This window comes from Lactuca sativa, chromosome 2 (assembly GCF_002870075.4).
Source record: "Lactuca sativa cultivar Salinas chromosome 2, Lsat_Salinas_v11, whole genome shotgun sequence".
NCBI lineage: Eukaryota > Viridiplantae > Streptophyta > Magnoliopsida > Asterales > Asteraceae > Lactuca > Lactuca sativa.
Genome location: NC_056624.2, coordinates 17,775,634 through 17,847,722, shown reverse-complemented (window position 1 = coordinate 17,847,722; position 72,089 = coordinate 17,775,634). Strand labels below are relative to the sequence as shown.

At 35.7% G+C, this 72,089-nt stretch overlaps 5 protein-coding genes across 5 annotated transcripts in view; 2 read left to right on the top strand and 3 right to left on the bottom strand.

The window, feature by feature from the left end:
* The window catches only part of LOC111905475 (GDSL esterase/lipase EXL3), an 18,634-nt gene extending 11,620 nt beyond the window's left edge, over positions 1–7,014 (top strand). The window contains exons 4-5 of the mRNA XM_023901183.2: positions 6,432–6,687; positions 6,818–7,014. Of these exons, the coding sequence (XP_023756951.2) occupies positions 6,432–6,687; positions 6,818–7,014 (453 nt within the window). The remainder of the gene's footprint in view (positions 1–6,431; positions 6,688–6,817) is intronic.
* Positions 7,015–12,708: 5,694 nt separating this feature from the next.
* On the top strand, positions 12,709–13,974 carry LOC128132273 (uncharacterized mitochondrial protein AtMg00810-like). The gene has a single exon (XM_052768779.1). It carries the CDS (start codon positions 12,709–12,711, stop codon positions 13,972–13,974), a length of 1,266 nt encoding a protein of 421 aa, XP_052624739.1.
* A 1,691-nt stretch (positions 13,975–15,665) lies between these two features.
* Positions 15,666–26,502, bottom strand: LOC111905379 (CO(2)-response secreted protease). Its single transcript, XM_023901110.3, has 9 exons — positions 26,303–26,502; positions 24,902–25,152; positions 24,615–24,726; positions 23,239–23,743; positions 21,952–22,058; positions 21,621–21,863; positions 20,830–20,944; positions 17,333–17,543; positions 15,666–16,349 (listed from the first exon to the last, which is right to left on the bottom strand). The coding sequence occupies exons 1-9, from the start codon at positions 26,464–26,466 to the stop codon at positions 15,802–15,804; spliced, it is 2,256 nt and encodes a 751-aa protein (XP_023756878.1). The 5' UTR covers positions 26,467–26,502; the 3' UTR covers positions 15,666–15,801.
* Positions 26,503–29,040: 2,538 nt separating this feature from the next.
* LOC111905289 (uncharacterized) lies at positions 29,041–30,478 on the bottom strand. Its single transcript, XM_023901012.3, has 2 exons — positions 30,303–30,478; positions 29,041–29,644 (listed from the first exon to the last, which is right to left on the bottom strand). The coding sequence occupies exon 2, from the start codon at positions 29,637–29,639 to the stop codon at positions 29,244–29,246; it is 396 nt and encodes a 131-aa protein (XP_023756780.1). The 5' UTR covers positions 29,640–29,644; positions 30,303–30,478; the 3' UTR covers positions 29,041–29,243.
* A 22,623-nt stretch (positions 30,479–53,101) lies between these two features.
* On the bottom strand, positions 53,102–53,455 carry LOC111905553 (glycine-rich protein DOT1-like). Its single transcript, XM_023901272.1, has one exon. It carries the CDS (start codon positions 53,453–53,455, stop codon positions 53,102–53,104), a length of 354 nt encoding a protein of 117 aa, XP_023757040.1.
* Between the last annotated feature and the right edge of the window lie 18,634 nt (positions 53,456–72,089).

Here is a 72,089-nt window from a genome sequence, read left to right as displayed (position 1 = left end):
AAGACATTCAAGCCTTGCTTGGACTTGGCTGATTTTCAATGTAGTTAAGTCCCTTCGAGGTAGGAAGGTAGGAAGGGAAAGGAAGTTCTTAGTTCTAGGTGGATTTTAAACAATAATCAAGTCAAGGTGGAGATTGTTAAATGTGAATTAAGCATTTGGATCATTATATATGAACATTTGGGATCAATGGAGAACTTGGAAGCATGTGCAGGCATCAGGGATCATGTGTGAGTATCAAGGATCATAAGTGAGCATTAAGAGTCATACGTGAGCAAAAACGATCACATGTGAGCATCTAGTTTCATTGGACCACGTGGAGTTCAGTGACCCACTAAGTTGAACGTGGAGCATCTGATAAAAGAATAGAGCATGTGAGAAAGGAATGGAGCATCTAAGAAAAGAATAGAGCATCTAAAAAGGTAGTGCAGTACCGAAAAATGGAATCGACCATATAAGAAGGGAATTGAGAATCATTGATGTCCCATGATGCAAGTATGCGCCATTTTAGAGAGGGTACGCCATCCTTCTAGGAGGTAGATATGTCATCGAGAAATTGGATGCACCATTTGGATGATCGTTAGTGAAGTGTTTAACGAGTTGTCCTTATCGGTTTTCATGGTTCGAGATGCCCAACTGACATTTATAACCAATAGAGAAAGACCTTCTTCTTTTTCTCCATAGCCCCAAAATCTCTCTTCATGGGCTTTGTGACGACGCATAACTTCTTTATTTTCATGTTTTCCAAGTCTCAAATTTTCTCGATTGATGTTACAACTTACATAAATCCTATGTGGACATCCTGAAGAAAATTCTTCAATGTTTTAATCCCCTAAATAGTTTCACCTTCAGATCAAATATTTTCATAATAGTATTCAAAAGTATGTCAAAATATTCTACTAATTCACTATCCTTCATTGGTATCACCTTAAAGTTTTGTACTTTAGCATCGCTTACCTAATCAACTCCCATATGTATCATCTTAAGTGTTTCCCATGCTTCTTCATCCATGTCCTTCTCAACTAACATTAAAAGTATGTGCTCCTCAATCGCTTGGTAATGGACATGAGAGCAATCTGATATTTCTATTATGCTATTCTTTTAGTTTTAACAGTATCCCACTCTCCTTGTGTTTGGAAGATCAACTACATTTTAATAACCCATGTTGATTAGTTTAACTTCATGAATATTGGATAGTGTAACATAACACTATTGTTCTTCTTGTTTCTTTGATCACCTTTCACCATTATATGTGACCATATACGCTTATATTTTGGCAAACACTAACCTCTCCCTAATAAAATTTGATAGGAACCGATCAAAATAAATAAGTATATGTTATTCATGATTTAATCCTGAAAGTAATATGCAAAACTTACTTTTGATATGGTTAGTGGAGGAAATAAGGTTTGTAACAAAAGCATCAGTTTTACTCTAAAATTGAAAAGAAAAGGTTAGACATATCTTTCCGCTAAATATGGGAAATATATTGGAATTTATCTTCTAGTTGCTTCTTTGCTTACCTGTTATCTTCCTATTGTTTAGGAGTTTCCTTTTTATCTGATTTTTCATATATATATATATATATATATATATATATATATATATATATATATATATATATATATATATATATAGCCTTTTGTATTTCGAATATTGAGTAAGAATAAAAAGAATATTTTCATCCCACGTTAATTTTTTCATGGTATTAGAGTAGTTGTGATCCATACCCTAATCGACTCCTACCATAGCCACAACCATGGTCGACAACACTCCTAAACCTTCAAACAAAACAGATGAGCACCGGATCTAAACTCACCATTCTATATCCATGTCTCCGACTATCCCAAACAAATTCAAATCAATGTTACCCTCACCAACAACAACTACGCCGAATGGTCTCAAGAGATGATGGATTTTCTATTCGCCGATTTGTTGACAGATCCATTCAGAAACCTCAAAAGACCTTGAACGACTACAAGTCGTGGATGTGGTGTAATGCCAAGGTTAAAGGCCGACTCACGACAACAATGTAGAAAGATATTTAGTGTAAACTATGCTAGCATTGCCTCTGAGATATGCTCGGATCTCCTTGAGAGATTTGGAAAGGAGAGCGCACCTCGAGCCTATGAGTTAAAGCAAACCCTCACTGCAACACATCAAAATTGATCTTCCATCTGTAGGTATTACACCAAGCTCAAGGGAATCTGGGATGACATGCAATTGGCCCTACGTACCCTAGATGTTCATGCAATGGTTTCATATGCAACGTTGGGAAGAGTCTAAGCCAACTGAAAATTAATGAAAGGTTGTATGAGTTTCTCATGGGCCTTGATAGCGATTTCACTATTATCAGAATCTAAATCCTTGAAACTAATCTAATGCCTAGCTTTGGAAATGCTTACCACCTAGTTGTTGAAGAGGAAAGACAAACCTTTATCTTCTCCAAAAACAAGCCATCAATGGAGGTAAATGCCTTCAACACCAATACATCATTTATACAAGAAGGCAACAACAGTAAGAGACATGAAAAATCAAGCCAAAAGGATACCAAGCCCAATATTATTATCGAGCATTGGAGTTTCTATGTAAGAGATGGGCATTCACGAGAAGGTTGATTCAAAACGATAGGTTACTCGGAATGATGGCTAGGGAATAAAAAGTGACAAGAGACCAGTGCGAAGGATGCATGCATCAACTCAAATGCAAGCTCCATTACAGGTTTAACGACTAGTTAGTATGAGACTTTTCTACGACACATTGAAGAGAAAGTAAGTACGATCAAGGATGATACAAAACACACGACTAATATGATAGGTAAAATAGATAGCGATGATGATTATGACATCAATATCCTCGAAAATAAAGCCAAATATGACTTTAAAATCCACATCCTTATTCCTAACAGAGAGACTATACACATTGAAGGAAAAGGATACTACACCACCTTAAGTGGAACCAAACTAATAGGAGTTTTACATATACTGAAATTTACTTGCAATCTCTTGTTTGTAAGTCGATTAAGCAAAGACCATCAAACTGTTATAACCTTTTTTCCTATTTTTTGTGTCAAGCAGAAGCTCTACACAAGGAGATGGATTGGTGTAGGTGAATGCAGAAAGGGTCTATACCGGATGGGAGTGATTCGGAGAGAAATAAAAGCCATGATGACTATAGCTGATACTTGGCATAAAAAACTTGGTCATGCTTCCAAGGCCAAACATACTAGGCTTCCTTTTCCAAGTAGTAAAATTTAAGTTTGAAATTGCTTAGAATTTGTTACATCACGATATATGGGGAAAATATCATTTTCCATCCATTTTTGGAGTTAGCTACTTTCTTACCATTATTGATGACTTTAGTACAACTGTTTGGGTTTATGCTAAAATTCAAACATGAAGCCAGTAAATATTTGGTGAACTTCCATAAAATAATCAAGAATCCATATGGTAAGTGTGTTAAACAAATTAGGTGTGACAATGGTGGTGAGATCACTTCGAATGACATGTTAAAGTTCACTAATGAACAAGGAATCCTCCTTGAGACCTCATATCCTCACACCCCACACCAAAATGGGTTGGTGGAACGAAAACATAGGCACCTCCTTGAAACAGCTCGTGCCTTAAGGTTTGAGAAAATCTTCCAAAAAGATTTTGGGGTGAATGTTTGATGACATTTGCTTACACCATCAACTGCTTATCTTCCAAAGTGGTTGACAACAAATCCCCATATGAAATTCTTTTTGAGCAGAAACTAGATTACGACATGATGAAGATTTTTTTATGTCATGTCTATTACCAGAATATGCAGACAAAGGGAGACAAATTTGAGATGAGAGGAAGGACTAGAATTTTTTTGGGTTACCTAACGGGAACAAAAGGCTACAAGATTTATGACATTGAGAACAAAATAATGGTTGTTTCTAGATATGTTTGCTTTTTCGAGGATATCATTCCTTTTAAAAGGATGAACGATGATCCTAATTGAGAGAATCCTCTTGATTTTCTTAATACTGCAACCCATTACAATGGCTCAAAAGAAGATAGAATCAACATTGATTCTACTAAGATCCAACACGATCAAAATGATGGGCTAGATCTTACTAGTCTGGATAATCTAAAGGGAAAAAATCATGGACAAGATGTCAAAAATTGCCCAACTCAACAAAATATAGGTGAATTTGCCTTTGATTAACCTCAACCAAAATGAAATAGAACTCAACTAGCTCATTTTCAAGACTTCATTGTCATTCTCCCTCCCACGGTAGACTCTTTGGATACCACACCAAATCAATCCTCCTCAACGGTACACTCCTTAACAAACTTCTTATAAAAATAAAACTCTCACAAGGCTTTCTTAGAGGCTATCAACTCCAAAGACGAGCCAAAAAAAATTTCATTAGGCCATAAAGGATAAACGATGGAAGGAAGCTATGAAAAGAGAAATTTGTGCTCTTGAAGAAAATGGCGTCTGGACGCTCGAAAACCTACCAGAAGGCAAGTGTGCCATTGACTCAAAACGGGTTTATAAGGTGAAGTACAAACATAACGGTGATGTAGAATGGTATACAACTTGCCTTGTAGCAAAGGGTTTCACTCAGATAAAAGGAGTCGACCATCATGACACTTTTACTCTAGTTTCCAAGTTAGTTACAATTCAAACTCTTCTTGCTGAAGCAGTCAAGAGAGATTGGAGCATTCAACAATTGGATATTAACAATACATTCTTGTACCGAGATCTTAATGAAGAATTATATATGAAACTTCGACAACTTTTTGCAAAGGAAGGAGAAACTAAAGTTTGCAGATTGAGGAATTCATTGTACGGTTTGAAGTAGGCTTCAAACAATTGGTATCAAGAGTTCACCAATGCTATCCTTGAACTTGGTTTTAATCAATCTAAGGCTGACCATTCGCTCTTTATTCACTGTAAACGTGAAGGCTTTGTTGTTGCACTTATTTACGTTGATGATGTCATCATTTTAGGCGACAACACACAAAAAATGTAAGACACAAAAAAAGAACTTGATACACGTTTTAGCATCAAAGATCTCGATGAGCTAAAATACTTTCTTAGAATTGAGGTTGCTTGTACTTCTGAAGGCCTGGTTTTGAGTCAAAGAAAATATATTTTAGACCTTCCAGCTAATTCTGGATTACAAGTATACAGTCTAAGTTCTTTTCCTATTAAACAAAACTTGAAGTTAACCAAAGTTGAAGCTGAACCTCAGGTGGATGCTAGCCAAAATTGCCGAATGGTTGGTCGATTACTTTATTAGGAAGCCACCAGGCCTGACATTGCTTACACCGTAAACAACTTGAGCCAATTTTTTGTTGACCCAGACAATCTCATCTAAATGTTGCATATAGTGTTTTGTGTTATCTAATAAATACTTTGGGGCAAGGGATCATTTTTCCTTGAGAAGGTGGATGCGTTCTTATAGCTTATTATGATTCGGATTGGTTAGGATGCCTTTTCACCGGGAAATCTAGAAACGGTTACTTGCTATTGCTGGGAAATGCTCCAATATCTTGGAAAACGAAGAACCAATCATCTCAGCTATATCTCGGTCTTCAGCGGAGGCGAAGTACAGATCCATTGTCTCTACTGTTAGTGGAGTTCTATGGGAACGTTGGCTTCTAAAAATAGTTAGATGTGAATGTGACTGGTCCAAGTTTATTATTTTGTGATAATCAAGTTGAACTCCATATTGTCACTATTCTGATTTTTCATGGACGAACAAAACATGTAGAAATGGACTGTTATATTGTTTGAGAACGGGTAGACTCTCATGAGATACAACCCCGTCACATTTATTCTGAGATGCAGATTGCAGATCTTCTCACCAAAGGGTTTGGAACTTAACGGCTACAATTCCTTCTTGGCAAGTTGCGCGTTAAGAACCTACACGTTCCAACTTGGGGTGAGTATTGGAATTTATCTTCTAGTTGCTTCTTTGATTAGTTGTTATCTTCCTATTGTTTAAGAGTTTCCATCTTATCTGATGTTTGCTATATATATAGCCTTTTGTATTTCGAATATTGAGTAAAAATTAAAAAAAAATCTTTTCTTCCCATGTTAATTTTATCAAAATAAACTACTTAAACACACTAAATACAGCTAATATATTGGTACCAAAGGATCAAAAGCTATCCAACCACATTTTAACCCATATCTTTAACGAAAGGAGAGGTAATGGGTATCAAATTGGGGATACAACCTAACTAGATGAAAACACGAGGTAATCCACATTCTATTTTTAAATACTTATTATTTACTAAGGGTGAAACTACACAGACTATTAATAACATTACAAAAAAGTATATTTTGGACACTTCAAAGAAAGGAAACTATTTGTATTTACCATGCAACCATGGAACCAGTATATTTATGATTTATGGTAATATTTTTTCTGTATACTTATTGGTTTAAAGGAGTTGCATAAACTCGGAGCACGAAGGGTTGTTGTTTTTAGTTTGCCTGCAATTGGGTGTATGCCAACTTCCAGGACATTAAGTGGAGGGAAATATAGATCATGTGCATCAATTTACAACAAAGCTGCTAAATTCTTCAACAAAAAGCTATCTTCTGAGCTTTATTCTCTTAGATTTAGAAATCCTCCGGTGAAAGTTGTGTTTGCAGATATTTACACCCCAATGCTTGAGATCATTAAGAATCCTCAATCCTATGGTAATCTACCTTCTGATGTGGTTGACTTCTTTTATGTAGTTTGTTCTTATTTTAACTTTAATTTCACAACAATATTATTTATAAATAACATAGTCTAAATATGTATGTTTGTTTATGTGACTTATTTTAGGGTTTGAGATTGTCGACAGAGGTTGTTGTGGCACGGGAGAAGTGGAGGTTAGTTGGATGTGTAATGCACTTAGTCGGACATGCTCCAACATATCTAATTATTTCTTCTGGGATAGTTTTCACCCCACTGAAAAAGCATACAAGATCATTGTTGATAACCTACTCCAAATATATGTTAATGATGTACTTAGCCTTTGACGATCATCTTACCACGTTATCATTTGACCATGGAAATACTGGGTCATACGATTTTACTATTTTTTGTTTGTTGAGATAGTACTCTATTTTCAAACATACTTAATTTTTGGGAGTGGCTATATGAATGGTTTGTTTATATTGGTAATTTGGGTACAATTTTGATTTTATGCATCCTATTTTAGTAGTCACGGCAACACATGATGAAAGCGTCTATAATAAACATTAGGAAACACTAATTCATGAAAAAAATTACTAGCATCATGTTGTGTCAGATATGTGATTATAGAATATAATATGAAAGAAACAACCATGAGAGCTGAAAATTCAACTATTTTTATATTTTAGATTGAATAATGTAATGATTCATCTTTGGAATCCAATTTAAAAAAACTTATTAATTGAAAGTTGATGGAAGCTGAAGCTTCTGATTTTTTATTGCTCTTGAGAAATTGTAAATTACAAAAGGCACAAAAATAATATAAAAAATATAGTAGATACATAGAGAAATACATAAATAATTACTAATTATGGGAATATATAATAGAAACCTGAGAAATCCAGAATTATCAAAATCCACTCTAACACCACCGCCCCCTCTCCCCGCACCGACAAAAAAGGGAAAAAAAACTTAGGTGTTGTTTGTTTTTTCTGAGGCAAAATGTCTGCAGTCTGCGGACAATTTATGTAGACCTCTGCAGTAGAAGAGGTGGACCAAACGTCTGCAGTCTGAAAAAAGAAGACTGTTTGTTTTTGTAAGATCTGCGGGCTACTAAAATAAACTGAAATCTAAATAAACTGATTTTTTAAAACTTTAAAGTGATTTTTTTTAATATTTTTATGACTTTGTTATAAATAATTAACGAATCTAGATCAACTTTTATGTATTATTGTATACAAAATAAAAATAAAAATAGTATGAATTAACGTATATATTTGATAAAAACCAACAACTTTTGTTGCAAAGTTATAATTATAATTAGTGATCAAAGAATTTGATATATAAATTGATAGAAATAAACTTCGATTTTTTCAATTAAATCCATTAAAAACGTATCATAAATATTTTCTCGAGAAATTGACGATACTGTATTAAATAATGTTTTACAAAATTTGGCAAAAAAAATATAAGAATATATTATGATTTTTTTTAATATTTATATAAACAACTTCAACGACTATTATTGTAATAAATATTTATTTATAAATTTGTCAAAAATATCATGTTTGTATCGTCGAACGTTTTTTTTTAAGTTTTGTAATTTTTTTTCAAATTGTTTATCATTAATAAAGTTGGAAAAAATATAAATTAAAAAAAAACATAAAAAAAATAAAGATATATATGTTTTTAATTTTAGGCTAGAAGATGTTTGAAGATGTTAGAAGGCTCTGGTCCACATCTGCGCCAAAAAGAGGGCGCGCAGACATTTTTAGGTCTGCAGCCTTCAGAAAAACAAACAGTCTGCGAAAGCTAATGTCTACGCATGGTCTGCGCGGCGCAGACAAAAGAGATCACGCAAATATGCAGACAAAAAACAAACACTACCTTAATCAAGGAGTGTATTGTTTAATTTGAGTTTTGGGGACAAGAAACGAAAATTACTCAAAAAGTGTGCATCCGTAAAGGTATATGTGGGTTAATCTAGTATTGAGATCACAAGAAGGTGTATACTTTTGCTAACAACATATTGATATACGAAGTGGCAATCGATCACACACACACACACACACATATATATATATATATATATATATATATATATATATATATATATGTTCAGGTTCATTTGAGACTATTCTAATTTTGTGAGATCGTGAGACCAAATCTAAAAATAATTTTAAAATGCAAAATAAATGGAAAAATCTAAAAATTATTTTTTTAAATATTATTTTCGGAACTTGAATTAACTAAAAAAATAAAAAAAAATCTCGTTTTTTTTTTTGAAAAATATGTGAAATATTGTAATAGAATATTATACTGTACATATTATAAAAAATAATTTTAAAATGCAAAATAAATGGAAAAATCCAAAAATTCTTTTTTTAAATATTATTTTCGGAACTTGAATTAACTAAAAAAAATAAAAAAAAATAAAAAAAATAAAAAAAATGTGAATCGCGGTCTCACAAAATTAGGTCGTCTCACATGAACCTAACCCTATATATATATATATATATATATATATATATATATATATATATATATATATATATATATATGTTATGACATGTTCTCAGGCTGCCAGGTCTTCTGTGTTGGATCTGGATCGAAGATCTAGAGATGTTGTCGTCAGCGAGTTTCCGATGAGATACCTAAGTTGCAATCACATCAAATTCTTTAGAGTTTCCCAAGGGACTGTGCCCCAAGAGCAAGCTCTGATGATCAAGTTATATCTGTTGGTAGAGATGTGACAGTTCTCTCTAGCTAGAGAGAACCATCTTGGTGTATAGGGTGCAAGTTTAGCCATGGAGGCTCTAGGTTAGAGAAGGTGACTAGAAGCTTGTTAGAAGATTTTGGGTTTTAGGTCTTTGGAAGTTGCCTCCTCATGGAGGAGGAAGCATTCTATTTATATGGGACTATTAGGTCACGGGAGAGTCAGGCCTTGGGCCATTCCAACTCAGGCCCAGCTAGCAAGGAGCTGGAAAAGAGCACTGGGGTGCCAGGCGAGTGCCAAGTACAGGCGCCATACAAGGATGTAAGGAGAGCACCAAGCAAGGAAGGCGCACCAAGTATTGACATCTTGTCGATGCTAATGGACCATACGTTAACATGTCCCCCTAGTCCGATGTCATTGGTGAGCGGCCAATGGCATTGGGTTGTATACATTCAAAGAAATAATGCGTCTAAGAGATAAAAAGAACGATCGAACCTCGACCACGTGAGACGTGGTATTGCGTGATAAGGTAAACATGAACCTATGCAGCACTGGTTGGCCTAATACTCCTTTTTCACGAGAGTATGATCTGGTCGATGTGATACAGCATAGTTGTTATTGGCAACGTGATACAGGTCAGGGTTGTTAATGATGTTATGAAGAGCAAGGCTGGTATTAATGTTATGTAGAGACGGGAGGCTATATTACAATGGTGTCGATAAGATGCAAGACCAAGGTAGCTAAGAATTGTGACATCTCCATACAATCTCTGAAATTGTTACTCTGCACAGTTTTTGTCCCATGCTTCGATGTTGGTAAAGAAAATACAATGTACTCGCTCTATAATTCTTGCCTCCAATTCATAGCCGAACGTTGTCCATAGAAACACCATTGATGAAAATATGCATGCTCCGGCAAGGGGGGATGAGACATGCATCCAACATTGCATATCAAATTAGATTTCTATAACTACGGTGAAACTTTGGGTCACTAGTCAATGGTGCACACTTCGCGAGTCCCCTGTAAATAATTTACAAACCGACAGTCGCTTTGCGAGCTTGCCATCAGCACACTTTGAGTATCGCGGTGCTGGAGCGTTTCTCATGTAAGGACAACCGAATCAAATAATATGTCGATTTCATTTTTTTTTCTCGCGGTCGCTTCAAAATGCTTTGCGGAATAGAAATAGTAGCATATTTCTCTTTTCCCCTCCCCTTTATTCTTCAGACACCGAGTGGACCGAGATGCGACTCTTATTCTGAAAGCGTATCCACTTTAGCGGGGACGTACCACGTGAGCGCTTGAGCGAGGCTGATCTTTGTCTTGCAGAGTTCGTCGACAATTTGTCGTCATAAGCTTGGTTGCTTTAGTCATGTATGGTTCATGTTCGCCATTGGTTTGGTGACTATACCATGGCATAAGCCAAGTCCTAACTATTAGGTTGACTTGTTGGGTTATGATTATCCATTCGGAGTTTGATCGCATTGCCCTTGCCTCAGATGTGCCTTATCTAGGCCTTTTTCTTTTCTTTAGGGGTGGTGGTGCGAACTGTACGCTTTCCTAGTCCAGGGGATGAATCCCCCATTCTGAACTTTTGGGATGCCTACTCCATATTGGTGTGTTTTGGTGGTCCTACTTGCATGTTCCTTGGTGGCTCTTAGTTAGCCCTGGGGGCATGCACGGCTAGACCCATTATTTTCTAGCTCATAGTCTCCTGCCTAGGAGCTTTCCACTCGTATACACCAAGTGTGGTGATTTTTTGCATTTTCCCTATAGGTGGCCTAGCTGAGTCTAACAGGCTTGTGTTTCCCGTTGATCATGTTAATGTTTGGATGTTGCTTCGCTTTTTTGATGCAACAAAGTTTTCCACTCGAGACGGCCTATTCACAATCCCAAGTGGTGATATTGTTTTTTTCTCCACATATTGGATTACAGGGTATTCCTTCGACGTTTGGCCTTAGGGCCTAGCAATGGAACAGATACATTGTTAGTGATTTTCTAACCCATTCTTTTTTGGATCCTAATGGATGCTTAGCGTGTATCGGCCTAATGAAATGGTCATGGGTGACTGGGGGTAAACTGGATCCTCCTGGGGTGACGTGGGGTGGCCCCATGGTGTCGATACCTTGTTTATTGGGTGGGCGATGGTTGTTGATCATTGTCATGGCGTGTATGCTTTGAGGAGGAATATGCACCTGGTATTCTGGGCATTCCTTAGCGGGGATTCCCATGGTTTCAATATTTTCAGCAGGTGAATACCTTTCTTTTCTTGGCTATACCTTCTCTATTGCGAGTCGCTCAATTTTAGCATTGGCCCTCTTGTCCTATAGGGGGTCTCTTGGAAAGAGGCCATACGAAAAGTAATTTGGCGAATGTTTAAGTCAATTAGGGATCTCGTTGGTGTTGGTGATCTACTATACGTCGATGTCTCTTCTGCAGAGAGCTTCAGTTAGTACCTTCTTGATTTGGTGATCGAAAGGTGCTAAGGGCAGCCTATTCGGGGTATCGATGTCTGCGACTTTCTTTTGAAGGTTCTGCTCACATTTGGGATCCCCGCTTGATTGTGCCAATTCTTTCTTTATGTTTTGGTATTTTTTTGCCCTTTTGGTCTCTAACCCTGATGGTGGTAGATAGAGACTCGTCGGTGGTTGGATAGAGTTCTACTCCAGCTTTTTGTGCCTGGCAAAGGATTGTTCCATGTCCTTCTTTGTCTTTTGTTTCGTTCTCTATGAAGGGCTCTCGAATCCCTGCTACAGCCCACAATGTAATACAGTCCGATCTTCTGCATATTGATCCTTTTGATGAAGATATAGAGGCTCTAGATTCATCTATGTCACATGATCCCTCGGCTCATGACACACCCACCTTTTCGGAGGGTGCCTCGTCTCCACCTGTTTCTGAGCCTGGTCCTCCGATTATTGAAATTGAGGATCCACCTCCACCACCACCCCTCAGGAGATCTTCTCGTCCCGTCAAATCCACCAAGCTACCAGATTTTTCTTACTCTACATATTCAGGACCGTTTGCTTCATTTATAGCAAGCATTCATAATCTGTCTGAACCTGAATCATATAAAGAAGTTGTTTTAGATCCTCTTTGGCAGAATGCTATGGCTGAAGAACTCACTGCTCTCCATTAGACTCATACATGGGATTTGGTTTCTCTTCCTCCTGGGAAACATACGATAGGTTGTTGTTGGGTGTACAAGATAAAGACTAAAGATGATGGTTCTGTTGAGCGGTACAAGGCTAGACTTGTAGCAAAAGGGTATTCCCAACAGTATGGTTTTGACTACGAAGAGACATTTGCCCCTGTTGCAAAGATGACGACAGTTCGTACAATGATTGCAGTTGCATCCGTCCGACAGTGGAAGATCTTTCAAATGGATGTCAAGAATGCCTTTTTGAATGGTGACCTCCATGAAGAGGTTTATATGACTCCTCCCCCAGGTATTCAACACCGGCCGGGTGAGGTTTGTCGGCTTCGCAAAGCTTTGTATGGGCTCAAGCAAGCCCCTCGTGCTTGGTTTGAGAAATTCTCTACTGTGATTACCTCTCTTGGATTTGTCCAGAGTAATCACGATTTTGCTCTATTTGTTAGATGCTCAAGTGCGGGACGGATTCTTCTGTCCTTATATGTGGATGACATGATTATTACAGGTGATGACCATGGTGGTATTGAGTCTTTGAAGCATGATCTCGCTCATCGATTTGCTATGAAGGATTTGGGTTTGCTGCGTTATTTCTTGGGTATTGAGGTTGCTCAGTATAAGAAAGGGTACCTTCTTTCTCAGACTAAATATATATCTAACTTGTTTACACGGGCGGGCCTCTCTGACAATCGGAATGTTGATACTCCTCTTGAAACCAATGCACAATATTCTCCTACTAATGGTATTCCTTTGTCCGATCCGAATCTTTATCGCACTATTGTGGGAAGTTTGGTTTATCTCACAGTTACTCGTCCAGATATTGCTCATGTTGTTCATGTTGTCAGTCAGTTTGTTACTGCTCCTACCACTGTTCATTGGGGAGCTGTTCTTCGTATTCTGAGATATCTTCGTGGCACTCAGTTTCAGACTCTCTTGTTTCCCTCGACGTCTTCTCTTGAGTTACGTGCCTATAGTGATGTTGATTGGGATGGTGATTGTCATGATCGTAAGTCCACCACTAGATTTTGTGTATTTCTTGGAGAGTCTCTCATTTCATGGAAGAGTAACAAACAGGATGTTGTCTCTAGATCTTCTACAGAGGCTGAATATCGTGCTATGGCTGTAACTACATGTGAGATTATCTGGTTACGGTGGCTGCTTGCAGATATGGGAGTTTACATTTCTTCATCTACTCCCTTGCATTGTGATAACAAAAGTGCGATACAAATTGCAAAGAATTCTGTTTTTCATGAGTGGACGAAGCACATTGAGATTGATTGTCACTTTACCCGTCATCACCTACAGCTCGGGACCATTTTGCTTCCATTTGTTTCATCAACATTGCAACTTGCATATATTTTTACAAAGGCTTTATCAGCTTCTCGATTTCGGTTCTTATGTGACAAACTCTCAAAGCTAATTGTTGCGGCATTGTGAGTTTGAGGGGGGATGTTAGTCTACATATTATTAGCCCGCTTGTTTATGGGCCCTTTAGTCTTTAGCCCATTAGGGTTTCTGTCTAGCTAGTATTTATATCCGCTTTATTCTTTTTAGTCTTTATGCTTTTCTTTGAGAACTCTTGTAATCCCTCTTTATCATAATCATATGACAATATTTACACGAATGACTTGGCTTATGATGTGTAATTAAATATCGATACAATGACTTGTAAGATCAATGAAGTTTGGAAACCGTTCAAAAAACTCTAATCATGTTTTGTTTGTTCAGAAAAACCCAATGAATTTAACATTTTGTCTAAAAAACCTAACGAACTTATGTTTTTGTTTAATTCTCATTAGAGGCAACCTAATCCATTAGGTATACAATTAGTTGGCAAATTACATGACATTATATTTAATGACATGGAATAAACATATTAGAATTTCCCTTTATATATTGATTTAGGGCTTGGAGAATACAAAAATGAACAACGTCTATGTTCGATCTCTTGTAATGGCTACTTCTTCTTCTTCTTCATCTCAATCGTTGATTCCAACTCAAGATCTACAAAGAAGATATTTGATGATGCAAACCCTTGTGGATGTGGACGCCCTTCTCGAATTTGGACATCTAGAATGGAGTGAAAGTTTTATCATGTCCATCTTCTATCTATTTGGACACCTAGTGGCATAAAGTTTTTTCTCTCCCTCATTGAGGTCGAATGTTCAAATCTCACAGTGGACATAGGTGAAATTTAGGAATGGTTTAGGAGTACATTAAATTTGTCAATTTAAAAAAAAAAAAAAAAAAAAAAAAAAAAAAAAAAAACTATTGTGGCATTCGTTTGTGGGTATTATAATATTGCATAGTTAATAAATAGACTTCTAAGTGGTAACTACCATGGCTAGTTAAATCATATCTTAAAGGAAGTTGTTTATGTTTTATCACCCTTTAAGAATTGACATTAACATTTCTCTTTTTTCTAGTGCATTCATTCATCTAAACTTCGCTACTTCTATTTCCTCCTATATTGTACATTAAAACAATTATCTTATTATAATAATATCATCCAAACACAAAGTGATTAGGTTTTTTACTACTATATTTGAGTAGTTTTTTCAATGTATGATATCCTACTAAGAAAAAAATTTGAAAGTCCAACTTTGTAATTGGTTGGTTTTTCAAAGTACAATGTATTAATAAGAAAAGTGAAAGTACAATTGTTTTTACTGCTATATTTCAATAGTTTTCTCAATGTATGCTATCCTACTAACAAAAAAATTGAAAGTCCGACTTTATTGTTGGTTAGTGTTCAAAGTAAAATGTTATTAATAAGAAAAGTTGAAAGTAAAATGATGTAACAAAAAGAAATGATATTAAGATGTTATAATAAATAAATAAATGAAAGTATATCGTTATTTATTGGCATTTAGCTTATTTAAATTTTCAATTGTTAAATAGATTAGGCATCATTTCAAAGTTTATTTTTGTGAAACGTTCCGTTTTCAAAGAACCGATTATTCTTTCATTATAAATTATCTTAACAATGAATAAAATAGTTGAAATATTTCTTCAATACTCTTCTTTCATTATAACTTATCTTAACAATGAATAAAAGTCGAAAAGGCTAGACAAGTTATCTCAATAATAAAGTGGTGTATGACATTTCCTTAACAAGATAAAGTGTAAACAAGATAAAGTGTATTATGATTTGCAATAACCAATACAAGGAACTCACATTTATTATAGGAAAAGCCCTTAGGTCATTGTGTTATCTATACTACTACATGTAGACTATAACTTCTGCAGAATTGTGTTTTATTTTTACTTGCTCACAACAAATGGACTTCTCACTCTATACTTTCCATTTGACCATGTAATTGCCCCAAAACTATCTTCACCCAATTTACCATTGGATTTAAATATCACTTCATAAGTTTGTTTTTTATTCCTTTCTGTAAATTCCAATGTACTTGGTGAAACTTTTATCTTTAACCCTTTTGGGGCTTCCACTGTAACAGTATAACTCGTGTCATCACCGTCAACATTTGTAACCGTTCTAGTCACTCTTCTTACTTTCCCATTAAAATTAGCAATTGCTATTGATGGGTAGTTCATATTAGACACTGAGTTATAATTTGAGTCAGAGGGACATGAAAATTTTGGAGGAAGTGTAGAGGAAATGCGTTTAATTCTACTGATAGAATAGCCGATGTTGCATAAGAAATGTAGATAATCAATTATTTCGGTTTCGTAAATAAGGCCTGGTTGTAATGGGCTTGATGCAACTTCCCCTGCACCGAAATCATATGGTGTAGCAATTGAACCGAAGTTTGTTGTTATTGGCTTCTTTATGTTGTTTGTTTGAGTTGCTGCAATTGAAAAGGGTTACATGTGAGAAATGGCAATGTGCATTCATTTATGGGATAATCACAAAAATGGTCATATTTTTTACCCATAACACAAAATAACCACTAATTTCGCAAGTTTCTTGTTAAATTGCGAAATTACTTTATCCTAACAAAAGGCACAAAAAGCTAGAAAAAAAAAAGTTTCTATGAAAAAGTTCATATACTTTAACTTCTTCACATTCTTTATTTGAATTGTATGGAACATGGTTAGATGTAAGAAATAGCAGTGTGTCATTTATGGGAAAATCAAAAAAATAACCATCTAATGACCAATAATTTTCCAATTGGTTAGTTTTCGATTTTTCAAAAAGTTGTGAAATTACTTTTTACTGCAAAAAGCTACAAGAATGTTTAGGGGCTATTTCATTTTATTGAACGAGCTTAATGGGTTAAGCTTGTAATTTCAACTTAATCCAGGCAAATAACTTACTCGGCTAAGCCACATGCTTTCTTAATGTAATCAAACATCATTTTCTAAATGATAAATATTGTGAACATTGTTCGTTGAAATGTAACGATAAAAAAATCACTTATCCTTGTGCACATAGTTCATTCAGTCTAGAAAAGAAATAGACTTAAACACGTATTATAAAACTTTAACTATTCAACTACAATACCCATGCATGACTTAATTGGGGAAAAGACCCCTTAATTTATTTATTTTTTCACGAAGTTGTTTATATTTCACAATTTTAACAAGCTCGCAAATATAATTCAACAATATGATTTTTAAAAAAATAGAACCATTCAGAAAACAATTTCACAATTCCCAACTTGCCAATTGTGAATTGGTGTCGATTTTGTGGTAATGTTAAAAAAGATGGTCAATTTTTTAAACCACACATCTTATACCAGTCATTTTTTGTGATTATCTCTTCATTTATCATGTACATTGAAATATATTTCCATGTGTAAACCATTGTTATTAAATTCTTTACACCAACCTGTTGTCATGATTGCTGATCTGATTGCAGATGGGCTCCAATTGGGATTTTGAGATTTGATCATTGCTGTGAGGCCAGAAATATGTGGGCAAGCCATTGAAGTTCCTGAAATTATATAAAATTGAGGAGGATTCTTTCCATTGAGTGTTGCTACTGAATCTTTGACAGGCCATGAAGCAAGAATCGCGACACCTGGTGCTGCAACATCAGGCTGCAAGGTAATACAATCATGAAACTCTTTTAATTAGTATGTAAATATATTAAGGAAGCATGCATTATGCAATCAAGATTGAAATACTAAATTCGAACATGATGCTGGAATATGAAAACTAATCTATAATTCAGGGGTCTCATTTGCCAAATTCATAAACTTAAAAAAAAAAAAAAAAAAAAAAAAAAAAAAAAAAAAAAATCGGACTTTTATACTCCCTCCGTCCCAAAATTATTGTCTATTGACGAAAAACACAACAGATCAAGGAAACATTAATTACCACTAACTTTATTCAATAAAATGACAGTTTTGTTCTTACTTTGTATTTAATGTTTAGTTAGTTAAATAATAATGAGAGGGTATTTTGATAAACATGTTATTTATTTTTAGAAGTAGACTATTATTTTGAGACAAAAAAAAAAAAAAAGATGAACTATAAATTTGACATTGAGGGAGTAATAAATTTAGGGAAAACTGCATAAAAATCTTTATGGCCTCATAATCGATTTGGTCCAAAATTTACATTTTTTTGCCCAGATTTCATTTTTTTACAAACGTATCCCAAATTTTATTGTTTAAATCTTTTTTCTTTTCAAAACTATGTTTCAAATATGTTTTTTTTGCTGTATAAAGTCATATTTTTCTAAAAAACACATTTTCGCGTTCAAAATATTCTTTTTCTATATAAACACGTTTTTTTAACATTTTGGTATGCATAATACCTATATAAAAACTTTTTTTTGTATGCAAAATACCTATTTAAAAACCTTTTAAAAAAACACTTATGTAAAATATTTTATTATACCTATATATACTTTAAACACTTTTATAAAATAGGTATTTATTAAGTAAATAAAATTTTGTTGGTGTGCATATAAAACATAAATATATACAAATTCATTTTTACAAAAAAAAAAAGTATACAAATACATATTTCATAGCAAACATATTTTTATATATTTATGTATACAAACATGTTTATATACATACATGTCTTTATACAAACACATTTTTATGCAAACATGTTTTTATACAATCATTTTTTATTATATAAAAAAATGTATACACACATGTATTTATACAAACAAGTTTTTATAAAACATGTTTTTATAAAAAAAAAATGTATGGAAATATGTTTTTATACAAACACCTATTTCATAATAAACGTATATGTATATTTTTATGCATAAAAATACGTTTGTATACATAAATTATATAAATATTTTTACTATGAAATAGGTGTTTGCATATATATATATATATATATATATATATATATATATATATATATATATATATATATATATATATATATATATATATATATATATATATATGGTTTATAATATTTTTTAAAAAATATGTTTGTATAAAAACATGTTTCTATAAGTAGGTGTCCGTATATATATTTTTTATAATAGCATATTTGTATAATTTTTTTTATAAAAATGTGTTTATATACATAAATATATACAAATACGTTTAATATGAAAAAAAAATTTATATAAAAACATGTTGTTGTATATGGGTATAATAACGTGTTCTACATAAGTATATTTTACTTAATTTTACATAACTACGTTTTTATAAATAAGTATTTAGAATAAAAAATATTTTTATAAATAGGTGTTTTTCATATAAAAATGTGGTTTTTTAAATGGTTTTTATATACATATTTTGCATACAAAAATGTTTTTACAGAAAATGTTTTTATATAGAAAAAAGAACGTTTTATATGTGAAAATGTGTTTTTTTTTTCTATGTAAGTATGATTTTATACAACAAAATAACACATTTGAAACAAAATTTTGAAAAAAAAATGTAAAAAACAAAATTTAGGATGAATTTTAAAAAAATTGAAATTTGGACCAAAATTGTAACTATTAGACCAATTTATAGTAAAATTTAAAATCTAGGTCAAAAGTATATTTTTTTTAAAGTAGATGACCTGTTGACCGGATAAAATAGTCAAATTGAATAAAACTTCCGATTTTTTAGACTTAATTGAATAAAAATTAAATATAATGACTAAATTGATTATGATTATGAGGTCAATACATAAGGACTTTTATACAATTTTCCTTTAAATTTTTGCATTATATGTTAATGTTATAAATAAGTGACAAAATATTTGATTAAATATATGTTAATGTTATAATCTGAGACTTAATTGAATAAAAAATAAATATAATGACTAAATCGATTATGGGGTCAATACATAAGGATTTTTATGCAATTTTCCTTTAAATTTCTGCATTATATGTTAATGTTATAAATAAGTAACGAAATATTTGATAAAATAGATGTTAATGTTATAAATAAGGTTATGTTTGACATACTAGCTGAAAAGCTAGCTGACCTAAGATAAAACTAGCTGAAAAATATGAAATGACATAAAATGACATTTAAAAGAATGTGTTTTTTATAATTAATTAATAAGTATTTTTGGAATATTTTCTAAATCTCCTAAAAAGTTAGTCTAAGTAACTTTTTAAAAAACTAGTTTATTAAGCTATTTTTTGGCTTGTCAAACATAACAACTTAAAAACTACTCAAAAAAAATAAGTTAACTTTTCAGATAGCTGTGGTGCGTCAAATATAGCCTAAGTAACGAAATATTAGTTTTTTTAAAAAAACATTATTGTTTTTAAAAAATAGTTTTATTAGAAGGTAAGCACCTTCAAATCTTCAATGTGTGTTCACAAATTAACTCTTCAACTGTTGTAGTATTTTTTTGGATTTAGGTCATTTTTGGTCATTTAACTTTTGGTTTTGTGCTCATTTGGTCACTTAGCTCTTTTTACGTTTTAAAAGGTCATTAAACTTTTGAATTTGTGTTCATTTAGTCACTTAACTTTTGGTTTGGTCATATTTAGTCACTTAACTTTTAGATTTGTGCTCATTTAGTCACCTAACTTTTAAAATTGTGCTCATTTAGTCACTAAACTTTTGAAAAAATTTGAAAGTTTAGTGACTAAATGAGCACAATTTTAAAGTTAGGTGACTACATGTGACCAAACCAAAAGTTAAGTGACTAAATGAGTACAAAACCAAAAGTTTGATGACCTTTTAAAACTTAAAAAGAATTAAGTGACCAAATGAGCACAAAATCAAAAGTTAAATGACCAAAAATGACTTAAACCCTATTTTTTTTTTCTAGAAAAATATTGTTATTAGACATTACAAATAGTTTGTTACCCGTTTATTATATCAATCCTAATAATAATAATAAGTATTCTTATATATAACAATAACACTAAAATTTCATAAGATAAAGTGACCTTGCCTTGAGTATAGCTTTTGTAGCAAATGAAGGACCTCTAGCTGAGAAGTAAGCGACTACTGGAGCTGGTTTATATCCTGTCATTGATACACTCGGTAGAATAGTTGCCATAGGTTTCCTTCACATATTCCCTCAAATTAGTCTTTTTTTTTTAGAAGGGCACCTCAAATCAGTCAGTGATGAATTTTAGTACGAAAAACTAAAATCTATATAGTCCCTTTCAATTTTCTTTGGTTTTTTTAATCCAATTAAGGTAGTTTTTACTACCCAATAATCGTATACAAATGAAATGGAGGAAGCCACCCCTATTTTGTTATTTTAATCAATTTCATCTCATTAATTTAAATAATGACAATTCCATTATTTTATAGATAAATAGCATAAAAAACATTCAGTTTATACAAAAATTCTAATTTGACACTGTGATTTTTTTTATCTCAAATTTGACATTGTGTTTTCCTGTTTGTTATAATTCTGACTATTTGACTGATCAACTCGGTTACATGCTGACGTGGCATGATGATGTGTCAGTATGGATGACGTGACATACTGACATGACATGTTGACATATCAAAATTGAATTGTTTTCCACAAAAAACATTAAGTTTTCACTTTTTTCGATTTTAACATTAAGTTTAATTTTTTCTTTCAATTTTAACACTATGTTTTTTTTTTTCAAATCGAACATCATTTTTCCAATTTTGTTCAATGTTAACAATTTTTTTTCAATCGTCAAACATACATTAATACACATGATAAACAGTATAGTTTCAATAATTCGGTTTAATATTTACCTTTTGGTTTTAGCATACGATATAATTTTACTCCCAGCATTTCGATCAACCGTAGCCATTGGAAATGATCCAGAAGAGGTAGCCACTCCTCTTGCATTATTACTAACAAGAATCATCCCAAGTGCACCAAGTCGTTTAATACGACGTAGTTTTTGTTTCACTGTATATATTCCGTCTCTATGCTCACAAAGAACAATGTTTCCTTTTACTTTGTTCACATCTAATGCACGTGGTATACAGTTTCTGAAAAACTCAGGTGTTATAAATGAATTAATCAAACTTAAAGTGTAAAAGATGAAAATTCACTTGAAAATTTTGTTAATAGAATTACCTCGCATCGACTTCGTCATACATGCTAAAATTTCTTTTGGCGGATCTTCCATAAAGTAACCGGTGCACCGGAGATTTATCGATTTGTGCGAAGTTTATGCCTCCACCCTTGAATTTAAGAGAAAATTATGTATTAGTCCTTCGAATTAAGTTCATAGTTCAGGTTTAACCCTTGACAGTAATATTTTTTATGATCTATCATCAAACCATTAAAGTTTAGAAAATTTTCCAAAACCATATTTAAATCCAGAAAATAATTCTCTAATTGTTTTTTTAATCTGTTACGGGAAGAAAAAAAAAACTCACAATAACTTACTAACTTTATTAAAAGAAAAACCAAGAACAATTTTTTTTAGTGATTACCTTTACACAACAATTTAGATTTTCTTATAAACCATCTTTAAAACAAAAAAAATAATGTTCTAATTATTTATTATTTAAATTTGTTATAGGAAACCAGTCATTATAATTTTTTCAAAAAAATGAAAATATATAAGTGACTAACAAATTAAAAATAAAAAAATAAAAAAAAAAATTCTTTCAGGATTACCTTTACCACAATAATTTATATGTTTTTTTTTTTAAAAACATCTTTAAAACCAGAAAATAATTTTCTATTTGTTAAATTTTAATTTATTACGAAAAAACAATCATAAATAAATTTTCAAATGAAAAACCCAAAATTTGGAAAACAATCACAATAATTACAGGAAAACCTTTACCTTTATCACAATAATTTAAAAAACAAATCAAAACACATTTAAAACCGGAAAAAATAATTTTCTAATTATTTATTTTTAAAATTTGCTACAACAAAACAGTCACAATAACTATTTAAAATTAAAAACCAAACAATCAAAAAAATTCCTTTCAGTCATTTCTTTTACGACAATGATTTAGAATTTTTTTTTCAACATCTTTATTACTAAAAAATATATATTTTTTTAATTTGTTACAGGGAAAAAATACTCGCAATAGCAAAGAAAAGAAGAGAAGAGAAAAGAAAGTAAGGAGAGAAAAGAAGAGAAAAGAAAGGAAAAAGAAATTGTCATTTGTGCTCCCGAGTTGGAGAGAAATAGAAGAAAAGTTAAACATTTTGTTCTTTCTTTTCAAATCCTCCCAAATCGGGAGGAAAGATAGGAGGGAAAGTTTTCTTTTCATTTCCTTCCACTTCCTTCCTTTAATGAAACTCGGGAGCACCATTCTCTCTTGTTTTCCTCTCATTTCCTCCCATTTCCTTTCTTTTCTCTCTTTAAGTTGAACTCGGGAGCGGGGTGTCAGGGATTACCTTTACCACCGTTTTATCACCTAAAATAATATCCGCCTGAAAATCCCGATCAATCGAAGTCGCCGCCACCGTAAGTATCCACGGCGCAATATTAACCACCGATTCCCGATTCGGCCCATCATTCCCCGCCGAACAAACCACCATAATCCCCTTCTCCACCGCATGAAACGATCCAATCGCAATCGGATCTCTATGAAAATTCGGCCCAAATCCTGCCGAAGAACCTAACGATAATGACAACACATCCACACCATCTTCAATCGCATCATCAAATGCCTTCAATATAACCGATCCAAGGCACCCTCGAGCCCCACATACACGATATGCCGCCACCCTTGCGCCGGGAAAACCGCCTTTGGCGGAGCCCATCGCGAGCCCGTAGTAAGAAGCGTTGGAGACGGTGTTTCCGGCGGCTGTTGAGGCCACGTGGGTCCCATGTCCGTTCATGTCCCTTGGCGTGTTGTAATCGCCGATTGTTCTGTAATACCTTGCTCCGATTACTTTCCTGATAACATATTTTCAACTCAAGATATCGTTATTACAACATTGTAATTTGAAAATTCTTCATAATTATAGCAATATGCAATTAGGTAGGATTTTTAAAGTAGATTAATAAGAAAAAGAAATTGAAAATACAATGTTATATAATTGGGTAAGTTTTGGAGAGTTCAATGCCTTGATATGAATAAAAAAAACTTGAAGTATAATTATGTAATACAAAAAAATTAAAGTAGGATGTTATAATAAATACATGTAAATGAAAGTAAGTTGTTGATTACTTGATTTCTACCGAATTACATTCGAATACAAAACAAATTCACTCCTAAGGTTGTGTAGATTATTTGTGTAGGCAGGTAGTAATGCCTTAATAGGAAGAAAAAAAGCATATATATATATATATATATATATATATATATATATATATATATATATATATATATATATATTAAATTCTTTTGTTATTTCTTGCATTTAGCCCAAAAAATTTAGTAGTGTAGAAAAATAAAATATTGTTATTATAGTGCATGTCCTTAAAGTTTGTGTTATGGTAGTGGTATCCATGTATACACACTAAAAATAATTAGTTTTAAAAAATTGTATTATTTTTCACCTTTCATTTTACCGATTAATTGTTGTTGTCTCCATATAAATGATGTTTAAAAGATATTTGAGAATAATGACAACACATTTGAGGAATGGAAGGGAAAAATAAATGTGGGCAAATCAGTAAAATGCTAAGACAACATAACAAAGTCTCATTTTACATTTTCGTTATTTTCATTCGGTCGTTCTTTCTGCATTAAGTCAAAAATAAACAGCATTTAAAATTAATAAGGGCAAATTTGTAAAATGTTAAGATGGATGTTGTAAGGTACCTATTACAATTTGAACTTGTGAAGTCCCTCCCGTTCATGCAAGTTCCTTTCCATTTTGATGGAATTGGTCCAAAACCTTCATCATTGAAACTCTCTACCTCCGGCCAAATACCTGATTTATTTATTTATTTATTATTATTATTATAAATGATAGTAATAGTAAATAAATAAATTAACAATAATAATAATAATAATAATAATAATAATAATAATAATAATAATAATAATAATAATAATAATAATAATAATAAGGGTACTTTGTCTTTAATATATGTGTAACTAACTACCTGTGTCTAAAACACCTATGATGAGATCTGAAGGTGCGTTTGAACTTTTGGCTGGTTTAAAATCAGTCTCGACTCCCATTTGGTATTTAAGGAAATCCCATGAACGTGTTGTGTGAAGTTGGAGGACTGGATCTGGAAATACCGAAACTACCCCTGGTTTTTCTGCCATATCCTTTGCCTCTTTATCGGTTAAACGAGCCGCAAATCCCAAGAAGCTGTTTTGGTATTTTTCCACGACTGCGTCTTTTTTACTGGCCCAAATGAAGGGTAGGTTTCATTAATTTCTCAAACAAACAAATGTATGATTTATCTGTTTTAACTATTTAATATTTTCATTTTTATGGAACCTTTTAGATGATAATTTCAACCCATTTTATGTAAATATGGGTAGATTTTCATGTTATATATGTTCTAAAAAGGGTAGAATGGGTAAAAGTTACAAACTTAGTTAAAAACAAAACGGGTCAAAAGTGGCAAAAAGTGTATTTAGGGGGTGTTTGGATTAGCTTATTTGTGATGGGAATAAACAATAAGCAATAAGCATGGGAAGAGATGCTTATTAAAATTAGCTTATTTAGCTTAATAAGCTGGATTTTATCCAAACACTCAAAGTTAGCTTATTGTGGGAATAAGTAATAAGTACATGTTTTTTTCCTATCCAAACACCCCCTTAGTTGATAACAACCCTAAATTGTTTTATTTAAAAAACATATATTTTTATACTTGTAGTGTAATATTTATAATTGTATGTAGGTTAAATTCAAGAAATTGAGTTGCCATTCTACTTCCATTTCTTCATGTTACAACATTGTATTTGAAAAAATCTATCCAAATTATAACGGTGATATAAAACAATTTTCGCTGCTATATTTAGATAAATTCTTCAAAGTATAATAATGCCATGACAAAAAACAACTTTGAGAATATAGGGCAATACTTTGGTAGATTTTTTAAAATACAATTTTAAGTAGAAAAAATTGTTATAAGAAAAACAAATTAAATTAGGATGCTATAGTACATAAACAATCAAAAGTAGGATACTTTTTCTTGCATCTATTCAAAATGAAGTTCTGGTATTATTTGAATATTATCCGCTACCTAACTTCATTTCTTTGTATTATAACATTGTACTCCTAATTATTTTCTTATTAAACATTGTACTTTAAAAATCTACTCTAATAGCATTAAATTTTAAAATTTTTATGATTAGAACATTATCATGTCGTATGACATTGCTATAATTAAATAGTTTTTCAAGGGTACAACGTTGTAATAGGAAGAAATAAGAGCAGGATGCTACAATAAATAAATCAATAAAACTATATCGTTGTATCTTGCATTTAACCTAAACGAAACCCGATGAAAAAGAATAAAAGTATGTGTGTGTGTTGATTGTATTACCTTTTTACAAGGGAAGTGAGAAGTATATCATGGTTGTCCCTTGATGTAGCAGCAGCACCCATATATACGATATAAACATCATTATTTCCTTCTTCATCTGCCTTAATTTCTCTAAACAAATATATTAAAAAGATGAAGCTACACAAAACATAAAGACTTTTCATGCTTTTGCCTTAAGAATTGTTTATATGTGACAAACACACACATATATACATATATATAGAAAAAATATGTGGTTAGAGACTTATAGAGAATGATGGGAAAGAAAGTGAAGCACTAAGGTTGGAGAATTTGAAGTGGACGTATAATGGGTTGAACTGTAAAAACCACTATGTATTAACCATTATGTCTTATTTTATTGGTATTAAAAAAGTGTTTGGATAAGATATACAAGAACGTATGTGACTATGTGCATTAAAACAAAACGTTTTTTTGTTAATTTCTATTTTAGGAAATTTGTTTTCATAAATAAACGTTTTTTAAAAAAGTATTTATTTAAATAAGGAGCATGGTTGAAATAGAAATTCTATGTGCATATGTTATAATATAAGTCTTGAAAAATAATTTAGCTTTGTAAAGCCGTTAAAAAGTTGTTTCACGAAAAAAGAATTTTGTGGTTAAATATATAATCATCGAAGATAACACGAGATACAAATGTAAAAATGAAGGATTTGTAACAATCAGTTTATACATGGGTCACAATACACTTCCATTAACGTTAAGGTTAGGCGAAAGAAATATGATGGGAATTTGTAACAGTCATTTTGTTTTCTTCACGTTATAAAAAACGAGTCTTGTGTAGACATTATAGACAAAGCAATATCTGTTTATCTCTTCTCAATATAATAGTGATATCGTACAAAGAAAAGAGTTTATTATCTTTGGATAACTTTATTAATCACTATTTTTGGTATTTTTTATAATAATCATTGTACTTGATGCAATTAATCGATGTTCTTTACATCGAATGTAAAATGTAAAAGCAAAGACGTGTGTATCTCAAAACCACGTGAATTACAAAGCTTATATAGTGAAGTGACGTGCCAACATAAGATTATTTGTCAAAACAGTTAGTTTAATTTCTTGTCACCTTTTGTTTTGGATTTGATCAGCATGAATGTTGTGGGGTTATAATTTCTGTTGAACCAAAACAAGTTGTGGGGTTTTAGATAACTAAAATAATCCGAAAAAAAAGTTTTTATTCTTATTCCAACACCCAATATAAAGGTGGGCAAATAAACCGGTTTTGGCCAAAAATTCAAAAACCGAACTAGAATTGGTTCGGGAAAAAACACAAAACCAATTGGATCGGTAAGGACACTTTTGGGCATTATAGTCATGAAATTGAATAAGGTTGGACCAAAAGTATGGATGACAATAGATTGGGTGGGTCGTAATTGTATTAACCTGTTTAATTAAACAGTTTTAATTAAACAGGCTAAACATCTTTACCTAATTCAATCTGTTTAAATAAATAAACATGTTGAGAATTCTCGACTCAACGCAAACTATTTTGTAAATGGGTTAAAATTAGGATTATATGTTTATTGTTTTTTCAACCCAATAGGTTGGATTCACTAATTTAATTTTCCAAGAAAAAAAAAACCCTTAAAAATCATATCATCTTTTAGATAAAATTACATAAAACTTAAAAACTCTAATAATTGTTTATGTTACAATCATAAGTCTATATGTTCATAATACAAACACAAATAAAGTATTTACAACCAAAAAACATTATAAATGTTGAATTCCTAAATTCCACGTAACTTGACTTCCACTTGCGATATGATTTTCCTATCGATCGTCCATCTCCTCGGTAGGGGTGAACATTTAGATCAAACCAGACCGGTTTGAAAGAAATTGATGGACTTTGGAATGACTATTGATGCTTATCCAGGTCGGGGTTTTTTGGTTCTTTTACCTGTTGGATGGTACAACTCGTTAAAGCAAAACCGAAAGTTAGTTTATTTATTACGGTTGTATGGATAAACATTTTGACCAAACCGGATCAGACCAACTCTTGGACTAGACTGGTTTGGCAGATATTGATGAACCTTGGATCGGACCAGATCCATGTTCATGTCCGGTCCAAAGGTCCAAATGTTCATCCGTACTCAGTCATGTTGGCACCACAAAGCTCTTCAAGTTGGGATTCCATTTTTGCATAAATGATATAGACTTAATGGTAATAAATAATTATAACAAATACATGATTATGATTGTATATGATAATACTTAAAATGTGTAAATAAAATATATAAACTTATTGTTAATTAATAATTAATTATAAAAAATACATGATTGTATATGATAATACTTAAAATGTGTAAATAAGACATAAGAAGTTAAAGCTAACTTTGTCTATCCTAAAACTATAACCTACAAAAGTAAAAAACTAAATAAAATATAAGAATCAATTAAAAAGTGATATATATATATATATATATATATATATATATATATATATATATATATATATATATATATATATATATATATATATATATATATATATATATATAACCTGTGTTGTGTCCCAAAGTCATGTCCAACATAACAAATATATCCTAAGTACAAAAGACAAGAATGCCCTCACCCTCAAAAAAATAGCCATAATACAGTCATGAGTCATGTCCTGTATAACAAACGCATCCCAAGTGGAAAAGACGAGAATGCCCTCCTCATATACATTCCTCATATACATGACAATATAGAAGCAAACTTCCTAATTGTGATAGAACAAAACACCCACAATACAATAACAACTCAAAACACCAAAACAATAATTCTACATCTTCCTTTGATGTCAAAAATCAAACACAACTAACTTTTCACCATTAAACAATGTGCTTATTTTCAATCTGCCCTAAAACAGAACATTTAAGTTTCAAATTAGAAAAAAAGATAAAAAAGAAACAGTAAAAAAGTAATTGAAACCTTAAACTTTCTTAGCAGCAGCATCCTCTTCATTCATCTTCTTCTCCCATTTCTTCTTTCTATAATCCGCAAGCATTTGTGGCATTTTCTTCATTAATTCCTCTGTATTTGCTCTTTTTTCAGCTGAAATTCTATCACATTTATGCCCTTTTCTTTTTGTCCTCATTTCTTTCCTTTCAGGGTCAAAGGGCCAATCTTGTCCAGCTAACAAAACTTCTTTCCTAAGGCGGGCCCTACGCCTTGCACTAATCCCTAAAGGCTTCCATGCCCCTAATTGCCAATATCCCCATACACCCTTTGAGAGTTCATCTTTGTATTTTGTCAATTTTTCCCTCCAAGGGTATTGGAATTCAGTTCCAATGGATTTTGCAACTGATTTGATTGAATTTCCAGCCATTTTTGCTAAATTCAGAAGATATTTGGTTAGAGTTAGACTACTATAACAGAAAGAAATAAAAGTAGAAGGATTTAAAACAAAAAGAAACGAAAATATGTTGCTATTTCTTGCATCCCTATGGATAATGTTGGATTGATATTACTCTATTACAGAATACAAATCAAACTAACATGAAGGTTGATTATACTTGTTCGTCAAAATTAGCCATTGATTGAGCTATTAATTGGATCGCGGAAGCCAATGATTTGGATGGAGAAATGATCAACAAATTCGATTTGGGGAGTATAACCGAGAACACAAAGAAAGCATGATGATGTTGAATGAAACTGATTTGGGGAAGAAAATAGAAATTCATACTACTGACATTCATATACATTGATATGTATGCAGCAAAAATTGGGACTTTACTTGTTTGAAAGGAACCAAGTACGACGACGGAGGAGAGGATCGATGAATTACAGTCACATTGACAAATAAAATGCAGACATATTATTGTTAAACACAGAAGTAAAATCGACAAATAAAGAAGAGATACAGTGACCATTTTATGTTGATTTAAAAATAAGGATTAACGAAAAAGAACAAGAACAATCACAAACATTTAGGAACAAAAACAATCAGTAAAAAGTGGAATCATAGGGATAGGGTTTTGTGCTTTTGTACCGGAAGTCTGGATTCTGGAACTCGGAGCCGGAGGTCGTCGATGTCGCGTCGGAAGTCGGATAAACTATAGGAGCAGGAGGCCGGCGGCGATGTCTTTGGGGAACTGAGATGAGATTAAACGAAAGAGGCGACGAGAGAGTCGTGATCTGTACTGTAAGTGTAACACGCACTGACCTAAAAAAGATATTATGTACATATTTACAAATAATTAAAATTTTTATATAGAGAAACAAAATTAATAACTATAAAAAAATATAAAAAGGGCGTCGAATTATATTATTGAATGTAAGTAATCATGAATTAAATGTTATAATGAAATGTATCAAGAAAATAAAGTAAACTTAAAAAATGTATTAATTGAAAAATATGAAGATTGTTTTTTATATTAATATTTTAATTGATCCATAAGTATTGGTTTTGTTTAGACAAAATTGCAAAAATGGTCCCTGTTGTATGTATTTTTTTTGGGTTTTGGTCTAAACCACAAGTTTTTTGACTCCGTGGTCCTTTTGGACTGATTTGTTTGTGAAAATGGTCCCTATAGTTAACTCCTGTTAAAAACAATCTGTTAACCCCCTCATGTACTTTCCACGTGAGGATATTTCCGTCTTTTTACGTTTAGAGACCATTTTTGCATAATCTTGAAATATACCAAACTTTTTCTTAAATTCATTCTTTTATATCAAGTCACGTTTAAGCTTAAAACTTGATATATCCATGGAGATTGTTTGAGTGGTCTATCTGAAGAACTGTTGTTGTTTCTTCTGTTGCTATTCATAAAGCATGAATTCTCTCTTGAGATTCTTTCTATTCTCTTTGTATGACTAGACCCTGTTGAAGACGATGAAAAACTAGGCACAAAATTTGATGATTCGGGCTTATTTGTCATGTTCCTCCTCCGATTAAAATTTGGTACTCTTTAGCTGTTATTGCAGGATGTTCCAAATCAAACTTGTTCTTATGTTGTTGATAATTGAATGATATGTTTTCTTGATGATTATGTCTTGTTCTTTGCATGTTCTTCATCAGCATCTTCTGAGTTTGATACAATCTATGAAGTTCATATACCTTCATTCAAAGAAAAATTAATCAACACCAATTTCCAATAATCTTTTTTGTTCACAGAATCTATAAAGAATCGTGATCGACAACCATTGTCTTTACTCTTTAATGGCAATTTATATTTTTTCAACTACAGAATAAAGTTTATGATTGCATCAGGAGATGAATTTGTGGTCATGATAATAACTTAAAGAGAGACACCCTGCAACCCTCATGTCCACAATCTATTTCTTTAGGCGATTTATATTCTAGGTTTGAGCATGTTTGATTCTCTGAAGTTCAAAACAAAATCTTGAATCTGTTTTATAAAATCATTTGTAACAGAACCCCTAAAGAAATAGATTGAAATTTCATCATGGCATCGCCGTCACCGGAAGAAACAGAAGCACCGGTGGTGGAGGTGTAGAAATAGAGGTGCGATTTTAACTGGTGGTGATAGAGGTTCAATATTGAGGGAGGAAGGTGGCTTTCTTAGCCAAGCTCCGACAAGTATTCCGATGAGCTTCAATCCCCAAACTTGGCTCTGATGTCTGCAGCGGGTATGAGGTTTCTTTTGCAGGTTTAATGGAGCAAAAGGAATGAGGAGGGAGGTGGGGAGTTGAGGGGTGCTTGGGAATGTAAATGAGGCATTGATATTTTTATGAAAAATGGTCCCCAAAAGTAAAAAAGACGGAAATACCCTCACGTGGAAGGCACATGAAGGGTTAACGGATTGTTTTTTAACGGGAGTTAACTATAAGGACCATTTTCATAAACAAACCAGTCCAAAAGGACCAAGAAGCCAAAAAACTTGTGGTTTGGATCAAAACCCCAAAAAAATGCATACCATAGGGACCATTTTTGCAATTTTGTCTTTTGTTTATAATAAATTTATAGAACATACACAATTCTTTAAAAACATGCAGTAAAGATAATAATAAGACAAAACTTCAAAAATGGTCCCTGTGGTTTCTGAAAATCTGAAGTTTAGTCCTTAATCTTTAAAAACCTCACAGATGGTCCTTGTGGTTTCAAAACTTTTAACAAATTGTCATTTTCGTTAACTTCATTAGCTTTTGGGCGTTAAGTGAAGGGTATTTATGTCATTTCACTACCATAGGGACCATTTATGAAGATTTGTCTTATTTTAAAAAAATATAATTATTTAATACTAAAGGGTCCCATCCTCCCATCTCTCTCTCTCTCTCTCTCTCAAAACAATCGGTCAACAGTCTCCACATTTTTTTTCAACAATCGGTCGACACCTACCTAGTGTATTCTTCTGAATCAGTTATAGGTCTCCCTCCCCTTTCGTCTTCTGTGTTCTGAATAGATACTTCATGTCAGTAATAATACGAGAATAAGGCTTCGGATGATTTCTTATTCAAGAATAAGGAACAAAGTCAATTCTTACCTATCAATCTGGAACCCTACATCGATTTATTCAACGTGTATGTGTTCGAAAATTTGGAACAAAATCGATGGTAACTCACAAATCTGAAACAAATTGATATTGACCCACACCCAAACCATTGTCTCTCTCTACCTCTTCCTATGTTTTTTTATGAGGCAATCGACACTTGATTGGATTATTAAACGGGAAAAAAGATTATGAATGAAGAAGATAGGTGAAATAACTCAATATAAAATTAGTTTTAGATTCAATTTTTTTCATATTGCATTTGGGTTACCGACTTTAAATCTTGATAGATCGACGACGGTTGAATCTTGATAGTGTAACAACCTGATATTTCTGGTCAATGTAACGACCGGAAGTCAGCTATTGTAATATCTTTGTGAATTAATAAAAATAGCGTCAAAAATGAAATGTTCAAAAAGCTCAGTTTGAGTATACTAAGCGGTAGATATCGTATCAAGGTTTCCAAAAATATAAAGAACAATAAAATCCGAGTTATAACAAAGAAGTTATGACCAATCGAAGATCCGTAACAATACTGGTAAAGCGTTGTTAAGCCTAAAACATAAATCTTTTGTTATACATTTCATGTTGTCTTTTTAACTACTACATGGATTTTGTTAACATGCAAACATCTTACACCACTATACCCTCTCGGGATGAAACATAATTATGAATATTTGAAGTTTTATTTATATGTTTGCGTCATATCAAGGGTAACCATTTTTACTATAACATTCGCAAACATGCAAGAACATACAAATCATAATAATACAAATCATTATTATGCCTTGTCAAAACTGTTGAAAAGGGTAATTATTTCGGAGACAAACATATTCATTCTAATACATGACTTAATTGAGAATTCTTGAGTCATTTATCTTCAACATACCTTTTAAGGTACCGCTAGAAGTCTTGTTTATAACCAGAATCTCCCGTCCGGAGAACGTGACAAGTGTGTATAGATCTATACGGGACTAATGATCGCGCGCCCTGGCTGCTAGCTACAGCCCTCGAGGGGACAAGTGTCATCTCGTTTCGACGCCTGAAGAACATCACTACAGGAAAATTATGATAGTACGGTTATAAAAACTCACTGGATAGACAATTATTATGGTATTATGTTTTCACTGGAAAAGTAACAGATACTGTTCTTTTCACATTCAAACACAATCTTTTTATAGTTTTGTTTTACAATAAGACTATACATCATCTTTTGAGAATGTCATAGTTGCTTATAGGTTACGGTCTTGGACATTTGAGACTGCATTTCACTTTTAGGAAAATATAGGATTTTCCTGGTTCAAATACATATAATTTATACAAAAATCATTCATACCCATTTCATACACTCATAAGAAAATATCAGATTTTCTGGAAAACAAAAGTGAACTTTCGAATGGCATACATTTTCTCAAAACACTACTTATGAACTCACCAACTTTATTGTTGGCACTTTTTCTTTTAAATAACTTGTATTCTCAGGAAAACGCTAAATCAGGTAGCAACTACTTTTGAAGACTAACGCGCTGGCGTTAGTAATGTATTTTGGATCACCATATTGTATTTGATATTCAAACATGTAACTCATACAATCATGTAAACTTTTAAAATATATTTATATTATGGTGGTGTGTACTTTCTTTACTATTCAATTGTTATGATATTATACATGACGTCCTCTGCCCCCGAACGTTTCCGCCGTTCAGGTTTGGGGGTGTGACAGATTAGTATCAGAGCATTGTTTATAGTGAACTAAGTATATCAAAACCATTTTTGATATACAATTATAAACACAACTGGGCAAAAACACTCTAAGTTAGATTTATACTTTTAAAATGAAACTTTTATAAAGTATACATGCATACATTATATAACAGGGTCAGTATCATAATGAAAACAATATAGAAGTATTATAGATGAGTTGTGCACTACAGGTATGCCTTGGAATATGTAATCGGGACTGGGATAGATATAGCCTGGTCAACTATATTTGTCCGAGAGCCGACCAGCATATGCCAGGGGATAGCTATAGTGGACAACAAGTCTAAAACTTACCAAACCTATAAACTTTAGAATCAAACCTAACATCTAAATACTATAGGAGTATTTTGTAAATACAATAGTTTAACTTACATGTTTAGATTTACATGTTTTAATTTTTAGACAATTCTCATATCTCTATTCTCGCGCGTACACAATGGTTGGATTCCATCTACCAGGGGACCCCTACTACCCAAATCAAGGTAACGGAGGGTGGGTAAAGGATGACCCAGAAGAGGATGAGGAACCCATGGAAGAGGAAGAAGAGGAAGGCTCGGATGGGACAGACTCAGAGCCAGAGGTAATCAACCCACCAGCCGTCCGACCTCCTACTGTTAAACTGGGTTTTCAGGGACCAACTCCCGTCTGGGGAAGCCACATTCACCACTGGAGTCAGCAACAAGGAGTGCGTCCTCCCTACGACATGTGTCGAGACTTCTATAACGTCAGTAATGAAAGTTCAGCTGACCGAGCACTCCCAATCATTGTAGGCAAGCTAGCTAACCAATCCTACCAATCAGGAGTCTTGGCGAACAGGATTCGTGACGTCAACATAAAGGTACAAGGTAGTGCTGCCGACATTCGTCGCCTTAACAAGTTACAGGAAAATGCCCAACTCCACACCGACGCACTCCAGTATCAAATGAATACAACTCTCGCCGAGGTAAAAGAAACGAGGGAGTAACAAGCCACCTTTGAAAGGTGCTTAATGGGAACCAAGAAATTAGACGCGGAGTCAAGCTCCAAGCACAACCCGCCTCGCAAGTAGTCCCCGCCCGACTCCCAAAATTTTGTTATAGAATAGGATGTCGGCTAAAAGTCTTACTTTTCTGTAACTTTTTTAATCGGAGACCTTTAGAAAGGTCAAAAAAATTTTGACTCCAGAATGTAACCTGATATATGTTTAATATAATGAAGTACTTCTTTTATATGTTAATTCCTTGCATACTACTCAAAATCATAAGTTTATCTATAAACTCTTATTATGAATCACACACGAAAACCTTGTTTAGGTGGAAACTAATTCATGAAATGTTGAAAATAGCTAACCCATTAACACACGAATTTCAATCATTTGAGACTTATTGTCTTTCATTATTTCTTTGACAACACGATGCGTCCTCGTAGGTCAGCTCGCAGGATCGCGACACCAACACTGCCACCACCACCCCTAACTTACGATCCCGCTATGGTACAGGCTGCCATCACCGTAGCAGTAGCAGCTGCGCTAACCCAAATAAACACTAACGGAGTTGGGGGGGGGGAGTAGTACCAATCATCAGAACCATGGCACTGGTCATGGTCATATTAGGGAATTCACCCACAGAGAATTCTCGAACGCCAAGCCAAAAATGTTCAACGACACTGGGGGAGTCATTGCACTTATGCAATGGTTTGAAAAGACCGAGACGGTATTTGAAATCTGTTCATGCCAAGAAATAAGCAAGGTCAAGTTTGCTGCTTGTACCTTCACAGACCGAGCCCTCACATGGTGGAAGGGACATGTAAAATCCATATATCTTCCAGTCGCCAACGCCATGAACTGGGAGGACTTAAAGGTCCTATTGTTAGAAGAATACTGCCCGAGGGGAGAAATTAAAAAACTGGAGCAGGAACTTTGGAACTTGAAAATGGTTGGTTCTGACCTAGCCGCCTATACGGCCAGGTTCAGTGATTTGTCAGCCCTATGCCCGGGAATGGTCAACCCGGAGCCGAAGAAAGTGGAAAGATACATTTGGAGGTAGTGGACCGAAGGAAACCCTGGAACAAGAGAAAGGGGCAAGCCCCGCAAGAGAACCCCAAGAGGAAACAGTTAGTGACAACTCACGCTGTTACTATCCCTACCACCCCCGCACCAACAAAGTTGTACGTCGGCAATCTGCCGAAGTGCAATAGGTGCAAATTCCATCACCATGGACCCTGCCATTAGATGCATTGCACCAAGTGCAACCGGAAGGGACACACAGTCCACTTCTGCAAGGAACCAACCCAACCAGCAGCACCAGCCGCAATTGTGGGAGTAGGTCGTACTTGTTATGAGTGTGGAGCAATGGGACACTTCCGTAGGGACTACCCGAAAGCAAACAATGGGAATACTGGTGGAAGTGGCCGAGTATTCGTAATGGGCCAAGAGGAAGCCATTGCAGACCCCACTATTGTTACGGGTATGTTTCTCCTCGATAACTCATATGCATATATGTTATTAGATAATGGAGCGGAGAGGAGTTTTGTGAGTCATAGTTTTAAAAACCTACTCAAACGAATCCCTCAATCATTAATGAAATGTTTATAGTAGAAATGGCTAACAGGAAAACAGAAAGCGCTAAGGAAATATACTTAAAATGTACCCTCTCATTAAGCAATCAACCTCATACCAGTCTCAATAAAAAGTTTCGACGTCATCATAGGCATGGATTGGCTAAGTTCTCATCATGCGGACATTTTATGTTACGATAAGGCCGTTTGCCTTAATCTGCCAAATGGCGAAGCCCTCGTTATTTATGGCGACAAACCTAGCACCCCTCTTTGTATCGTCTCTTGCATCAAGGCTCAAAAATATATGCGCAAGAAATGCCACGCGTTCTTGGCACATATTGTGGATGTGAAACGAGGAGTAGAAGACATCAAGAGCATGCCTGACGTCTGTGACTTTCCCGATGTCTTTCCTGAGGATATTTCGGGAATACCTCCTGCAAGGCTAGTCAAATTCAGAATCGACTTAATTCCTGGAGCCACCCTGTGGCCAAAGCGTCGTATCGATTAGCCCCAGCAGAGATGCAAGACCTATCCTGTCAACTGAACGAACTTCTCAGCAAAAGATTCATCTGACCAAGCTTCTCACCTTGGGGAGCACCAGTTTTGTTCGTGAAAAAGAAAGACGGATCGTTTAGAATGTGCATCAACTACTGAGAACTCAACAAACTTACCATCAAAAACCGGTATCCCCTGCCACGAATAGACTATATGTTCGACCAACTCCAAGGAGCAAACTATTTTTCCAAGATCGATCTGAGATTGGGATATCACCAGCTACAAGTCCTATAAGGTGATATTCCCAAGACGACTTTCCGAACAAGATACGATCACTATGAATTTGTAGTGATGCCGTTCGGACTAACCAACACCCCTGTCATGTTCATGGACTTAATGAATCGAGTATGTCGTTCCTTTCTGGACAAATTTGTGAGTGTGTTCATAGATGACATACTCATTTACTCAAAGAGTAGAGAAGAACATGGTCAGCACCTGAGACAAGTCTTCGAGACATTACGAGCTGAGAAACTTTATGCAAAGTTCTCAAAATGCGAATTCTGGATTAGGAAAGTGGAGTTCCTAGGGCACGTGGTCAGCGAAGAGGGAATCCACGTGGACCCTTCTAAGATCAAGGCTATCAAGAATTGGGCTGCGCCCACAACGCCAACCGAGATTCGCCAATTCCTAGGTCTCGCTGGCTATTACCGTAGGTTCATACAAAACTTCTCCAAGATTGTGAAACCTCTTACCTCCCTGAATCAGAAGGGTGTAGCCTACAAATGGGGAGAAAAAACAGATACTGCATTTCAGACCTTGAAGCAAGCCCTGTGCAGTGCACCCATCTTGTCCCTTCCAGAGGGTACAGAAGACTTCATAGTATATTGTGATGCTTCCAATCAAGGGTTGGTTGTGTGCTAATGCATCAAGGAAAGGTTATTGCGTACGCCTCACGACAATTGAAAACACATCAGGCCAACTACACCACTCACGACTTAGAACTTGGAGCAGTAGTGTTCGCTCTGAAGATCTGGAGACACTGCCTATACGGTATGAAGTGCACCATCTTCACAGACCACAAGAGCCTTCAACACATATTCAATCAGAAGAAGCTCAACATGAGGCAAATATGTTGGGTTGAGCTACTCAATGACTACGAATACGAGATTCGTTATCATCTGGGAAAATCCAATGTGGTGGCAGATGCCCTTAGTCGTAAGCAGTACTCTGGTCGAAGAGCGAAGTCATTAACCATGACAATCCATTCACACCTGTCAACACAAATCAAGGAAGCTCAATTGGAAGCCTTGAAAGTCGAAAAAATTTCAGGTGAAGCACTTAGAGGAATGGACTAGAATTTTGAGATCAAGAGTATCGGAGTTCACTATCTCTTGAACCGAATCTGGACACCGACGTTCGGTGGGTTCAGAGAAATGGTTATGGCCGAAGCACACAAGACCCCATACTCCGTGCACCCAGGTTCAGATAAGATGTATCTGGATCTCAAGCAACTCTACTAGTGGCCAAACATGAAAGCAGAAATTGCTGCCTATGTGGGCAAGTGCTTGACTTGTGCCAAAGTCAAGGTAGAACATCAGAAGCCCTCAAGGTTACTCCATCAGCCCGAAATACCTGAGTGGAAGTGGTAGCAGATTTCCATGGATTTCATAACCAAACTACCCAAGACACCGAGCGGTCACGATACCATTTGGGTGATCGTCGACAGGTTAACCAAATTTGCCCACTTCTTGTCAATCAAAGAGACTAATAAGATGGAGAAGCTAACAAGAACCTACATCCGAGAGATCTTGCGACTTTATGGAGTGCCGATATCTATCATCTCGGACTGAGACAGTAGATTCACCTCAAGGTTCTGGTAAACACTACAGAAAGCCTTAGGTACTAGGCTGGATACGAGTACAGCCTATCACCCACAAACTGACAGGCAAAGTGAGAAAACGATCCAAAACCTAGAAGACATGTTGCGAGCATGTGTAATCGACTTCGGTAAAGCAAGGGACGTCCACTTGCCATTGGTGGAGTTCTCTTATAACAACAGTCACTAGCATCAAGACTGCTCCATTCGAAGCCCTTTACGACCGCAAGTGCATATCACCTTTGTGCTGGGCGGAGGTGGGCGACACGCAGTTGGCGAAAGGTCTAGTCCCTGATAGTACTCTCACTTGACCGGAAAACATAAGGGAAACGACTGAAAAGATCGTTCAAATTCGAGAGCAACTGAAAGCCTCACGAGATAGACTAAAGAGCTATGCCGAAAAAAGACAAAAACCCTTGGAATTTCAGGTTGGTGACCGCGTTTTACTGAAGGTCTCATCCTGGAAGGGCATGATATGCTTCGGGAAACGTGAAAAGCTAAAACCAAGGTACATTGGACCCTTCGAAATTACTGCAAGGATTGGTCTAGTAGCTTATAGACTTCAACATCCAATCGAACTTAACAAAGTACATCTGGTGTTTCACGTGTCTAACTTGAGGTGTCTATCCGAGGAAACTCTTGTAATTCCACTCGAGGAAATCGAGCTGAATGAAAATCTTAACTTTGTGGAAGAACCCGTCGAAATCATGGATATGGAAATCAAACAAACTAAGCAAAGTCGCATACCAATAGTGAAGGTTCGCTAGAATGCTAAGCGGGGACCCGAATTCACTTGGGAGCGAAAAGATTAGATGCAACAAAAGTACCCGCATCTTTTCCCTAGTTCATAAACTTTTGCTTTGTAATTAATTTCGGGATGAAATTCCCTCTAACCGGGAGGGGGGGTGATGTAACAACTCGATATTTCAGGTCAATGTAACGACTGGAAGTTAACTATTGTAATATCTTTGTGAATTAATAAAATAGCGTCAAAAATGAAATGTTTAAAAAGCTCAGTTTGAGTATACTAAGTGTTAGATATTGCATCAAGGTTTCCAAAAATATAAAGAACAATAAAATCTGAGTTATAACGAAGAAGTTATGACCAATCGAAGATCCGTAACAATACCGGTAAAGCGTTGTTAAGCCTAAAATGCGAAATCCCAATAAAATACTATTTGGCCTTAGGTATCTGAATGAAAGTCGTTGATATCCCTAAACCGTGAGCATAAATAAAAAGAACGCCCAAATCTGACTTCGTATGAGGAAGTTATGATTTTTCGAAGTTTCGGATATAACGGTAGACAGCTAAAAACTCGAAATAGAGATTGAACGACTTTTGGACAACACAATCTAAACGAGAGTCGAAGGTCTCGACAATAGTGATCCAACGGTAAAAGGACAGACGAAAACAGACGTCGGATGAAGAAGTTATGGATTTTTAACGGACTTTTCGTGTCCTGGCGTATTAAAAATATATAATTAAAAATAAATTCAAAACTAGCCGACGGAGTCTAAATGAAAGTTGTAGAGTACATTCTCACATATGCGTGGATATAAAGAATCTAACATATATGATTCAGGCTTCAATGACGTGTCTTCCAATCCTAACTATATGTAATCTAGTACCCTTGCATAATCTTTTGGTTTGCTCGATATTACGAAGTAGCATGACTGGAACACCTATTTTTAGTGTAAGTTTATGGTTAGAAATTCTAGATGCCTTAAAACCATTCAACACAACTGAAGAGTAGATTGATTCCTCAAAAAAAATCTGGTAACTCTATCTCAGATAAAAAATTTGAACTAATATATGTTTTCCCTTCATCTTTCATCAATCCTAAAATGTAGTCATTGGTAACATCAAATTCTTCATTTGTAGGTACCAAAATAGCTTTATCCTGAAAATATGATGGATCATTAAGATGGTTTTAAAATGATGGATAAATGGTGGATACAATTAAATGAATATGGTCACCTATAGAGCGAACAACAACGTCTTCTGGAAATTCAACTTCACCTTCACCATCATTAGGGCCACCAATATTACCTTCACTAATTTTAAGAATCCACTCATCAAATGCTTTTGTCTCATCCAAATCATTCGTTAGACAACCAAACTAAAGCCTCATGTTTACGGTTAAACGTAAAACTTTACATTCACGCCATAATTCAACAGGGGAAGCTAAACGATTTACGATATACCTAAATAATCAAATGCATATCAACTCGATAACATTAATTGAAAATGTTCAAGGTTTAATATTAGAAGTTTGATGTACAATTTAGGAATTGATTTTAGATTTACTACAATTCAAAGTTCATTGCCTTTTTTGGATGATTACTCAAATTACATTGCTAATCTCAGTAGGGGTCACTAATATGGTTGATGGTCTGATCTTGGTCGATGTGATGTGTTCGTCTCAATCATGAAATCAATGTGGATAGTCCGCAAACCATGTGTTGAGTAACACCTAAGTGTAGCATTTTAACACATTTAGAACAACATAAATCCTTTACCTTGCACGAGATAGTTAGGTAGGGCCAATCAACTATTACAGGAAGACCTTATTATAGTATATTAAGAACATTAGGTTCTAAATATGCAACATTGTTTTGTATATTGATCACATTCTTTCTGGTAAAAAAATCCTTCAAGGGTTTCATGGTAATGATCATTAGAAAGTACAAAACATGTCAAATAACATTTTAGCATTATTAAATAAGTTATTTCATATGCTATTTTGAGAGCATCTAAATGGTGTGTAAGCTACTAAAATGAATAAAGATTTTGAATAAATTAGGTTAGTCAAAACTGAGTTTTTCTTTTTCTTGTTCGAGTTGTTATATCAGGATTTTATCATTTTCCAAAAAGATTTCTCCACATATGTTTATCAAGGTAGGCATTCAAGGAATCTATCTACAGTTAAAGAATTCTAAAAAAGTTATTTTTTAAAAGTACGATGCTATTAATGAATTTTTTTGCAAAGTTCAACGCTATTAATGAAATTCGCTTCCAGAACACTGTCCTACAAATGAGCTTCAATGTAGGAAAATTTGAAATGTTTCAATATCATCTAAAAATAATCCAAAATAATATTTTTTTTAAAGTACAATGTCGTTAATGAACTTTTTTTTTTTGCAAATTTCGATACTAAAAACAAATTTTCCCTTGAAAGTTGTCATACTAATGACCTACTAATTAACATTTAAATTTATATATTACATAATTGGTTCACTTGTGAACAAAAGTACATAAATGGTCCATATTTGAAATGTTTTTTTTACATAAATGATCTATACGCGAAAGAAAATGAAAATACACTTTCCATTAATAAAATGTTTTCAAAAAAATCCTATTTATGAACTCTAATGTGCATAAAAATAAATCTTTTATAGATTAGCCAAAAAGAATACGAAAAAGTCCTTTTTTGAAACTACGATGCTATTAATGAAATTTTTTGCAAAGTTTAATGCTATTAATGAATATTTTTTTTTCCAGAAAACAATCCTATAAGTGATCTTTAATATATAAAAAATGTAACTTTCCATTTCAACTAAAAATAATCCAAAAAAGTCATTTTTTTAAGAGTATGATGTATGAACTTTTTTTTTCTTTCAAAGTTCAATACTAAAAGCATTTTTTTCCAGAAAATGTCTTAATATAAGGTTAAAAGAGCATATTGTAAAATACTTATCGATCTACATGAGCAAGAATTAAGCATTTCCATAAATACCCAATAAGACATATAAATCATGTCTCATTTTGTAATGAATTCCAACGCCCCACAATGTGGAATCCTCTCAGTGTCAACATTCTAGAACTCAGACCACATTAGATAATCAATATGAAGAGAGGCTGCAATAAAAAATAATAATTGTCACCATCTTATACAAATATTATAGATTATTGGGGTGTTAGATAGTGTAATAACTTGCCAACAAAAAAATACCAACACCTTGTAGACATCATCTGTACAACATTTAACAAAAATACAAAAAAAATGTTATAAAAAATAAACTATACTTATGATATCTCTTTTAAGGTACATATGATTATTGAAAATAATGCCAACAAAAAGCTTCAATATTTAAGTGGCTCTAAATACAACTACCCTCCAGTTTTAGGGCCCTTGACTTTACCCCACTCCCAAGCAGAAACGGTCCTTCAAATACTCTAAAAAACCTGAAAGATTAAAATATACACATAAAAAGATGAAAATGATAAAATGAACTTTCAAATATAACAACAATATTTTATAGACAATACTACAAACAAGTTAGAAACATGCAAATACAGATGAAAGAACATCATAATTAGATTAACACCATACACTCATTTAGTCTTATCTTTCTTCTTCCCTTATAGGAGTTTATAAAACATTTTCTATTGTATGATGGAAGTCTGAATTACTTTTTTGAGATATGTGAGGTTGCAAAGAATGGAACAACAAAGAAATTGAATGGATATGTAATCGTAAAAGCAAGATAATAGAATAAGTAATTACATTCCCAAAACATGTTTGTGAGGCATGGAATGGAACATAATGAAAATTTCATACAATTTTTATGTTATATATTGCAATTTAAATTATAAAAATAATCTTTCACATATCTTTGTTTAGTTATTATTATGTAATTAAAAATGATTTATATTGCAAGTTTTATATTAATATCTTCTCCTATTGCTGAGAAAACATTGATACTCACAATGTTCCCAACCCTATTTTCAAGAGCGTATGGTGTACCCATTTATCTTTGAGAAAGTAAACTCAATAAAAAGATTCAAACTAGTTAAACGAAAGAATAAGGTTGTGAAAGGTTCTTACTATGCTCATCGGCATGCCCAGACAACACAAGTTATCAAAAAAAAAACATGCTAATTAACCAAAATTAATCAATCCCCAACATTTTCCAATAAGATTTATCGATCGAATCTATTTATATGGTATACTAAAACTTTGTCTTTTCTTTGCTATTGAGTCTAAAAGATGTTTTTTTTATAATATTAAAAAAAGGATAAGTGAATACCTTATTTTTGAAAGCCCAATTTGTATCTTTAAAAGATGTTTTTTTAAATAAATCAAAACACATATCACCATTGGGTTTTGCTGAGTTGTAGAATATATGGATCACTCACTAGTATAAGGGTTTAAATTCCATCTCCAAATCCAGGAAGGGATCGAATGGGTAAAGCATTATAGATATTGACTCGAGTATATCTTCCATTCATGACCTGGTAAGCAACAACAAAATCATTGGCTAAATGCATATATAAAAATGTAAAAATAAAAAAGAAAATCGACATATACAAATTCACTACCTAGTGGACATATCTTCCAAATCGAAACAATCGATGAGAGGTCGCGATGCTGCCGTGTCCATCCTTTTGCTCTCCAGATATCTATAACTTAAAAAATCAAAATCAACAATACAAATCATAAGAACAAAAATAGAAGCAGATTCATAAAATGTAACCATTATGGATTTAAACTTAAATCGAAAGGTTTTATAGATTGGAACTTCATAGTTGAAACAAAATAAAAGAAACATAATCTAAAACGTACCCAAAATCAATCTAAACTATGATCAAATTAAAGTAGAATCCAAAGAAATTTATCGCTATATCATTCCTCCTTCTTTCATGATGATCGAACACAAGACTAATCTACACAGATCGAATCCCACATTTATTTTATTTCTTCTTTCCCTCATTTTCTTTCCCACTACAAAACTTAGGTTAGATAAATTATGTAAAGAAAAAAAGGAGAGATGGTAGGGGTACTGGTAATGAGGGATGGGGCGAGACATTTTTCATTTAATTTTTTGGTGAGATTTAATTGTAATTAATAAAATTCCTAATTTAATTAATTTTATTTTTGGTGAGATTTAATTGTTATTAAAGGAATTCCTAATTTAATTCATTTTATTTTTGGTGAGATTTAATTGTCATTAATAGACTTCGTAATTTAAAATGTAGTATATGTTTTATAAAATTTGTGGACAAAAATAAAGAGGTTGACAAAGATGATGTCAGCAAATAATCTAAGGGTGGAAAATATAAGATTGAAATGCAATCAGTGGCCCTGATTTCTTCAATTTAGAATTAAAGGTTCTCTTTTAATAATATTTAGAGATTTGTAAACCTGTTATAAAATAGGAATGCATAACATTAAATTTTTTTAAAACATGTTATAAAGTTGATAATATGTTTTGTAATTTTTATCACGTATAATGTCAAGTGCGATTAGATATATTATATAAATTTGTATATATTTTAAAAAATAGAATTATAAGTTAAATTTATATGGATGTAACATACCTATATATGGCATATAATTAACTATACTAACAAAAATAAAACTTAAACTAAAAATATTAGTAAAAGAGTGTTTATAAATTTCATTTTAAAAAGTTTACTTTAAACATGAAATATAATTTTTTTTATGAACTCAAATGAAACGATTCAATATAATAAGATATTTTAATAAATATCTCTTTTATATATATATATATATATATATATATATATATATATATATATATATATATATATATATATATATATATATATATATAATCTAATAATTAAAGGTTTTTTTTTTTGCCATATGTCATACTCTCATTTGATTTGCCAAATGTAATTTTGTGGTTATTTTGAATTAATTTTTTTTCCACATGTCATTTTATGAGTTTTTCTATTTTATTAAATTCACATGATATTTTAATATAATAATTGCAATAAATGTAGTAAAAATAGATATCAATTTAATTAATGAACTTACATTTTAATTTCAAAATTTCCAAATTAAAGTTCACTAGTTTCTTTTGTTTATTTATTTAAATTATTTGCATGTTCAAGTTTAAAAGATAAAAACAGTTCAATTATAATAATTCATCATTTTTCTTATTTCCTTCAAAATTCAAAGTTCTCAAATATTTTAACCTTTATATTTATTTTATTTTTTAAATTAACTCATTTAATACATGGGTCTCACAACTAGTGTGTGTGTATATATATATATATATATATATATATATATATATATATATATATATATATATATATATATATATATATATATATATATATATATATATATGTGTGTGTGTGTGTGTGAAATATCTAAACACAATTCAAGGACGAGTATATTAAATCTTGAACATTTGAAATAGCCTAAATTTCTCAATCTCTTCCATCACAATTTTCTGCCTAATTAATTTTAATTGATTCAAATAATTCAAACTATTTTGTTTGACATAGACTACCGATTCCCTTCACAATTTTCTGCCGATCACCCCAAAATAATGCCTAAAACCTACAATATACTCCTTTAACTTCAACCATCCATATAGGTTCTTTATTAAATCTATTTTCCCATTTCTCTTTTTCATCTCTAATCACCACCATTAATATACTCTGATTCTCGGAAGAAAGTTGTGCAACAGGTATGAGATATTATTTTTCTTACAATCTCATTTAGATTCCCTTCTTTTGTATATACCCACAACCTACCATATATTGAAGAACATCGATAATATATAGATGCGCCAGTGAAGACACAATTTTCAAAACAAAATAAAGACTAAGTCAAGTACCTAATCTTGAAGATATGTTGTTCAAGAGCAAAGATGAGGTGGAGATTGGCAGAACAAATCAATAGGGCCAATTAATTAGCCATCAACGGCGCCAGACGGAGATCCGTCTGGAGAAACGTATTGGATAGCGACAACGGCCGATTGTAATAGTGCTTTCACTCAGGAATTAGTGACTCATGAAGAGGGTTGAATCGAAGAGACGTGATCACTACAAATAGGGATCGACGATGTAGGAACGTATCTTAGAAAAAGGTATTTAGTTTTTTTGATTGAAGGTTATAAGTATATTAGAATAAATAGAGTTTTGCAAAATTTTAATCTCAATATTGAAAATACAGTTTTCAAAAATTTGAATCACAATTGAGAGTATATTAATGCTTGTGGTTTTAGGGTTTTAGGGACGTTTGAACGCGATGGAGGCTGGTTAGGGTACGGTCAAAATGACATAAGGACGTTAAAATAGGTCACAAGTCTGAATATTAGGGTATTCGACCTCGGCCTCGTACGCCCCGTGTACAAGCTTGTATGCCCCGCGTACGAGCCTAAGTCACTCGATGCTTTTGCTTGCGTACGCTAAGCATACTCATACGTACGCACAACGTACGAAGGCTCCTCAAAGCCATAAATAAAATACTTCAAGTGGGTTAAATGAAATACATGGAGTTTTGAATGTTACAATACATATGGAAAAATAACCTAGAAAGAAAACATAACAATAAATAATAATAACTTAGCAAATTGTCTTATTCTTGAGTCTTCAATTTTTGAACTTTTCTTTATGATATATCTTGATCTTCATGGGTTTGTAGACTCTTATTCTCAAAATTTTGCAACTTTTTTACCTTTTCTACTTTTCTCACTTTTTTTTTCTTTTTTCATAATTTTTTATTTTTTTCTTTGTCTTTCTCACTTTTTTCTCTAAAACTAAATACCTAAAAAGAAAAACATATGCTTAAGCAAGGGAACTTGACTTCAACACTTATTGGTTAGAGGTATTAGTCTAAAGTGCAATGACTAGATAAACTCTCCTGGATACATTTCTGGTACACGATTCTAAACATATTGTGGCCCTCAAAATAAGCAAAGTTGTATTTTTGTTTCATGATTTCACTAAGATAGGGAAGCCACAAATACACTATAACATATATTGGCTCAAATAAACATTGAAACTTGCATCAGATCGTCCTACACTACAATAGCAACTTGGATCTCAACATAGCAATTTTAACTAGATTCAATTTTAGATCATTATTTCAAATCTTTCTAATAATTTTTTAAATCATAGTCATTTTTTTTCAATTTTTTCTTAGTATACTTGCATTCCTATAATCAACCGCTACCCCAAACTTAAATGATGCAATATCCTCATTGCATGCTAAAACAATTAAAGAACATAAAATTAAAAAGGAGAAATTGGAACAAAATCCATTGAGATAGTAGTGGCGAGATTGAATTCTTGAAAGTGTGTGGAAAACTTAGACATCTTGAATTTGTACTGGAACTGGACTTGGGCAGCTACTCATAAATTTCCCGAATAAAAGTGTCAACCACAAACTCGCATCTTCAAAAAGCGTGGTGCTTAAAATCTTCAAAGCAATGCATTGCAATCTCGGAAAGCATACACCACATTTTATGGTTGAAAGAAAGAGAAAAATACGATTTCTTGATACCTTGCGTCATGTGTATAGAGAGCCACGACGTGAGTCTGGAATGAATGTTTGAATCGTCAAAAACCAACCTCGTGACGTGAAGTAGAGAACTCACATCATGAGAACTGGGCCAAAGCAGAATGTATGTCTTCTTCAAATTCGACATGTCGTGTAAACTCTAATGTCTACTTAAGTCATTTAGACTTATTTTAAGACCATATGTTCTGCACTCTTTCCTTTCTTCTTTAAAATTGAGCATGATTGTCACCCCACACTTATCAAAAAGTGTGGTCTTCGATTTTAAAACTCTAACGCTCTCGGTTTCTCTCGTTTCTCATTATTTTTTTCCGATAAATATAAATTTTGCAAACAAAACAAACTCCTAGGTTGCAAAAAGAAAACAAACGTTCACCATTTTATTACATAATTTTAAACAAACCAAATTAAAAATAAAAACAAACATTAAAACACACCAAAAATAAACTAAAAATTAAAATAAAAACTCAAATAAAAGGATGAACAAATCATCATGCAACATCATCATCATCACCTCCATGTGCTCCACTAGGCCCGACTTTGTTATGTTGTCTCGATGCCTAAAGATTTTCCCAAGTCAGTATATAGGATAGTAAGGTGGCATGGTGGCTAGACACTCTATATGAAAATGTGAAAATAATACGTCTACGGATTTGTTGTGATAATTTACACCCCCTCGAAGATTGTCTAGATACGTACCAACCCGACTTTGAAATGCGTCGGTGGGTACACTTCCAATGGGAACCTCCTTCATGAGGTATATCCCTCACGTCGTGAGAACTGAAAAGCACTGAACTCACTTCGTGAGGTATATCCCTCACGTCGTGAGAACTAAACAATTTATGTAATTTATATACTACCTAGTTTTAAATTTATAATCCTAACCTTCTTAACTAACTAATTGCACTTAGGTATTGTACCTAGTTAAATTTATATAATAGTTTAGGTAAGCTGAGTATTGAACATAGGGAACGGATTTAACTAATATTATAATTACTAAATTCAATTTGATAAATGATTAACTTAAAACTAAGCACAAACACAAAAAATTGTAAACAAGATTTATAAGACATTTCCATTTAGTTTCAAATCCCCCTTTTTCCTATGTCAAGAATTAGAAGACGCTTTCGGTTAGTTTCAAATCCCCCATTTTCCTATGTGTAGTTTCTATGTATGGATTTATTGAGTTGGTTACCAATTTAGACGTAATTAGCAGTCTTGATCCGATCTAATATTTTCACCAATTTATGAAATACTATGTAATGATCATATACAAATAATCACATAATTGATTATAAATAATAAATGGTCTATATTATATATATATATATATATATATATATATATATATATATATATAGATAATCATCTATGATCAATACAATTAATTTAACACAATTATGATCAAATTATGCTCACCAAAATAGTTAAAGTTGTTACCTTTATTACTTAATCTACGATGTGATTAACCCTAGCTCTAGCAATTTAACGATCATAAACTACTAGGTAAACAAGTTCATCCAATTCAAATGGTCATTAAACTACACTTTAACATGAATCTAAGCGAAAAAGATGGAAAATTGAACATGCTAGGTAATGATATACAAACACATGCATTATCCAACTTCATAAAATCCAATTATAAGCTAGAAACTAACAAATAGTACTAGGGTTCATCTATACTAAACAAAAGCCTAATGATTAGCTATTCATAGCAGAAATTAAGCACACAAAACATAAGAATTCGACATTGTTAATCTAATGCAAACTAAATGTGATATGTAATCTTCAAATTTCAGTCTCCAAGTGTTCTCTTCCAAAGGGTTGTTTTTCGCGGATCTCTTGCCTTTAAAATCGATTATCTCTATAGAAAATCAGATCGAACCTCCTTAAAGTCAATATGAAAAGGGATATTTATAATTTCCAAATATCGCTTCTCACGTCGTGAGTATTACGGATATTCCTTGATATCCCTTCCTAATCAATTCTCTTGTATATTGGAGTCTATGATTTACCCATTAAATAGTTTCCATGTATAGCTCCTAGATTAGTGTACTTACTGTTGTATATCTCTAGTATAAATGCAGTCCTGTAATTCATGTTTTCTGCAATACAATCAATACAGTTTTATGGTATCAGAGCTCCTTCTCCAGCGAGCATCTCTAAATCCGATCCTACTCTCATCAACCCTAATCAGCCGCCAATGGCTCCCTCAAACACCATTGTTCAAATCACAGCCGCCAGTCACTTTCCGATTAAACTCACTACAACCAATTACCCAGTTTGGCGCAAACAAGTTCAATTATCACTAATTGGCCTTGATCTTGAAAACTTCATTACTGGTACTAACACACCCACCAAAACAATCATCGACAAAGACAATGCCACATCCAATCCAGCCTACACAGCCTGGTACCGCCAAGACCAAATCATTTTTAGCGCAATTCTCGGTAGTTGCTCTGACCCTATTCAACCAATCATCACTTCCGCCACTTCTTCCAAGGAAGCCTGGGATCGATTAAGCGCAAGCTATGCCAGTCAATCTCGATCTCGAATCATCTCACTCAAGTCCAAACTAGCCAAAAACCCAAAAGGAAGCCGCTCTGTTATAGAATTTCTTAATGATATGTGGCTTATCTCCGATGAACTTGCGCTCGTACAAAGTCTTGTGCACGAAGAAGACCTTCTGGTTCATATCCTTAGTCGACTCGGTGAAGAGTATGGTCCAATCACGTTTGCCTTGAAGGTTCGTGAAACCTCTATTTCCTTTGCAGAGCTATTCAACAAACTGGTCGATTTTGAACGATATCTCAAAGAAACAAAAGTTCCTGCTACTCCCATCATTGCCACGGCAAAATACTCTCAACGTCAACCTACACGATTCAACAATCACTCATCAAATGGACCCTCTGCTCGACCAAATCAGTACCGATCTCCGGCTGAAAATCAGTCGCAAAATAATCGGACCAACCATAGGAGCAATCGTTCCTCGTCATTCTGTCACTTTTGCTCCATACCGGGTCATGAAACTCGAGACTGTCGCAAGCTTACCCGATTCCTCAAAGATCACCAAATTACCAGTTATGTATCCTCCCATAACCCAGTAGCCAACTCCACCTCCTCAAACCAACACTCCACCTCTACTTCAGCCCCGTGGATGTTCGGTTCTGGAGCCTCTCATCATCTCACCTCTGAACGATCGGGTCTCCATACTGTTTCTGAATACGGTGGACCAGATGAAATCCTACTAGGCGATGGTACATCTCTCTATTTCTCACACTGGTCATACTAGTCTCTCCACTCCCTCTCGCTCTCTCTCTTTATTTAATGTCCTTTGCATTCCCCGTCTTCGCAAAAATCTTATATCTGTTGCTAAGTTGTGTCGCACTAACCAAGTTTCTGTTGAATTCTTTCCTTTACATTTTCTCATGAAGGATCTGTGCACGGAGGCGCCTCTAATGTGGGGGGAGAACATAAATGATGTCTACTACACCAACCCGTCCTTGAAGCCACAACTAAACACCACCATTAAAGCATCACTTCTTGACTACCATCACACTCTTGGCCATCCATCTACTCGAATTTTGAAGCAACTTGTTAACGATTTAGATCTTACTTTCAAACCATCATCACATTTTGATTTTCACTGTACTTCATGCTCAATTAATAAAAGTCATAAAGCTCCGTTTGGTGAAAACTCTTTTGTTGCTACTAAACCACTACAACTCATTTACTCAGATGTTTGGGGTCCTGTACAACAATCTATTGATGGTTTTGTTTACTATGTAGTATTTTTTGGCTATTATTCCAGATACATATGGCTCTATCCAATCAAACATAAACCTGACGTTGCCAAAGTCTTTCATCAATTCAAATCCTTGGCTGAAAAATATTTTAATACACCAATCATCTTTATGTTTACTGATAACGGTGGCGAATATAAAGCCCTCATTCCTATTTTTCAATCAATGGGCATCTCTCATTACACCACCCCTCCGCACACACCCGAATAAAATGGCATCGCCGAGCGTCGCCACCGCCACATTGTTGAAACCGGACTCGCTTTACTTAACTTTGCGAGCCTTCCCTTACGGTTTTGGTCTAATGCGTTTCAAACAGCGGTGCATCTCATTAACCGCTTACCTATCCCGACTCTCAACTCTCAAAGCCCATTTGATATCATGTATGGTCGTTCCCCAAACTACAAGAAATTAAAACCCTTCGGGTGCCTTTGTTACCCATGGCTCCGTCCCTACTCCACCTAAAAACTTCACCCTCACTCCCTCCCTTGCATTTTCTTGGGTTACTCTGATGCTAAGTCGGCTTACAAATGTTTCCATCCCGAAACCCGTCGGCTTTATCATTCCCGCCATGTTGAGTTCATTCCTCATATCTTTCCCCACAAAAACTCGTCCTCGCCAACTCCTTCTATTCCCATTGTTGATGAATACTTCACCACACACTCACCCTCTACTCCTATATCCCCTATACCATCGCTACCTATACTACCCCCTCCCTCTCCCGCTCCTCCTCCTCCTCCTGAACAACCTCTATCCAACCCCTTACCTGCTACCTCCAGGTCTGATCCCACTGAATAACTATCTGAACCCATCTCTCCCTCTACCGCCTCACCATCATCACCTTCACTTCCCCCATCCCCTCCCGCTAACCTGTCACCACCCCCACCCCCACCTCCATGCCAATGCAAACTGAATCCCAAATACTTCAATCCCACCCTCATTAACAACACCACTATCCACCCTATTCCCGCTGCTTTGGAACCCACCACCCCAACTCAAGCTCCAAAAGACCCGTTATGGCGCAAAGCAATGGATGATGAGTACAACGCATTGGTCCAAAAATCCACCTGGGAACTTGTACCTCCTACGTCTCATCGTCCCATTGGGTGCACATGGGTTTTTCGCATTAAATGAAACCCGGATGGCACTGTCGCAAAGTATAAAGCCCGTCTTGTGGCAAAAGGTTTTCTCCAGCAATATGGGAAGGATTACTTCGACACTTTCAGTCCGGTTACAAAACCGGTAACGATTCGTACCGTGCTCTCTATTGCTCTGTCTAACAACCGATCTCTGCGGCAACTCGATGTCAACAACGAATTCTTGCATGGAACATTGCAAGAGGAAGTGTACATGGTTCAACCACCAGGGTTCGTTAACTCGCAGTACCCCAATCATATTTGCAAGCGCCGCGTGCATGGTACACAGATCTAACGAAATTTCTTATCACATCCGGGTTTCGTAAATCTCATGCTGATGCATTCTTATTCATTTACCATTGTGATGCAGACATTTGCTACTTTATGGTTTACGTTGATGATATTGTGCTCACAGGCAACAACTCCTCTTTTCTTGCCAACTTTATCACCTTGCTAGCTAATAGGTTTTCAATCAAGGACCTTGGACCGCTACATCACTTTCTTGGCGTTGAAATTATTCCCACCAAGACCGGCTTATTTTTTCGCAACACAGCCATATTCGTGATGTTCTCACTCAATTTAAAATGGATGGTGCCAAGGAAGTTACAACCCCTTTAAGTACTTCAGCAATCTTAAAGAAGGATGATGGTGCTCCAAAAGTTGATCCTACCCCATATCAGAAACTTTTTGCACTCTACAATATCTTGTGTAAGGTCTAAATAAGGATCTTTATCAGTAATCAAGCAATAAACAATCACAGAAATAGGAACGAGATGAAAATAAACCAAGCTTGCACAATATTATATTCAATAAATCGTCAGGTATAACTCGATGGACTGCTCTGTAAACTCTATGGCATCAACAACTGCAAGAGACCAACTCCTCCACTATTTATACTTGACTTAGACCGCAAACTGTGTTTGCTACCGTAAACAGGGTTTACGGCCGTAAACTCAGTTTATGGTCGTGAACACACAAAATGAACAAAAGACATAAACAACTCATAAATTGTATTACAGACTCTTGCCAAAACAATATACACTGAAAGCCTAGACCAAACCATTAACTGGACTCTTCAATCTCCCCCTTGGTTTGGTGCTATCTTGGACTCAGTTGTCGACCACCAATACATCAGACTTTCCCATCTCTCTGTTCCATATTTTCTTCTTTATAATAGCTGCCACCATCGAAGTGTATTCTTTTGCAGCGAGCTCAAAAATATCCTCAACCACCACAATATGATGAGCCGCGAGATAATGTATGTCTCGCTTGCCAAATTGAAGCAAATCCCTTTTGTCATATAGACGGATGCAATCTTCTTTAAGCTTGATGACAACAGCATCTGTGTATTCATCATACACCCAATATTGCATGGATGCGAGAGAACCATCTGAGTAATTTTGAAGAACGGGAATGTGCTTAACTTGTGCAGTAGCAGGCCACATCACTGACCGAAGTGGCTGACTTGTTTTGGGATCAATAACCTTTTTGTGGACCTTGACAAAAGACTCCACAGTCTTCATTGACGGAAAGCCTTTGGCTACTTGATCTTCCAAAAAGGATTTGATTTGACTTGCCCTGGGATTGCCTGATGGATTTGAGAAAGGAACATTGGACAGATCAATGAGATCAATATTAGTAAAAGAATGAAAGTCGTGAGCATATTTGTATAGTTCTTTGTTGCTGCTCTTTCTCCTCACCATAAACATGTTCATGGTGTCATGGAATCCCCACGAGATGATTCCTGACCTATCGTCGTACATATCTTTGAAACGATGCACACCCAGATCTGTAACGGTGATCTCTGGACTATCCCAGGGTGCCTTATGATCCACGCTCCTTTTAATAGCAATTGACCTTTGTCAGAAGACTTGTCAGTAGACTTGTCCAATTTGGCGCGTTTCAATGCTACTGCACTTGGAGCTTGAGCCGGTACCTTTTCAAAACGGTCTTCAATAATGGTGGTTCTGGTAGGCTGAGGAACAATGGGAACATCTTGGTTGGGAAGATAAATCTATGGCTCGTCAATGGATGACTTGAAATCATCGCCAAGTTTATCTTCCAGCTTTTTCTTTAATTTGTAGTAGCTGGCGGTCAACAGGAAAAAGTGTGTCTGAAGATCTGTAATCTGCTTTGTCTTCAGAACTTTATCCTCATTAAGTTCGGCCACTTAAATACTGAGCTCTGTGTTTTCAGTCTGAAGGTCTGCGACCTTGATAGTCAACTTAATATTTCTCTGATCAAGATCCATGTTCTTCTGATTCAGCACATCAATCTGTTTTTGGAGTCCAAGAATTGAAGGAATCTCTTCTCCTGAGCTGTCACCCCCAATAAAAATTCCTTTGCCGCGTGGGAGTGGTGTAGAAAATTGTTCTTCTTCTAGGAGCCTAGCTAGCCTGACCGAGGCAACATCATCCTCTGTCCTGGGAGGAGAGAAACCTGTTGGGAATGAAGGGCCACCAGCTTCAAAGAAAGTACTAGGACCTTCACTGACGGGTTCGGTAGAGACTATGACAGGTGTGTTTGTTGGCGGAGCTGTAACACTTTGAGTTGCCAGTCTAAGGACGAGTCTGCGTCTTTTACTTGGAGGAGGAGAGGCTTGAGTAGTGGTGTGATCACTTACCACCGGCTCAGATGTAGGTAAGACAATATCAAGGGGAGGAATCCCTGATACTGTCACCATAGATGTTGCTATTTCTGCCGATGGATTGGTAGTAGTAGGAGTGACTTCAAAAACATCTTCTTCTTCCCTTGTCTCTGTTGTCGGATGAGCAACTTCATCGACATTATCAAGCAACTTGTCGAGGCTTTCTCCGGTCATAAAGTCTTCATTGCTACCGAAGTTTAAGGGAGTTTCATAATTTTTGAATCTTGTGAGGTCGAGATCCTCATACAATTCAGTTTCAGCTCCCGACCCCTCATTGTAATCCCCTTGAACTAGTACCGATTGCAATTCGTGTTCCTCGGCGACTTGGGAATTTGCAGCTGCAGTCTCATCGGCATCATGATCTGAAGAGGTGATGACATCATCAGAAACAACCCTTTCAGAGGAAGTGGGCTCAGATGATGCTTTATCGGATGCTTCATGAGACTTGGAAGATTCATCAAGCTCAGCAAATTTCCTGAACTTCACCAGGGGCTATAATCCTTGAAAAACAACCTTGCCTTTCCAATTTTGTTTGATGAGACCAACAGTGTGAGGACCCAAGGATTTTATGTCCAGCTTGTCACCATCCTTGACCATCTCTGGAAATTGATCGTCGATGAATGCTTGAATAAACCTCGGATATAACAAGAATGCATCTCTGGTTCCCCGGGTCATGGGATTTACGTTCACCAAGAATTCATAAAGAATAAACTTTGAGAAGTTGAATTTAATGTCGGCAACCAAAGAGGCAATCGCCCCTGTGTTTCTGAGAGAGATTTCGTCAGCTCCTGATCTCCTGCCTGAGATGCAGCTCACAAACACGTGTGCCAGGAATCGCTAGTAAGGAGGCAAGAGCTTTTTCACTGTGGGAGGGTAGGAACCCTCGTATCCCATCTTCTCAAGGATCCGTTGTACATCATCAATTCCAATTTTAGTAGGAAAATTGGATTCGTCATTAACCAACAAAGTATCTCTGATCTACTGCTCCGTGATTCTAATCTTGCAGCCCTTAACCACAGCTTCGATCGACATCTCTCCATTGACCTTTGACATCTTAGCCGTTTGCCAGAACTCCCAGACAATTAACTGATAAATGATGGGATTCACTGTGATGGAACAAGACAGAAATCACTCTCTCAGTCGGTAGATCATTGATTTGAATTCTGCATGAGCGACTGGAGGATCATCCAAGACAATCGCAAGGTTGTGCATGTTCGCAAACTTGAGATTCGCCATTGATCTGCACTAAACAGGCCAAGTAAGAAAACATAGTATTTAACAATTTAATGCTTTAAGTTTTCTTAGATAAACAATTTTTATTTTGGCCCTTTAAAAATAGTTTGACTGCAAAAGAATAGAATTTACAGTCAAAATTAGTCAAACAAGGAGTTTACGGTCAAAGTGGGACAAAATAGGGTTTACGGTCAAAGTTGGTCAACGGACTGTAAACTGAGTTTACGGCCGTAAGCTCAGAGGAGTTTACGGTCGTAAAGCCAAAAAAAGGGTTTACGGTCGTAAGACCAAAATGCGTTTACGGTCGTAAGGCCAAAATGGGTTTACGGTTCTTGAATCTCCCCAAACCGTAAACCCCTCAAGAACAGTAAACGCCGACAATCATAAAAATGCAAAATACTCCTCCGGTTTTGGTCGGAACGACGAATAGAAAGCAGATCCTTGGTCGGTTTCATCATACCTTCGAAGAGGACTAGTTGATTTCACAAAATCTCGCAAAAAGTTTTTCGAGGAGAGAGAGTAGAGAGAGAAGGTGCTTGCGGCTGTAAAGGGGAGAAGAAGGAGTGGAAAGGGTTTACGGAAGTAAACTCTTCCTTTTATACTCCTTAAGCTTTTACCTGTCTCCCACACAGTGTAAAAACCCAGTCCAAATTTTGGTTAAATTTTCAAAAATAAAACCTTTTGAGGATATTAAAATAAAATAAAAATAAAATAAAATAAACTTAAACTAAAACAAAATAAACTAATTTCTAAAATTTAATGTTTGATATATTTAAAAAATTAAATTTTGAGAATTATAAAAATAAAATTAAAAATAAAAATAAAAATAAAAATAAAAACAAAAATTAAATGAACGCAGACAAAATTTATCTCAAAATTTACTGAAAATTTTCTTGAGATGCTGGGATCAAAGTTGTTAGACAGACTTAATCCACTTGTTGGTACCTTTCATCTTCACATCTTTGTCTGGTCGATCGCTGGTATTGTGGTCCACTTAAACACGAAAAATTGTGACGAATTTTAGGACATACTAATAATTGTAAGACAAAGTGATCCTAAGTTCCTAGATACTATATCTGATCCTAAGTTCCTAGATACTATATCTTAAGGACCATTCAGCTGACGACGACCAGTGATATTGTTGTCCACCTAAATTGAGCAGCGAGATGTATAGACAATCTGTATATGTTCAATTTTAATTGTACTAGAATGTGTTTCCCGCTTCCTGAAATGCCCCAGCAATCAAAGACTTCCAGAATACTCCTTACATTGGGTGAGTAGACAATTATAAAGAGAGAAGATAGATTTAGAATGCATATGCTATACACCCGGGTCAGATCTCTTCCAATCACGCAGAGGGTGAAACATATGACTAACTGAAGTTTTAGAGGGATTGACAAGTATAATGGTGCATATACTGTGTACTAGGTCGGATTGTGAGTCACGTAAAGGAGATAGTATATGGCTAACAGATAGAAAGAATTGCATAGATAGAAGATGTAGAGAAATAGAGTTGCATATGTTACAGTCTAGGTCGGATTTTGAGTTTCGCAGAGGAGGTAACATATGACTAACAGATAGAAAGAAAGAATATAACCTTCTACAGACCTAATTTATCGGAATTCACCAGTCGCCCCATCAATACCGGAATTAAGGACAGAATCCGCACATCGAGGAAAAGTTAATCCACGGTTCCAAGTACAAGTTCTTTAACGTGACTAGTAGATTCCCATATATATCTCCCCGCTCAACCTATCCAAGCGTCGTATTGTCAGGCTAAATGGATCTAACTAGGTCAAGATTTGTCAAGTCTATAGATTTCCTAAGTTCAACACTGCCTAGTCATGTCCATTTAGAATCTTTCGTGCCTACTGACGCATCAAACCAGAGCATAGACCCTTCAACTTTGGGTACGTTACGCAGACTTAGATTGCTTGTTATCACTTGATAATATCACTTCCCAGTCCTTCATCAACATGCAAAACTTTATGCACCAATTTTTTTTATTTTTCTGAATTTTTAATATTTTTGGATTTTTGAAAGTTTTCTGAAAAAATAAAAATAGAAGCAGAATGTTTTTGGATTTTTTTAAATTTTCAATTTTTTGTTTGGTTTTGTTTATTTCTCCCCCTAAATTTGTGCATGGAAGAGAATGAAATGACTGAAGTGCTCAAATTTAAACAAACCTAAATAATAACAAAAATTAATCCTCAAAACGATTCATTTTCAAAAATCCCACAAGCACACCGAATCGAGCTTTGTTAAACGGCTTAGTGAACAGATCCGCCACATTATTGGCAGTGGGAACCTGTTCTAGCCGAATGAGCGAACGCTCATAACAATCTATGATAAAGTGAATCTTGATGTCAATGTGCTTGGTTTTGGAATGTTGGACCAGATTTTTAGTAATTTGAATAGCAGCCTCATTATCATAATGAATTGAGGTTTCTAGATAATTCAAACCGTAGTCCAACAGCTGATGTTGGATCCAGATAACTTGAGAACAACAAGCTGATGCAGCAACATATTCCGCTTCTGCTGTTGAGGTAGAGACAGTATGTTGTTTCTTGCACTGCCGCGACACTAGCCTATCACCAAGGAATTGGCACCCTCCTGATGTGGATTTCCTGTCAAGCTCACAGGCTCCATAATTACTGTCAGCAAAAGCATATAAATCAAATTCCGAATTCTTTGGATACCAAAGACCCAATTTTGGGCTGCCTTTCATATACCGAAAAATCATTTTAACAACAATAAGATGTGAAAGTTTAGGATTAGCCTGATAGCGAGCGCATTGACACACTCTAAACATGATGTCGGGACAGCTTGCAGTGAGATACATCAGGGAACCGATCATCGATCTATAATGAGTTTGATCTACGGATTCGCCATCAATATCTGGATTCAGCAGGGGTCTTTCAGCCATTGGTGTCGATGCAGGCTTTGCGTCTTTAAACCCGAACTTCTCAAGAATATCCTCCACATACTTAGCTTGATGTAGCAGGATTCCAGTTGAACTTTGTTTGGCCTGAAGCCCAGAAACATGGTCATTTCACCTAGAGAGCTCATCTTAAATCACTTCTTTATCACGCCTTTAAACTCTTTGCAAAGCTTTGGACAGGTAGACCCGAAGATAATGTCGTCAACATAGATCTGAACTAGTATCTGATCATTACCCACATGCTTGATGAATAAAGTTTGATCAATAGTGCGTTTAGAGTATCCATGCTTGAGCAAATGCTTTGTTAGGGTCGCATACCATGCTCGAGGAGCTTGATGTAACCCATACAACGCCTTGTCCAACTTGTAGACATGATTAGGTGTAGAGTCTAAAAGTTGTAAAAAGTCGAACTGTTTGTTTCTTTGTTTTCGCATGTTAGTTATTTTACTAAGTCATGTTTTGTGCGAAGCGTATTGCTCTAGACTTAGTATATTTTTTGTACACTCAGGTTGCCTATAAATAGGGACTGAGGTTAGAAGTAGAATAAGCTTTTCACGAGTATGCATTCTGCTTAAACATTGTAATCAGCTCTTCATCAATATAAGATCTGATTAATATTTACTCTCTGTGTTCATTCTTTTCATTCATTCAACCATGATTGCTTTCTAAATCTCGATAACAATTCGCTTCAATTGGTATCAGAGCAGGATTCAAACTGCATTGATCTGATTTTTGTTTTAGAATCATTTGCTTTTTGAGTAGTAACTTTACTCAAAATTTTCCGCGCATTTTGGTTTTGAAAATCACTCTTGATCTTCAGATTTGAATCAATTATGCTTTTGAATTGTTTAGTCGAGTGATCGATTAGCAATCAGTGATCATTTCATTTGATCAATTCACAAATTCATCAAGTTTTTCAAGCTTTCTAAAATTCTCGTGTTCATCAATGGCGAACTTCAACATGAATACCATGACTTATTTCTCTCACTTACTTGGTTCTTCAACCAAAATTCCGATGTTAATCCCTGGATACTATGATCAGTGGGCTGATAGAATGGATGATTAATTAAATGGAATAAATGAAGAACTTTGGAATTGTATCAATGGAACAGTTCAAGCTCCTGCAAATGTTCAACCAATTGGACAATCTGCTACAACAGCTGAAGTTTTTGAACAACAAAACCGCTTGAAGAAGAACGAGAAGAGATGCATGAGGGAACTAAGAGGTGCTTTGCCTCCTGTAGTTTACAATTACATTCGTAGTTGTAAAATAGCAAAGGAAATTTGGAACACTTTGAAAGAGAAGTATCAAGGTAGCGAGAAGACGAAGATCAACTCTGTGAAGCAATGTCTTGTTGAACTTAAGGAATTCAGACAAAAGGATGCTGAAACTCTCGAAAACTACTATGATCGTCTGAATGAGCTTGTTTATCGCTGCAATAGGTATGGAATCACAAGGTCTCTCATGGAATTTAATTTAACATTCATCATGGGCCTTCGCAAGGAATGGCGAAGTATGAGTATGATGATAAAGAATCAACAAAGTTTTGATACAACCAGCTGAAAACACACGAAAGTGAAGTTTCAGAAATGTTAGAAGAATCAAAACAAAGTCTAGGAGGTCCTTTGGCTTTTGTTTAAAAGGTTTCAGAGGTTGATACTAATGAAACAGATGGTTCAGACAATGAAGGCTTCTTAATGAACTCTGATGATGAAGTTGTTGTATTCTACTCAAACAACAGAGTTAAGAAATTTTTCAAAAAGCCTTTCAATCCAAAAGGAAAGTCAAATGATGCGAAGAGTGGTGTCGCAAAATCTGGAGGTGAGGAGAAGAAGAAATTGGAAAAGATTGATGAAAAGCAAAAAGATGCAAAGAATGTGAAGAAGTTAAAAGGTGATTCGGGAATTTATTGTCACTACTGCAATGGTGCAAATCACTTCGCAACTGATTGCATGCTGAGAAAGAAATAGGAGAAGAAGAGCAAAATTAAACATGAAGCCTACTATTTCGAAAAGCTCGAAGAAGTGCGTGCGAAGGCGAAAGGAATGTCATTAGTTGCAAAAGGAGAGTCTGATGAAGAAGAGAGTGAAACATATCAGATCTGGTCTTCAGGATCTGATGATGAAGAAATGAGGAATCCAACTCATGGTGCAATGTTCGCAAGCTTTGAAGACAATTGCGAAGAGAATGTTGCAGGACGATGCTTTTTGTCCAAATCCACAGACAAATCTCCAATGACCACCAAGGTACGTGCTATTCTTGAATCTTTTAATATTCCTTTATCTGCTTATGATGCTGAAATTACTTCATTTGATGATACTGTGGCTTATTTTGATTATGTTATTGTGTCTGCTAGTACTGAAGCTCAAAATTTAAATATGCAACTAGTTGAGACACGGAGAGAATTAGAAATAAAACGAAGCAGAGTAGACAAACTTGAATTGCAGATCAAAAATGTAAATTGTGATGGGGACAATCTTGGAAATGAAGTTAGGTTGTTACTAGCACAAAGAAATATCTACTGTAACTCTGCTAAGCGTTTGTTTGCAAAATTAACTGCTTTACATCATTCATCTGAAATTAGCAAAGAACAACATAGGAAACTTTTACCTTTTCTTGAATATGAACGTGAAAAAGTTGATGTTGTTTCTTATGATTGCGAAAACACAATTGCACAATTTGACAAAATACCTGATGATAGATTCGCATATGGTATTGTCAAAATTGATGAATTCTTGAATGCTGATGAGTTGGTTAGTATTGTCAATGAAAGTTTGACAAAGAATGAACAAGTGAAAATCTTAAAGAAAACCGAAACTTCAACTCTTGATTCTCAACTCAATTATGCCGATGTCAATGACAATTCAGATAATGTGAGTGAAATCAGTGAGATCGAAGAGGAAGAAGAGGTTGATTGTTCTCAATTGTCAATCATTAATATCACATCTAAGATCAAAGGTAAAGAAATTATAGTTGATTCGATAGTAAAAGTTGAAACTGATAAACCCTCTACTTCGCAACATTGTAATTTTGATAATGTGGAAGTTGAAAGCTAGAAGACTGATGACACTGATGAAGACAAAGAAAATATGAAGGTTTCAAATGAGACACCTCAACGAATTGTAGTTGATCAAGTGTTTGTTGATACAAAAGAATTCGACAAAATTCTTAATGACAAAGGTGCACATTATTTAGAAACTAACACTGTGGGTTATCCAAATTTTATATGTACAGATAACACCATTTTGTCACAACTGGAAATGTTGAGAAAATTAAACCTGAATTCAACAAAATGGTTGAAAATAATAATAAAAGGTCGACTACTGAAGGTTTCTTTGCAAATCAAAATGCAGTAGAAAACAATTTAACTCAAAATTCTTATGTTTTTCAAGGACGAAAATCATCACAAAAATGGGTGGTTAAAGGTGAAAAAGAAAACAAAGTTTTTGAAAAAGATGAAAAACCAAAGATTCAAGTGAAATTAAATTCTAATGAATTTAAATTGATGGTTGGAAATTATTCAACAGAAAATAATGTTTAAAAAAGAAAAGCAAGAAAAGCAATCTTTTGGCAAGTTGTGTCCAATGATAAACCAAAAATTGAAAAATCACAGATTTCAAAGTCAAAATTTCAAAGAATATATAAACAAAAGGATACAAGTTTTCACAAACCAATATATTCTGTTGACAGAATTCCAATGAAAAATAATGATAAATTTGTTCGGAAATATGACAACATTAGAAAATTTGAGACTTCGCAAAACTTTGTGAGTAATCATAAATTTCATAATGTTGGAAAATTAACGAATAATTCATCAACTTTGAATGTCAAAACTGAAGCAAAACCAAAATTTTCAACTAAACTACCAAATTTTCTAAATCCTCCGATCTCAAAACCGACCAAAGTTTTGTATACAAAAGGAAAATCTGATGTTTATACGATCAACCGTTGGCTTGAAGGGAAAGGAAGACAATATCAAAATGGGAAGTTTTTAGAGCAACAGATAGACTGCATTTGACAAGTTCGTGAATAACTCTTCTACTGGTAGTTCATCATCTCATGATTCGCAAGTTCCAGTACAAAAATGGAAACCAATTATCAAAGTTGTGAATGTTGTGAAGGATGAGATGAAAGTCAATGGAAATCCAAAACTATTGAACAACTATATTTTAATATCTAGATCTGATGATGTTGATTTAATAGATAGTGTATCAGACAAAGTGAAAACATGGTTTTTAAATTCAATGAATTTGTTCAAAACTACTAATGATGGACCCAATAAGTTTTGGGTTCCTAAATTTTTTCAATAAATGCAGGTGATATGTGACGAGCAATATGATGCAAAATGGTATATTGATAGTGGTTGCTCTCGTCACATGACTGGAAGAAAGGAAAACTTGCGAGATTATAGAAGCTTGGAGAATGCTGGAGTAGTCAAATTTAGAAATAATCACAAGTGTCAAGTGAAAGGATATGGAAAAGTCACAAATGGACAATTCACAGTTAACATGGTTGCTTATGTTGAAGGTCTTCAACATAACTTGATTAGTGTTTCGCAACTTGTTGAGGGTACTGGAAATCAGGTGATATCTTTACACTGGACATCAAACCAATCGTGGGCAATCCTGCTGTGTGTTTACTATCAAAGGCATCTAATGATGTTAGCTGGCTTTGGCATCGAAGATTGTCGCATTTGAACTTTCGCAACATTAGCAAACTTGTCACTGAAGATTTAGTTCGAGGTTTACCTATACTAAAATTTGACAATGATACTTTGTGTGCAGCTTGCGAACAAGGAAAACAACATAGAAAAGGTCATCCGATTGTGATAGATTCAAAAATCGTGGAACCAATGGAACTTATTCACATTGACTTATGTGGACCGTCGACTGTTGCTACAATCAATAAAAAGCGGTACATTTTAGTTATTGTTGATGATTTTTCTCGGTTCACATGGGTATTTTTTCTCAGGTTAAAATCTGAAGTTGCTCAGACGATGATTGATTTTATCAAAAAGATTGAGATTAGTCTTACAAAGAGTGTTCGCAAACTTAAAAGTGATAATGGTTCTGAGTTTAAAAATCAAACATTGGACTCTTTTCTCACAGACAAAGGAATTTCGCATAATTTCTCATCTCCATATACTCCACAACAGAATGGTGTTGTTGAAAGAAGAAATAGGTCTTTATGCGAAGCAGACAGAACCATGTTAGCATATGCGAACTTACCTCAATATCTTTGGGCTGAGGCTGTATCAACTGCATGTTTTACTCAGAATCGGTCATTCATTCATCGCAAATTCAATGTCACTCCATATGAAATACTCAACAATCGAAAACCTAATGTAAAATTTTTCCATGTTTTTGGTTGCAGGTGTTTTATAATGAATCTAAAAGATAATTTGACCAAGTTCCAAGCTAAAGCTGATGAAGGCATTTTCTTAGTATATTCGCAAAATTCAGTTGCATACAGAGTGTTAAATAAGAGAACAAGAAAAGTTGAAGAAACTTTCAACTTAACTTTTGATGATTACTTTTTAAACAAACGGATAGTAAATTTGAACATAAATCAATTCTTGTTGATTCAGATACTCAGATTGAAAATACAGAAACAAATGATTTTGATTATGACTTAATTTTTGGAACTCCTGACAGGGCAATTGATGCGGAAGTTTATGCTCCTGATAATCAAACATCAGAATCCTCAAAACATATTGATGATTCAACAATAACTACAACGTCAATTTCTTGCGAAAGTGTGCCTGAAGTTCGTATGGAGGGAGAGCATACGTTCACCAATGTATAGAGAGAGCAAACTTTCGAGGGGGAGAATGAAAATATGAATCATGAAGTTGAGGGGGAGCATTCGCAAATTCAACAGGAATATCATTTTGAGGGGGAGCATCAAGATGAACTCTAACATCCGGGATTTCAGGTATATTAATTAATATTCTTATTTTGAGTTTTGAGAAGGGACTCGGCGAGTTGATGCGTAGACTCGCCGAGTTAAGACGCGGGTTCTCATCCGGTTTGATGCTCGGACTCGGCGAGTCGCCTTAGTGGACTCGGCGAGTCTGCGTCGTTTAATGAAACCCTAATTTCTCGGGTTTGTGGCCTATTTAAAGGGCCTTATGGCCGTCATTTGCGCTCATTAGTCCCCAGAGTGAAACCCTAGAACGTTTGAGTGATTCAAGTGAGGAAAGGAGCCATTGTTGATTCTTGGAGTTATTGTCTAGCAAGGGAAGAGAAGATCCAGCCAAGAGGAAGCAAGAGAGGGGTGGATTCTTGAAGTGCTAAGGTCCAGGACGTCACATCTGAGGTACCATTCGAATCCTTCCTTGTTATTGTGATGTTCATATAGATTTCGGGTTTTTGAACCCATTTGTGGCTAGATCTAGCATCATCATGGTCCCTTGGCGAGTTATGGCTCTGAATCTAGACCCATAGAGGTCCAGAGCACCTCCTGGCCCAAGCTGTATGTGCATCCATGGAGGTTTTAGATTGGGATCTATGTATTTGAGGCTAAACCTCCATTATTGAGCTATTTGATGCTTAATGAGCACCAAGACTCGGACTTTACGTGATCAATAAGCTTAAGGGGACTGGATCTATGAGTTACTAGAGTGGATCTGACCTTAGAAGGTCGTTTGAGGTTGTGCATGGAGTGCACTCTTCGAGTCCAATCCCAGACTCGGCGAGTTGGTGCGGGTTGTTCAGAGTTGACCAGAGGGTCCTACGTGCTATGTATGAGATTATGTGCTATTTATGAGATTGTATGCTATGTGTTATTTGTATGTTGTATGACTATATAGACCGGACCGGAGGGTTCAACGATTCAGATCGGGCCAGAGGGCCCAATGAGCTATGACTGGACCAGAGGGTCCGACGAGCTGCGGGACTGGAGGGTCCCGCTGAGACATCTTGACCAGAGGGCCGGGTTAGCCTCGAGTGGCGTATTTGCAGTATGTGGTATTTTGGGGAACTCACTAAGCATTTATGCTTACAGTTGTTATGTTTGATGTCTCAGGTACTAGCGAGGACTGTGGGAAGGCGACGGCTTGACACGTACACACACTGATGGAGATTTTTATATGTAGAGATCTTGGGATTGTTTTTGAAAACAGAATTGATTATGGATTTTGATTTATGATGTGATACATTATGTGATTTGAAAATGAAAAATTATTTTGAAAATTTACGGTGTTACAAGTTGGTATCAGAGCCTTGGTTTGAGGGATTCGGATGCACCTTCGGGCGTATTTGAACTCAAACCGAGTATTTGAGGATTTTTCAAATAAAAACTAAAATTTTCTAAAAAGAAAAAGAGGTTTTGGGAAACGAGCAGAGTGGAAGGTGTGTACGGTCAGCCAGCGCCCGAATGGTGAATCCCCAAAATACATTTACATTATATGTTATGAGTTATGAGATATTATGTGGTGCATGTTAGAGGGGCTAGGTACTCCTATTAGGACTAGAGTGGGCCTGATATGTGATGCCTTAGCTTAGGAGATCGCTGCTGCTAGGAGACACTTTGAGAGAGTGAGTAGGTAGCAGCGAGGAGCTTAGGGGAGGGCTATTGAGAGTAGCCAGTGCATAGCGAGAGTAGAGTGTTTATGATTTGGGATCCTAGGAGGAGGACTTGGGTTGTATATCGATTCGATGTGGACGGTAGTATTGGGCCCGTACTATCGAAGACACCGGATTGGTGCGCAGTCCAAGTAAGAATCCTTGGGAGTACCAGGAGAGAGGATGTTTGAGTTATCGAGTGTGAGTATACTCGAGAGTATTCCTGATATTTCTTATGTTGTATTTCAGAGGTTGATCATGGTTGGTACACGCCATAACCCCGAGAGCAGTGGGGTGAGCGATGAGGAGATCCGTCGGCTCATCCATGAGGAGGTGGCCGTTGCCATCAGAGCCGAGATTCCGGAGATGTTTGGGTCTATTAAGACCACACTGATCGAGACGTTTGACGAGCGTTACGCTGCTTTGACTGATGTTGCTGTTGCTGCAGCCACCGCAGCTGTTGCTGCTGCGAGACCCCAGGGTGGTGATTCGTTGCTGTACCGAGAGTTCAGCAACACGAAACCACCGGAGTTCGATGGTACACAGGATCCGATCGCTGCTATGAGGTGGATCTCAGACATGGAGGGGTGTTTCTATACGTGCTCGTGTCCGGAGCACTTGAAGGTGCGATTCGCACTCAACCAGCTTCGCTTGGGGGCGAAGGACTGGTGGAAATTCATGACCGCGAGCTATTCTACAGCTGAGCTGACTGCAGTGACCTGGGAGAGGTTTACTGCGATGTTTCGTGACGAGTATGTTCCCCAGGTGGAGAGGGAACGTTTAGCTCAGGAGTATCTGACCCTCAAGCAGGGGACCGAGTCGGTGACAGTGGTTATGAGGATGTTTCATGAGCGGGCGTTGTTTTGCCCGGAGTTGTTGTCCACTGAGCAGGCTCGCATGAGCCGTTATCTGAACATCTTGAGGAGGGACATCCGTGAGTTCGTGGCGAACTCGACTTATCAGACATTTGCCGAGCTCCAGGCAAATACCAGGAAGAGGGAGATCGAGCGTGAGACACAGGCGAGGGAGGAGACTGAGTTGTAGAGGGGTGATCGGCGACCGACACAGTCGCAGCCGGCCGCCAAGCGGGCAAAGCCCGCTGATTCGAGGACAGGCAGTTCGAGGGGCCGCACTTGTGGGAAGTGCGGCAAGAGCCATGACGGGCCGTGTAAGACTGGGGTATGCTACAAATGCGGGAAGGAAGGACATTTTGCGAGGGACTGTCCGAATGGTTCTCGGTTTGCTTCCATTGCAACCAGACTGGCCATCGGAAGGCCGAGTGCCCCCAGCTTCAGAGATCATCGCAGGGATCTGCACCTGTGGTTCGAGCTACCGAGACCCGGCCAGTGAAGGCCGAAGCACCGAAGGCTAGGGGGAGAGCCTTCCAGCTGACTGCGGAGGAGGTCCGCGCAGCACCTGACGTCGTGGCGGGTATGTATTCTTTATCTATTTTATGTTGAGTTTATGATATTGTAATTGCTATATGTTGTGCGTAGGTACTTTTCTTGTGAGTTCTGTACCTGCATTGGTTTTATTCGACTCGGGTGCGAGTCGGTCTTTCATATCTATAGCTTTTAGTCGGCACCTTAGTATTCCGAGAGAGGCGTTGAGTCGACCTCTGCGGGTTTCCATAGCAGATGAGCGTGAGGTATGTGCTACCGAGGTGATACGTGGATGCGTGCTGGAGATCTTCGGGGTGGAGTTCCCGATTGATTTGATTCTAATTGCTATGGGGGATGTATGTGTCATAGTAGGCATGGATTGGTTGAGCCGTTTCGGGGCTGTCATAGATTGCGAGCGTCAGTTGGTGACGATCCGAGATCCTAGTTGGGGAGTGCTGACAGTTTATGGCGAGGGGACTCGTGGTGGTTCGGTATTCTGTTCGGCTGCCAGAGCGAGACGGAGTTTGCAGCAGGGCTGCAAGGGATTCATGGCCTATGTGACGGATGTACGAGAGGCCGTTGGGAGGCCAAGTTCAGTGGATGATGTGCCGATAGTGCGTGAGTTCCGGGACGTGTTCCCCGAGGAGTTGCCGGGCGTACCTCCCGAGAGGCAAGTGGAGTTTCGTATCGATTTAATTCCCGGGGCTGCGCCTATCGCTAAGGCGCCATATCGGCTGGCACCGCCAGAGATGCAGGAGTTATCCTCACAGCTGCAAGAGCTGTTGGGGAAAGGGTTCATCCGTCCCAGTAGCTCTCCCTGGGGAGCACCGATCCTTTTTGTCAAGAAAAAGGATGGTTCACACCAGATGTGCATTGATTACCGGGAGTTGAACAAGTTGACGGTCAAGAACCGTTATCCGTTGCCGAGGATCGACGATCTATTCGATCAGTTGCAGGGGGCGTCTTGGTTCTCCAAGATTGACTTGAGGTCGGGATATCACCAGATGAGAGTTTGGGATGAGGATATCCAGAAGACGACGTTTAGGACTCGTTACGGGCATTACGAGTTCATGGTGATGCCATTCGGGCTCACCAATGCACCAGCGGCATTCATGGATCTCATGAACAGGGTGTGTAGGCCGATGTTGGATCGTTCAGTCATTGTATTCATTGATGATATCCTGGTGTATTCGAGGACCAGAGAGCAGCATGAGGAGCATTTGAGGGAGCTCCTCGGGGTTCTGAGGTCGGAGAGGCTATTCGCCAAATTCTCCAAGTACGATTTTTGGTTACGGGAGGTCCAATTCTTAGGGCATCTCGTTAACCAGAACGGGATATTGGTTGACCCGGCCAAGATCGAGGCCGTGATGAGTTGGGAAGTGCCGAGGTCACCTGCGGAGATCCAGAGTTTCTTGGGGCTGGCAGGCTACTATCGGAGATTTATCAGGGACTTTTCCAAAATTGTTGTGCCACTTACCAAGTTAACCCGGAAGGGTGTTACTTTCTCATGGGGTCCGGAGCAGCAGACCTCATTTGAGACTCTTCACCAGAGATTGTGCGAAGCTCCCGTGCTTGCATTGCCGGAAGGGATGGAGGATTTTGTGGTGTACTGTGATGCATCGATATCGGGGTTGGGAGCGGTGTTGATGCAAAGAGGGCATGTGATCGCGTATGCATTGAGGCAGTTAAAGCCTCATGAGACGAGATATCCCACCCAAGATTTGGAATTGGGGGCTGTGGTGTTCGCCCTCAAGATCTGGCGTCACTATCTGTATGGGGTTCGGTGTACGATATACACGGACCACAAGAGTTTGAAGTACATGATGGATCAGCCAAATCTGAATATGCGGTAGAGGAGATGGTTGGATGTGGTAAAGGATTATGATTGCGAGATCCTGTACCACCCGGGCAAGGCTAATGTGGTAGCCGACGCCCTGAGTCGTAGGGCAGAGAGTGCCCCATTGCGAGACATCTGTTTGAGGTTGACGGTGACGACTCCGATTTTGGACACCATCCGAGGGGCTGAGGCTGAGGCTGCGAGATCAGAAAATCAAAAGAGGGAGCGGGTGGTTGGTCAGGTATCGGAATTTGTTACCGACGGTCGAGGACTTATGACGTTTCAGGGTCGGATTTGGGTACCTTTTGTGGGCGGGACGCGTACCATTTTGATGGAGGAGGCACATCGATCGAAGTTCTCGATCCATCTTGGGGCTACCAAGATGTATTTGGACCTAAAGAAGGAGTATTGGTGGCCCTGTATGAAGAGGGATGTTGCTTGGTTCCTCGAGAGGTGCCTAACTTGTCGCCAAGTTAAGGCCGAGCACCAGCGTCCGCATGGTAAGCTGCAGCCGTTGGAGATTCCCGAGTGGAAGTGGGAACAGATTACCATGGATTTTATCACCAAATTGCCAAAGACTGCGAGAGGAGTGGATGCAATTTGGGTGATCGTGGATAGATTGACGAAGAGCGCTCATTTTCTAGCCATCAGCGAGAGCTCTTCTGCGGAGAAATTGGCGGAGTTATATGTGAGAGAGGTGGTATCGCGGCATGGGGTTCCGATGTCGATTGTTTCAGACCAGGATGTGCGTTTTACTTCCAGATTTTGGAAGAAGTTTCATGAGGAATTGGGTACGAGATTGCATTTCAGTACCGCATACCACCTGCAGACGG

Bases quoted from the DNA above. Each gene is read 5' to 3' on its own strand.
- LOC128132273 (XM_052768779.1), top strand. From the start codon at position 12,709: ATGACGACAGTTCGTACAATGATTGCAGTTGCATCCGTCCGACAGTGG.
- LOC111905379 (XM_023901110.3), bottom strand. From the start codon at position 26,466: ATGAAAAGTCTTTATGTTTTGTGTAGCTTCATCTTTTTAATATATTTG. The intron at 21,864-21,951 runs GTAATTCTATTA...TGAGTTTTTCAG, and splicing joins TATGACGAAGTCGATGCGAG to AAACTGTATACCACGTGCAT. The intron at 20,945-21,620 runs GTAAATATTAAA...GAATATGTGAAG, and splicing joins TCGTATGCTAAAACCAAAAG to GAAACCTATGGCAACTATTC.
- LOC111905289 (XM_023901012.3), bottom strand. From the start codon at position 29,639: ATGGCTGGAAATTCAATCAAATCAGTTGCAAAATCCATTGGAACTGAA.
- LOC111905553 (XM_023901272.1), bottom strand. From the start codon at position 53,455: ATGAGGGTGGGATTGAAGTATTTGGGATTCAGTTTGCATTGGCATGGA.